At 39.5% G+C, this 72,089-nt stretch overlaps 2 long non-coding RNA genes across 2 annotated transcripts; one reads left to right on the top strand and one right to left on the bottom strand.

Annotated features, from left to right (window-relative positions):
- Positions 1-44,283: 44,283 nt before the first annotated feature.
- On the top strand, positions 44,284-47,658 carry LOC146753915 (uncharacterized). Its single transcript, XR_014939063.1, has 3 exons — positions 44,284-44,621; positions 46,266-46,459; positions 47,536-47,658. It is a non-coding gene; the product is annotated as an uncharacterized LOC146753915 (long non-coding RNA).
- A 167-nt stretch (positions 47,659-47,825) lies between these two features.
- On the bottom strand, positions 47,826-57,772 carry LOC146753914 (uncharacterized). Its single transcript, XR_014939062.1, has 4 exons — positions 57,434-57,772; positions 55,980-56,155; positions 50,262-50,772; positions 47,826-47,941 (listed from the first exon to the last, which is right to left on the bottom strand). It is a non-coding gene; the product is annotated as an uncharacterized LOC146753914 (long non-coding RNA).
- Between the last annotated feature and the right edge of the window lie 14,317 nt (positions 57,773-72,089).

Genomic DNA, 72,089 nt, shown 5'->3' with positions numbered 1-72,089 from the left:
TTCTTATAACACGGTTCCAAGCAACAAAGAAGGAAGAATGAACTACAAGTGTTTATTCCTTATATTAAATGCCACTGCTAATTTTGAAAATGTTCTCCTAACTAAAACAAAGCTTGCTTTATATTTAATAATCTGAGTAAAATCTAGTTCTCTCCTTCAGGGAGTCCAGGGTATTCTTGTCATTTTGTAGTCTGTTGAATTCCAAGTTCTGTTCAAACTTTATTTGAATCTCACCTGGGATAGAGGCTATTTACAGGCACCAAGTGTTTGATTACTCCATGCTCTTTTACTAACTGGTTTTGAACCTGTGTTGTGAAATCCTCATGGACTGAATGGACAAGATATAATTCTAATATCACTAGTACACTGAATAAGTACAATTCAAAATAGCATGGAAGCAGTAGCTGAGAAGCCTGTGCTTCTGAACTGATAACTGGATTGTTTTAGCACTAAAATCAAACAAGCAAGCAAACCAGCATCTCAATGAGTAAATTAAAACTACACTGTGTTAAAATACTAAAGGCAAAATAAACTCAAAAAGAGCAGCAACTGCCAGGCTAAGGTGTCATTCCAGCCTACGCTATCCATGCTATGTATAGGTGCACTTCACATGGGAAGTGACTGTTTTTAAAGGGTCTTTGGCATAGAGTTTCACCTCTAGCTCTTGTTTTCCTGGCTCATGTCAATTTAAAGTCAGTGTATGTGAACTTTAGAATCTTAATTTTTCTTTCTGGTTTTCAAATGTGAGTCTAGAATTATTTATGCAACTTTTCCTTACAAATCCTGACAGAAGCAAACTGCCATACACTGAACATCTAAATCAAGCTCAGTACACACTTGCCCAACAGTGTTTATGTTACCAATTAAAGGCAACAATTTTTTGAATTATATAGGGAGTGAAATGATCTCTGACAGCTGTGAATTGCAGAAAAAGGCCTCTATTGTTCAAAGAACTGCCTTTAATATTGAGAAACTCTTGCTAAACTTTTGATTCCCAAGTATAGCAAACATTAATTGGCCATAAACTTAAGAGTTGGTTCACTTATTCCACAATTTTTGCTCTGCTCCCCCCAACTTTCCTTCTCATTACTTCCCACTAGACTTTTCTAGCAAGTGCTTAACTCACCAACACCCCACCCCCCACATTCCCGTGTTTCCATCTTTATGCCTTCAGTATTCAAACACAATTTTATTTGCTCATTTAGCAGTGCTTTTTCTGCCACATGACTTCTACAAAAACAACAACAACAAACCAAAAAAACCCAGCCTCCCCCCAAAAATCCACCCAAAAACAGAAAACAAAAAACAGGCTGGCTCAGTACAGGCAGCCTGGCAAACTGAAATGATTTTGTCCTTGGTCTCTACTGCTCTTTCTTAAAATCCAAATCCCAGATATGTTTTAAGAGGCAAGAAGCTCAGATTACACTCTTCTGAGTGCAGATTTCTACTCCTTACAGTTTCAGAGGAAAGATTAAAAATGTTACCTGAGCACTTTGTAGAAAAAAAATACAAAATGTTAAAGTGGAACGAAATGTATTTCCTTCATTAAACCTCATATTCTGTACACCAACCTCATGATTTTTTTCTTTATTATTCAGATTTCTTAAAGGAATAACAATCTTACACTATAATGAAACTACACATGTAAGTCTTCATGACCTAGTATGCATCTAGTAAGCTGCAAGAGAGAAGTTAATCATATGACATCACAGATAGATATAGTTCAGCATTTGTATTATTCCAATAAACATTAAATTTTACAAGCAAACAAATAAACAAAACCCCTCTAAGTTACAATTATTTTTTTTTAACATGCAGCTTCAGAAAAATATCAAAATACATGTGTGTTTGTTTGTTTTTTCTTCCCAATAAGGACTTCTATTTTTTACATGTACAGGCTGAGGAAATACACAGAATAACTTAGAATGGGAAAAAAAAAAAAAAAAAAAGGAAATTGATGAGAATAAATATCGGAACATCCTTTTCTTTATCTTGATCAGAGATGTGAACATTAAGTGAATTTTTAGAGTGAATACATGTTTTAAGTTTATCTTGAGCACATGGGTAGGAGAAGACACAACATGTTTTGGGCTGCACAACCTAATGTTGGGCAGCACAACTTGAATGTATCTTCAGATCAACAAGTGAAATCAAGGCCATTTGTGACAGTAGCTGTGCAGACCCATACTCCTTATTGGGGCTCTTCTGGGTGAACTATTCAGCAGAGAGGTAGGAGGGACTGAATTACATGCCTGAGGCCACAGAGATGGCGACAGATATCCATCTCTGGTTTCTCAGCCTCTTCTGTAACAGCTGAATGAAGCTGGTTCTCTGTTTCTCTCCCATTCTTGTCATATTTTTTTTTCCTGTGTCGTTTTTAAGCGTTTAGTACCTCATGTGGCTGGGACAGAGCTTCTACAACAGCTGCACTATGAATGGAGGAAGTGGTGCTCTTCGTGTCTCTACACTGATAAATAAAACATACGTATCCTTTTCCTTTTCACATTGCTTCAGGGCTGGAGGCACCTAACAGCAAGTTATTTTGACCAAAAAAAAAAAAAAAAGAGAGAAGAAAAACACAGATAAATTGCAGATCGCCTAGGGGCAGTTACGTGCAAAAGGCAAATGACACCAGCACTGCACTTCCTTTCTGATGGATCAGAATTGAGATATTATTTTAACCTATTGCCCAGTGTTTGTGACTCATTACCAGATTGTCTGTGAAGAGTTCATGTGATGTTATGTCTGCCCAGAATAAACACAGTGATCTTCAACTGATCTCAAATTACTTCTAATTTATAATTAGATGCTAGAGTACACCAGGAGTCATAAATAGAAGAGCTGTCAAATTCTAACTCACAGGATCATTGTAACTATCACACTCTCATTGTTCATGTTGATATGCTGAACAGCCATGGATCAGAGAGATAGACACAACAGTTTATTTTAGTAATTTCCTCGTACAATGGTTGACTTAAAGTTGACATTAGGGACATCAGTTTTATCTATTATTTTCATAAATGTTGTATTTATGAAAACGTTACATTTTACGTGAATTTGTCAAAGAAAATACAATGGCGGAGCATCTGAACTCCAAGTAATGTTACTCTTGTTTATTTATCATGCCGAGAAAGGAATTAATATACTATCAATATTATTATGATTCCAGAGATATTACAAATATCTGATTGTATTTCTTGCATAAAAAACAGCATGACTTCCCTAGTACCTTTTAAAAATAATCCTCAATATTTAGTTCAAACACATTTCACTCTAATATACTCTAACACACCCTAACAGTTTTTTGCCTCATTGCTTCAAATCCAAATACTTAATTTTCAATAAAATTGATGCTATACATCACATTCTAAATTTCTTTCCCACCAATTAGAGAAAAAATTTCTAATCAATCTGCTTTTCAGGAAACTATTCATCTATTGATATTGAAATAAATGCAAGAAGACCAAGAATGGTCAACAGAAATCTACCGATGTTTTAGAGCTAGGCAGACTTTGGCCTGTCTGGTGAGTCTGTCAACATGAACTAGAATAGCATTCTGGAAGATGTTTTTGTAATATCACTTGTCAGTACTTACTGTCATTTCATGTACATCACAAAGTATGACAATGATTCCTAGTTGATACTGAGCTCACTTTCATTAACTTGTGTGGCTCAAGTACTTCTTCACTCTTCTAGGAGTATATCCTTCTCTACACTGACTGTAAGAGGAATCAAAGGAGGTTAGCTTGTAACTTAGTTTCTTAGTTTCAAGTGTGTGGTATGATGCTGTGTTTTAGTTCTGGAAGAAAAACCATGTTGATAACACATCACTGTTTATGGTTGCTGTTGAGAAGTGTAGTACAGATCCAGGGCCATTTCCAGCTTAGGGCCCAAGGAGCTGGGAGGGAGCAGAATTAGGACAGCTGGCTTAAACTGGCTAATGTGATATTCCATACCATATGACATCAGGAAGAAGGAGTTTTGAAGGATGTAGGAGTCTATCTCCCTCTTTTGCTGCTTTGGGAACTAGCTGGGCATTTTTTGAAGTGTTGCTTTTGCACTGACTTGTGGAACAAACTCTATAACCATGAGCAGGTTGGTTTTATTTGGCTGGCCAGGATTAGGGTAGATGACTCCTTGATGACCTGGCAAAGCTACTCACACTATAGAAAGATTCATTGGCACTGGTTACCTTGCCAGGACAGAGGAAAACACTCCTGCTTAAGTCACCCCACTGATCTTAGAGGGCATGCAGACACTTCGGGCCTCCATATACTGGCACACCTGATCTGTAGCAGCTGCTGTCTACATCAAGAAAGACCAGAAATTCTATAACAATAGAACTTGCAACAAAGCTAAGGCCAGGGCAAAGATGGAGGAGTGAAGAGAGAAGGGGAAGGGAGAAGATATTCCATGAGGGCCTTTTAAAAGCCCTCCAATACCTGCTTTAAGCACAGAGTGGAATTTCCAACATTAATAATCCTATGGTTTTATAAAGTGTTCTATGTAAATGAAAGACTTAAAGTGAAGTTCAGAAGACCATTCAGAAATCTTGTGTGCTAGAAACCTCTCTGCTTTGTCAAGTAATCCTCATCTAATTGTGGGCAGTTAAAAGGGCATGAATGTGAGTTTTTTTTGTTTGTTTTTTTGTTTTCTGACTGGTACACTTAGTACAATAATACTTCTCTTTACTTTTTCCTTTGAGTAAAAGAGCTCATGAAGCCTATGAAGCCACAGATTTACCTCCAAGTGAAAGACAACGCCTAGTAATTAACTTTATTGCATCCTTGTGTAGTTTTCACTCAGAGCTGTAAAAGAATAACATGGCACTTCCTGCTCTACATCCTCGTAGAGATTTGCAGGATAAAGCTTGTGTCTGGGATGGCTGCTGACCTGGATTAGTGGAAGAACCTGAGATACCTGATCCATTCACATAATGCCCTACGGCTGCATATTTGGGCAGTGAGAGCTGATTTCTATCCAAAGAACATGTAAGATGGAAAGAAGAGAAATGAAACAACACGGATTTGCTAGTATAAGTGCTACGCTGGAACATGCCCATCTTCTGCATGGCTGAGGCCATTACTGAAACAGAATACCTGTTGAGAAAATGACCAGAATGTATATAACTGTGCTTATTACAAATGCTTTTACTTTTTTATGCTTTAGTTGTAAAATTCTGGTTATTTTGCAGTAGCTCAATGTATTGAATTCTATGTAATAGTTCTGAAAAATGTTTACTGAGAGGCTGATTTTGTAAACTGAGAAAATCTAAGGCAAGTAGCAGTGATGATGCCATTACTGTATCTCTGATAACTGGGTTAAGAATTTCCCTCCAACAATTTCTTTGACTAGGTTTCCCATGGAATTTCTGTGCACTGACAGTGAGTTTATCTCTACACAGTTCACAGAGGGAGCTGATCGTAAGGGTAAACAGAATTTGATGTAGATCAATGTAAGAACAACAAAGAAAAATGTTTCTTCTCCTTGCTAGTGACTGTTGTCTGATCCATCTTTAATGAGTTTTAAGCCAACTGCTTACTAAGAGATAATAATATGTTGGATCAGCAGCTACAATTTATGCTTGCATTTCCATTGACTTCACTGAAACTACCTCTGTTCTCCCCAGCTGAGTAAGTGACCCCTTGGAGTTCTGAGAGGAAGTGCATTACATTTTTCAGCTGGAAAAGAGGACCCAAATCCCTCAGTCCTGGGCTCTGAGCCAAGAAGCATCGCTTTAGCCTTTCCCACATTCAGCAATTGCCTGCATTTCAATAGCACAGTCTGGATACTGTCAAAAACTGCTCTGGAGGTGGATCTGGTACTTATCTACAGCTACATAACTGACACATATATCAGTGCTTTCAATACATTTACAGTCAAATGGCTTTAAAGACTGTGGAAACTTGTATATACATCTTTTAACAAGAAAAGAACCAGAAGTCCTTACAGTCAGTAATGTTGGAGTCAGTGTACTCTGTCTGTGCACACCCTTAGCTGCAGGTCTTTTGTAAACTGGCCTGAAAGAAAGGATTATTTCTTTATGACACATGTAAATGTTTTGCAAACAAAGAGCATCAGCAAAGTTACAATGCACTGTGTCCTCGTAAATTGAACTTTAAATAAGTTTAAATGGAGTTAAGATAGATTGGCCTCAGATGTTGCTCAAACCCACTTGTAAAGCTCCAGTCAGTTAAGTTTCCTTGCTATTGATCACACCAATGGCACAGAGTAAGTGTGACTCCTGTAGTGAGCAAGGGAAATATTTTTTAACAGAATGAGAAATGGACAATGGTAATTAAAAGTTTAAGTGAGAGAAATCCACTCCAGAGTGAAATTTAATGTTTTTTGAAGTCAGAAGTAATCTTGCCATTGGCAAAACTGGAGCTGGCATCAGCACTAAAACTACTAATTCATTTTCATTTCTGCTAAAATCCTAAAAAACGAAGTACATTTTCCTCCTTCCTATCCCCACAGTATGGGCCTTTGATGAGATATCTGCTGAATGAGAATGATTCTGCTCATTTAAGAATTTAAAAAAAGTCTCTAATACAGATGCTACTCAGAGTGATTGCTATTTTTTGCAAAAATATGTTCTGGGATTGAAGCGTTGTAGCCTCGATACCTAATGCTCCTGGCCAGCAGATGTATGCATCCATTTCCACACCCTAGAGAAAAATCCTTGAATTTGAAGCATTCACATCTGCAGGTTGCCAGCTGAAGGTTAAGTGACTTTTCATAGCTGTTTGAGTTTCATGCCTCCTCCTTCACAGTAACTGAGTTGTACTGGTTCTTCCATGTTCTTGCCATTTTCATAGAGAATTCTCAGTGACCCCTGCCTTTCACAGGATTTCTAAAGGAAAACAACAACAACAACAACAAAACAAACTAAACCAAGCCGAAACCACATAGAAACACTCAAAATACCAGCAAGCAAAGGACACCCATAATTAAACGTCTCCAGCTAATTAAGCACTTACTGGCAAGAAATGGTGTTTTGGTGATAGGTTCTTCCCAGAAATGTGCTCTCACACCTTGCAGATAGGGAGAGGAGCATTTGGGTGCGGCAAGCGTTGATCAGAGTCCTGCAGACACTGGTAGGCCTCAGTGCAAGACAGGAACCAAAAGAAGATGTTGCCAGGGCCTGAAGGCACCAAGGCTTCTTGCCCATACTCTGGCAAATGTAGCAATTTGTTCCTGAAGAACTTCCTTTGTCAGTCACCTCCTCTGTCTATGACAAAGTTGGTTTTGAGTATGTATGGGAGAAAGCGGAGCTGGGGGTTTTCAGCATCTTCATCTCACCTTCAGGAGTTCAAGGAAAACAAAAGCTGAGAGAAATTCAGAACACACAGACAGCCCCAAACCAGCCTCTCTTTTCTGTGGCTCCTTTTGAAATAGCATTTTCAGAAGCTCTGAGTGGAGTTTGTTGTCTGTGCCTCACAGAGACCCCAGATGGAGTGTGCACACTCCCATGGTACTGGAAAGCAAGGACTGCCAATGCCAAAGCTTCTCATCTCTATGTTCATACACTGGGCAAAAGCATTTTGTTCTTTCAAGTCAAAGGTAGAAACTTCCTTGTTTCTACAACCTACAACCCCCTGCTGCATTTCTTATGTCAAATCCTGAAGTTCTTCCACTGTCTTCATTTGTCTTTACCTGATCATATTCCCACAGAAGTTTAAGTACTTTTTAGCAAGTATTTTTATCAATAAGCTGAATTGCTAAAGTAATGGCAGAATATATCGGGCTGAAGTGGTATTTTCTGTCATTTGATTTCAGTGGGAGTCTGACCAAGGGAATGCTTTTAGTCATATTCTACAGCCAGAGAACTGAAGTATAGATTACAAGTGCTTTCCAAAATCACACAGCATGTTTATGACTAAACTGGGATAAAGACTGCAGCTATCAGGCAGAAATAAAGTAAGAAAACAAAAGACAACACTTTTTGTTTGTTTGTTTGTTTGTTTTTTAACATGATACTAAACTGAACAGTGGAATTCATTGTCACAGCATGGTGCAAAGGCCAGAAGTATGAATGGATTCAAAAAAGGATGGGATAACTCCTTGGGAAGGAAAAAATCCTCAGGGCCTATAAAACATCAAAGTGCACATACAACCTCTGGTTTAGAATCTTTCTATATTGCAGGAAACTGGGAGCTGCATTTTGGCAGGGAAATTACTACTCTGTTTTTGCCTGGTTCTTATCTATCAATTAATGTGTCAGACCTAGGATTCTATGTTACATGCATTTGTATGAGTATGTACACTCTTACAGATACACATACCTTATAGGCTTATGTGTATAAGGTATACACATATACCTTATAGGCATATACACATACCTTATAGGCTTATGTGGATATTCCTTCTCTCTTTTTTTGTACAATGTCCTTATGTTTTTGAGATCATATCTAAGGTTAATAAATTGCTTAGTGATGGGTCAAATGTTTGATGCAGAGTTCAATACATTCAACAAGAAGAACGACATAGAGACTGAAACAAAGTATCTCCCACTCAGCAGCTCATCTGTGAGTAGTATTTGCTAGAATAAGAGATAAGCATGGCTCTGTGTTAAGCAGTTGGGAATCTGGAAGTACAGTTTAATGGAACTGGTTGGGGTCCAGACAACCTGCAGGGCAGGTAGAAATCACAAAAGCAGGTCCACACTAGTACTGATGAGACAAACTATGCTTTGCAGGGTAGCAATGCTGAAAGTAGATATGGTGCTGACATTCTGAAAGCCTCTTTTGTGACTTCACGGTAGATACCAATGGGACTCAGTAGAGCCCTCTTGGGTTGAGACAGAAGCTCTGCAGTTTTGGATCATTATTTTACCGACATGCAGTATGTTTTGGTACGAGGACTTCTAGCTTCTATGCTTGCTAATATTGAACAGTGAAGCAGAAAACAGATGCTCTGCTGGAATTCAGAATAAAGGGGGGCTAAAAGGGGGATAGTTAAAGGTAGTTTACAGAAAATGATTTAGTTAGTTAGAATAACAAGAAATGGAGACAGTGGGTCTGTGAGAGCAGGAAGGATGCAGATTAAGGAGTGAGAACTTCCTGAGACACCTGGCGAGGAGTGGATTAGGTGTTGTAAATATCAAAAGAGGAGTTGCATCTCCCTGAAGATGGGCGATAACAAGAGGGGGTCTGCATGATAAAGAATATATATCAGAATTACGGGAAATCATTGACTATGCATGAGGTGTACCTATATCATTGACTATGCATGAGGTGTACCTATATCTGTATCACGGTTTTACAAGTCGGGGTGCAAGTTTGGAGGAGCTATCCCCCTTGCACCCAGCGCTGGAATAAACATACCTGCTTTATAACCCATCTCTGGATTATAGAGTTTGATTCCGCAAGTCAGTATGGTTGTTTTTCCTTTGCAGCATTCTTAACATCAACATCAAACTCAGAGTGTCTATTATTTTGGAACATTAGGAAGGATACGTGCACACTGAAAGTACAAAAGCTTGTCAACATGTCTGTTACACCAGCTATAATTTGGCTTAAAAGATTTAGAACAGAAGCAGTGTCTTTTCTGCCCATGGAGATGTCATTTTAAATTGAAGCTATGTTATAGGATGCTAATGGAGAGTGTTTATGTAGCTGAATGAACTCAGCCAACACATTCATCTAGCTATTATTCTTTTTGCTTATTTGCTATGCTTTATTTCTTGCACTGTTCCTGCCTTCACAATTGGGAGCCTGCACTCAATGGGAAACAGCAATGCCCACATTTATTTATTGGAGAGTACGCTAAGAAATGTTATGTTAATAGAGCATAACTCTTTTGGTGAATGAGGCCTGAAAAATTCCCCATATAAACTCAGCTTGTTTTGAACTGTTTTCCTATGCCTATCAAAACTCTAGTCATATTTTTTATTTTGACTGTAGTTTTTTCAGTTGTCTCTTTTTTTCCAATGTGAAGCTAACCAATGATTACACAGAACTACTTTTTTTTTTTTTTTTTTTTTTGTTCTGGCTTACTTCAAGCTACCCTTTGGGTTGTTGTCACTGAGTTCTCTCTAGAGCTCACTCCGGGACAGTGGGAACAAACCCGGGGGAGCAGGAACAAAAATCCCCTCCCCCCTTTACTCTACCGGCACTGTACGGCACTGCGTGGCGCGGCCCGGCCACGTGCCTTTAGGGAGAGGGGAAGGGAAGAGAGATTGCGATTGAGTCTAACAAAAAATGAAGGAGAAAAAGGTGATCTGAGAACGAACGGCAGTTTAATAACCTAATAACGCTAAACAACAACAAGAGAGTTTCAACAAAGAGAATACCAAGTCCCCAATCTCACCGATGGAGCTGTGGAAGGCAGGAAGCTCCGACCACGTTGTCTCCTCGCAGGGAGCCGGGCCAGCAACCTGGTCCCCTTCCCCACTTCTCCTCCGGTGCCCCTCCCCACATGCCCATTTAAGGCAGTCCACAGGAAAAAACTTGTCCCCTTTACTCCTATTATTAGGCATGGTGTTCTGATGTGGAATACCAACACCAACCAAATTGCAAAACCATAACAGTTGTAATGTGTAGCTGATTATTCCTTTCACTACCTCCATTTCCCTACAGTATCTTTTTGATGCTCATTGCATGCCTCAGGACATAAAAGGAGCTTTCATGCTTTAAGCTTGCTGTGATATTTTTCATTGCATTGTAACTTAAATGAAAGCGAAATCTCTCAAAATTGGAGTTTCAGAAAAAAGAAAGAAAACTTAACAGAGCATAAGAGCAAAATAATTCTTTCTTCCCCTTTCCATAACGCAATGAAAACAGCTGTTTAAAAAAAAAAAACAAAAAAAACAAACAAACAAACAAATAAATAAATAAATAAAAATTAAAATGAAGGTCCAGATTTTTCTGTGTTGGATGCATTACTTCTGGTCTTGTCATTACACAACTCAAAAACAAAATTTGGTAATTAAACAGCTAGATCCAAGTGGAATGGTGAACACTAAATAAACAACAACAAAAAAAATTAAAATTAAATTGGCTCATTGAATCACTTGAAATGTTTGCTTTACTTTGAGAAGGAAATGTACTATTCACAGTTTTTAGAACCAGATGGAATTATAATTGGGATATCTTTAAATTACTACAAAACATTACACTGATTTTCACAACCACTAAATTCAGTCTTGCTGACATAACTGCAACTGCTAAAACTTGGTAAAATGATCAAAATCATTTTACATATCAAATAGCTTTTGGCAATCATGGGGCACATTAGCCTTTGTACTTCTATATCTGGGGACCGAAATCTGGTGGTTAAAGTCTGGACATTTCAGTAATGACATGGCCACTATCACCAATTTGAACTGGATGCAAATTTGGAAGAGGTCCATTTTCTCAATCTTTTTTCTTAAAGAAGTAGATTCTCACTCTTAGAGGATTTATTATTTAAGATCTTCTAGCTCTTGAAGCATGCTGTGCTTGGAAAGATGGTAAAGACTTTACCAAAAGAAGTGATTTCAATACATTTCCTCTAACATGTGAGAATTTTTTCTTACACCTAAACTGATCTGATATTTCCAAATCCAAAGGTGAATGCCTATCCTAGTTTTTTCCTGATTTGGCAAACTGGTTAATTAAATAAATCACAGTTCATAGAATCATAGAATGGCTTGGGTTGGGAGGGATCTCAAAGATCATTTACTTCCAACCCACGCAATGGACAGGGTTACCAATTGTTAGATTAAACACTTGATCTCATTGTCCACAACCCCACTCAGCATGGCCTTGAATGCATCCAGAAACAGGACATCCACAGCCTCTCTATCTCCCTATCTTGTCATTACCTTAAGATTACTGCAAATATAAAACTGATTCCAGTTTACAAGGCCTGTGTTGTTTGCCCATCAGGGAGCAGGAGGCATGTTCAAACCCAGTCTACATTCCACACTGATTTTACTTCTAGTCCAGCAGCTTCTCAACAGGGTAGGCTGTACGTCCCTTGTCTGCATTTTAAAAATAAAGCTCATTTCAAATTTGTATGAAATCTCTAATGTGAACATAGAATATACCGCACACAGCAGACATCATATTTCTGCTAATGCATGTACATACCTCTGCCTTCCTGTGCCATGGTTACTGAAATCAGAGTTTCATGTCAAAAGGGATGGTAAAATTGTCAGATTAGATGCTGGGAAATGAGACACTCCTTTGTGTGATGGTTCAGGAAGTCTGCTGGGAACAATGGGAAAGCAATTAAGTAAAAGTAACATAAGTAGAAAATACTAATATTCTACCTGACAAAAAAAAGATAGGCACTTTTATTTATGTGTTCATGCTTTTTAAAGCAAGCTTGTGTCTGGGTGTGTGGAAGAATCTCCTTCTGGAAGCTAAAACGAGAGCACTGCAAAAGACCTTAGTCTGACAGCAACCCTCGCTGAGTGACAGGCTGAACTCTGATACTCTGAATTCTCAATGTGGGCAGGAACAACTCTGCTGTTAGGTACGTATCAAAATCAGAAACTGAGACATCTCAGCAAAAGCGATGAGAGATCAGCTATCTTTCCATAAGCATACACTTAATCCTTTGGCAGCCACAAACCATGAGCTTTCCCATTTCCAGTCACTAGATGCATCATGTCCCTTGCCAAACCCATGGCTGATATTTGTGAACTCTTTTAGCAGGAGAAGATATGAGAAACATCTCTCATCTGGTAATTCTTAGTTTGTCACATTACACTTGATTAAAATCTGAACTTGGCAAATCCCTGAAGATCTTATTCTTGAAGGAATGCTTCATGCAGTGCGAGGCATTTACTGGATTTTTTTATTTTTTATTTTTCCCTTAACATGGCAAAAAGGCTGAAAAGTTCACAAAGGAAACTTGGATGGTCAGTGGACTGAAAACCAGGTTTTTGTGGGTGGTCTCTTCCACCAGTTGGGGAAAAAGACCAAGCTAAATACATACAGTTTTCCCCTTTACTTTCTGTGTTTGAAAGGTTAACGATTTTCCAGATTATAATTGCTAATAGTAGTGTTGTGCAGTTTTCTATCAAATAAAACATGAAGATGGAGTCAAGTCCTTCTGAGATGGACATCCAGCTCAGCATTCTGAAACAGCTGTTCTTTAGCCTGGAGAAGTTCCACATTCACACAGTCACACATTGAATTAGCCCAGTGTCCTGCATCTCCAGTAGCGACTCAGTGGAAATTTCCTACTACTCGATTCCACTTAGGAACACCTTATATTGGAGTCAAACTGGTGATTTCACTCTTCTTGAAACCAACCTGAATTTCAGGAAAGGATGCCTGTGCCCCAGCTCCTCTGTTTACAGCTATTAACTTCAGGCAAGCTTGCAGCTCTCGAGGGATTTTACCGCTCGCTGTTAGAAACAAAGAAAACACATTAGAAAACAAGCTGCTTCTATTCCCAGCGTTCATCTAAAGGTGACAAGGGCAGGAAGCTGCCTTTAACCTCAGGCTCTTCTCATGCCATTGTTAATCCATTAGGAAGAGAAACAAAGAATGACACCACGCATGGGTGCTTAGAACCCTACGTGAAGAGACAGATATCTTTCATGTAGCTAGTGAGGGAATCCAGTATTAGGATAAGGCTGCAGCTTATTCTTGAAAATGATGCGTTGCTTGCAACTCAGCAAGAAGGGACTTGAATCACCTCCTGTGAGTACACAGTGAGTGACTTTCCTACTGTAGTGCTGTGACCCCCCCGTCCCCCGTCCCCTCCCGGGCCCTCCCCTCCTCTTCTTAAGGGAAAAAGTCATTCAGCATAAACTGCTTTGTTGCAAAGCTAGTACAGATGCCATTGTTCTTCAGATAATCTCTGGTTTTGTGCTCGCTTCCACATTTGTTAGGTGCCAATATGCTTTAAGCAATGTGAGTCTGAAGGGAGTCCTTAATCATATCCTAGTTAGAGTCTCCACAAACATGTCTGAACACGTGGACACAAGTTCTCTACAGAACCTAACTTCCTGGGACCTGTGAATTAAAGTCCAGCTTGTTGTCTGACAAGCAAACACTGAATACTGCATCTCTGACACAGGCTGAATAAACTGTTTCCAAAATCCCCCATCATGTTTTACAGACTTTTGTAATCACTACTGTTGGAGATATCGTCAATAATTTTTGGTCAGGACGGTATCTCTGATAAAAAGCAGTTTTTATTCGCGATTGCAATGGTGGGCGCCCTGATGGCAGAAGAGCACCTATGGACATGATGTTACAGTTTTTATACCTTGTCTCCCATATGTTTTCCCCTCCTGTTTCCCCTTTGATTGGGTATTCCAAGTTACAATTTTACTCGAGGTTTGCATTTGTTAATTACATTCTGACACTTGTTAATTCCCGTGCTATCTTGTTTTAGTCAGTCGCCATCCTGCTGTTTTTGTTTCCAAGATGTCTCGGTACTGTTATCGCATTGATATGTTGATTTCCTTCAGAGCTTCTTTCATTCTGTCCTAGAGACCGTCGTTAAGCAAAAAGGCGGGTGCGTGCGTGTGTGTGTGTGTGTGTGTGTGTGTGCGTGTGATTCCAGTCCTTCCCGATATCTCTTCAGGCACATCCTTAGGTATGTCATGACTCGTATGTTTTTACAGTGTATACAACAAAACGTTAAAACATATATTATTGCTAGTTTATACAGTTATATTGTTATTTTAACTTCTCCTCTTTGGATCTTTTATCACTCAGGTCCTATTTGTCCAGCACCAAAAATAGTTTTATTTCAGATAGCTGGACAGACAGGAAACAGCATTTGATTCCCACACTACAAGATACACTGGAACACGTATGTGCATATGCAAAGACTTTGCAAAGCACTTCTGAAAAAAAAATCCTTTGTATCATAAAATATACAAAGCTGCATACACAACACAATTCTATGATTCTACTGATTTGAGAATTACACAGAGTATTCAATTAACATATCCTTATAAGCTTGGCTGCTGAATTGTTGCATAATATCAATAATGCTTGCTTGCAACACCATAGTAGCCTTTAGATGTTATGGATGATAATTGTGATGAATCGTTATAGGTGGGGAGGCATGTTGCAAGACTCTTCTGCTTTAACATGATGTAAGTAATAACAGTATAATTAAGCTTGCTTGTCTACACTGAGGGATACCTCTGCTCCGCAATTTTGTTTGTGTAACTGTGTACCTGAACCAAGGACAGAAGGAAGATCTGCTGATTCTCTGTACCAAGGAAATAAGAGGTCATGCTTGGAATTGGTCACAGAATATGTAACATAATTCTGGGAAACCTCTGTATATGTAACACAAGTTACATAAACTTTGTTTAAACTATGCATAATAGGAGGATTACCCCCATGTATCCAGTGCTGCCAATAAGAATACCTGTTAACTTTTGCTGTTAAGTCTCTTTGCATCAATTCCTTTGATTTTCTGTAATTCTGAACTTCCCTTGATTCTCCCTTTCCAGTTCCCTTGCTGTTCTAAAACATTACTTGTGATAAGGTCAAACTGCAGTCCTCAGCACAGCTCATGTCTCATTTTCTGAAATATAGTTTGTATTGTCTAGCTTGTTTTTGCTCTTACTGTGAAGCCATTCTATGAGCCTATCCATTCCTTTCTTCTTGGTAAAGGCATCTTGCTCGAATGTGTGAGACCTGTCTGTATTTCCAAAGGCTTAGCACAGTGTGTGCTTCATGGTTCACCTTTTGCAAAAACACTGCTCTGCAGACAGAAGGAAGATTGCTTCTCCTCTCCTTCCTTGTGCCTTTCTGCTATTTCAGTTAATCCATTGTATCTGTTTTGGGAGCAAGACTATATATACAGCAGAGTCCTTGATAGAGGCACTCAAACAAACAAACAAACAACAACAACAACAAACCCACCACCCCAGAATTTCTGTAACTCCACTAAAATCAACAGCAGTTGAAAAAATGCACATGTGCAAATCCCACAGATCATCACAAGTACTAAGTCATAAATAGTTGCCATGTTCCCAAACAGCATTTTCAACAAATAGATGATTTGCTGCATTTCTTAAACTCAGCTCTACATATGTCAGGCTTACGTGCAACTGTATTGCACGTAATTTTATTACGTGCATCATACTATTACATATGCGTATGATCTATATTGTCATACAGCTTTGATAAGTAAGCCTTACTAGGATTATACACGTTTCAAGTGTAAAGCACATTACAGTTATTAGCAGAAGTATATGTTTAAATAAATAAATAAATAAATAATGCTGTACTTCTATCTATAGAAACTTAAGCATCTGATTGAAGTAACTTTTTTGTTTTCCTGAAGTGAGACACAATGCAATGAAGTACAACTGTGTCTCCACTTACCTGTCACAGTCACACTTCTCTGCTCATGTCTACCTGGAGAGCCTACAAGGGGATGGGAGCAATTTCCCTTGTGTCTCACTGAATGTGGGATTTTGAGAGATCAGAACTGCAAGATGTGTCACTGAGTGTGCCTTGATCCCCTTGCCTTTTTAAACAAGGCTAGGTTGTAGACAAATATACATGTTACACATGTTACTGCTGTGCATACAATGTTGTCAACTGCATATGGAGACTGATAACACAAACAGGGTGATTTCTCTAAGTCAGGCTGCTTTTCCATTTGTGTTTCTTCCTTTCTGTTCTCTGAGCCACTCCTGTCTCCTTTGTTAGCTTTTTTTTTCTTCTGTCTCCTGCTCCCTCCCACTTTCTCAGGTGGAAAATAGGATGTGGTCCCCTCAGTGTAAAACATTTTGGCTCCTCATCTAATCTTTGACCGAAGCTGACTATGTCCTATTCAGTGAAGCAGAGGATTGGTTTCTAGTTAAACCTTTGGGATCCTAGGGCTTGGAAAGAATAAGTCCAAGCACTGCATTTGGAAAAGCTTTATTAACAAGCTGAAAGTGAAAGAAAGGTAATAATTGCATTTAAACAATCAACCAAAGCAAAGCTCACCTCTGGGTTTATAAATTTGCAGTGAAACCATAATTACAAGGGGCCTGTGTTGCTACATTGCATTTGCTTTGAAAACCAGACTGCCATCCCGGTCCCACTGGATGCATAATTGGGTCCTCATAGGCCTCTTGAATCAAAGTAGCGTTGCAGTAGAAGTTTATTTATCCTCTGCTCGTTAAAAGAGAAGCTGAATGGAAAACTCCCACTTTGGGAACAGGATTAGATAGCCCTAGAGTATTCCTCCTCCCATGCTCTTTCAAGGTTTTTTTGTTTCTAAATCTGCTCAGCAAGAAAAAGTAAATTGCCAGAAGTGAGATTAGTGAAGAATATTGTCCTAAGGACAATAAGGCTTTATTGCAAAGCTGGTATGAGATCCTTGCTTCAAAAAAACTACAAGACTTGGAGGTGTGTGAGCTCTTAATTGCCTACCTCCGATAAACTGGCAGTGAAAAAAATAAAAGAAAAATCCCATTCACCCATGAATTAGCCTGGATCAAGTCCACTTGCTAATCAGAGTTTAATGAGGATGCTGCTGGCCTTAACATATTCAAAATGTTCAAAACTGCCTTGGCTTCATGTTTGTGCAGTCAGTATTTCCTCTCTGCTGTCACTTCTGCAAACAGGCCCTCATGAACCTTTAGAGAAGATAATTACGTCTGGTATGGGCATATAGGGAGAGTGGGAGAATATGTACCTTAGAAGGAGTGAAAATATAAGACTGAGAGTTACTCAGCTATTTCATTCCCACATCATCCAAATTGTCTACGCCTCAGCTGCTGGAATAAATACCCTGATTTTCTCATTGTTAGTTAGACTCATAGGGCTTGGATATATGGCAGAATTTCTAATACAGTATCACAGTCAGCCTTTATCTGCCCTTGCTCTCAGTGGAGTCACAGGGCAGCTGTATGTGCCAGCCCCAGGGTTCAAGAATCATGGGTCATACCTCTGGCAGCCACAACTGCCCTTTGCTGTTTATACAACCCCTTGATAAAGACAGGGAGCAATGTGCAGATAGAGACACTTTGCCAGACAGCTCAATCTGTAGAATCAGGAGATGCTTTGACTTCTGCTTGCTGTAGTGAATTTAGTGGGGTTAGCCCACAGCAGCAGCTGTGCCTGAAAGCCTCTTCATGCCTGGTATGTTCAAGCCTGCAGGAGCAGGCTTGGGCAGGTATCATTCAATCCTCATTCATGATTAGCCATATACCTGCTCCAAACTACACACTGTAAAAACACAAAAATAAATAAATAAATAAATAAATAAAAATCTGAACAAAGAGCAAGGGGCCACAATATCAATAGCTTGTAGTTATGAACTTGATTTGTATTGTGGTATTGCTACATGAGAGTACAAAAGCTGTTACACGTGACTTTTTGACTATCCAGAGCAGTATGTAACAATCATACAGTAAGAGATGGGAAAAACAGCAGGAAAAATACCACAGAAAAATACCTTTTCTGCTGGCTGACATGGGTTGTGTTGTGTGACTCATTCAGAGACCACTAATCAGAAAATATGCTAGTTACCCTGGGTTAAAGATATGCTGTCTTATGCTCAAAGCTTAGTTTAATATTATTATCAAAGACTAATGTCTGTTACATAAATGTCATAAGGACGTAAAAACTGTGCACTGCAAAGCATGGGTCATCTGCACCCTTATTTATCTTTCTCTGATTTCTTACTGGTGCTGACTGGTGCAGTTCTCAGTTTATGTTAATATGCATGAGAGGAAAACCAACTGAGAGGAGAAGTGGCTTTTTAATGTTAGTTTTTTCCAGAGTATTGCATAAAAATTGCATTGACCAAGCTTTTCTCTGGACCACAGCTCTTCAAAATGGTAGGGAAAGTATGGATTTGCTGTATTCTGCCATGAATAATACTTTTTATAAATTATTTTTATTTTTTAAAATTATTATTATTTTTTTTAGGCAGAATATTTTAATGATTCTTGCTGGTATGCAGTCTCGCTAAATCCAACACTACTGTTAGTTTTAGTGGAAGTAATACACTGAGGCTGGACATTATGAATTTAAGATTGAAACTATGTGAAAAACCTAAAGTAAGTGTGGCTGATTCCAGGCTTACTCAGAGTTAATATTCATAGAATCATAGAATTGCTCGGAATGGAAAAGACCTTAAAGATCATCAAGTCAAGTCCAATTGCAACCTGACCATATTATCCTAACTCTAACAATCCACTGCTGAATCATGTCCCTGAGCACCACATCCAAACTGTTTTCAAATGCATCCAGGGATGGTGACTCAACCACTTTCCAGTGGAACCTATTCAATTGCTTAACAACCCTTGCTGTAAGGAAGCTTTTCTTGATATTCAGCCTAAACTTTCCCTGGTGCAACTTGAATCCACTTCCCCTTGTCAACTGTCATCAATGAGAAGAAACCTGCCATGATCTTGCTGTAATCACCTTTCAGGTATCTGAAGAGATCAATAAGGTCTCCTCAGCCTCCTCTTCCCCAGACTAAACAGCCCCAGGTCCTTCAGTTGCTCATCACAGGGCACTTTCTCCAAGACCTTCACCAGCCTTGTTGCCCTTCTTTGGATCTGCTCCAGCACCTCAGTGCCCTTTCTGTACTGAGGTGCTCAAAGCTGAACACAGCACTCAAGCTGGGGCCTCACCAGTGCCGAGTACAGGGGCAGGATGACTTTCCCAGTCCTGCTCACCACATCATTCCCGAAACAAGCCAAGATGCCGCTGGTCTTCTTGGCCGCCTGGGCACACTGCTGGCTCATTTTCAGCCGACTGTCCATCAGCACACCAAGGACCCTTTCAATCAGGCAGCTTTCCAGCCACACCTCCCCAAGTCTGTAGGGTTGTTTTTGTGACCAAAATGCAGGACGCAATACTTGGCCTTACTGAAACTCATACAATTTACCTTGGCCCATCAATCCAGCCTATTCATGTCCCTCTGTAGTGACTTTCTCCCCTCCTTGCAGATCTACAACTTGGTGTGGTTTGCAAACCTGGTGAGGGTGCACTCAATCCGCTCATCAAGACCATTAATAAAGATGTTAAATAGAAACAGCTCTAGAAGGGAGCCCTGGGGGGACACCACTTGTGACCGGCTGCCAACTGGATTTAACCCCACTGACCACAACTCTTTGGGCCCAGCCATCCAGCTGGAGAAATATAGGTATGCACATAGAAGACTTCAGCATCAAATTATGTTTTTTGAAATGGTTTCACATGGCAAGATTGGTCAACCAACAGAGTCCCTCTATTTTTTCCTCCGAAAACCTGAGGAATGGTACCATTCTGGCAGCAAGTTAATTTAGTGACTAAACACACTCCTGCCTGGTACTGAAGAAGGTGGTGTTTGTATTCACAAAGAATATACGAACAAATAGCACCTAACCAGTAACTGAAGACTACCTTCATTCATTTATTTTTCTAGACCTGACATTTTTAATGAAATGTTTAATCGAAAGATCATTATCCAAAAATAAAAAAAATAAAATAAAAAACAAATAAATCTTTAAGTCAGTATCTTAAAAATTTTCTAAGGAACAGGGACATGAGTAGCCCTTTTTAACATGTTACAATCTTTGAGAAAAAGGCATTATCTTCAAAGAACATTTATGCAGGCATGGTGCACTTCTACAGAAATATAAATACAATTTATTGGAATCTTACTCTATCACAATTAACATTTGAGAGCAGCAAGGAATCTGAGTAGAGGGGAAACAGCAGGAGTTTATGCTGCATAGATATACATCTGCATATATTTTATACTGTGAAGAGTAATGTTTTCTGAAATGCTTTGCAAAACCTGTGTAAAATAGGAATGTCTCTCTAGAACTTTTTACCTGTTCAGTCTGTCACCAGGTATAATCACTGTCATGCTGGTACTCTGGCACATCTAAAATAATATGCACTGGTAAACAAAAGCTAGCTACAGCTGCATTTTTGGAGTTTTCATACAGTGTAGGATTCAGTTTTACTTCTGTTGCTTGCCACAAGGCATGCCCTTTCTGAGAATAATAGAAACATTTTGTGCCTAGATACTGAAAGAAAATACACTTGTGTAATTTAAGTAAAAACAGGATCTTTTAAAAATAACACAAGGTTCATGCATCATTTAAAAGCAACAGCTCTCTTCCCAGCAAGTAAACCAATCACATTTGATAATGAAGCTTTGATACAAAATGACCAAGGTAAACCCAGCCAAATATGAAATATTTGAATTTAAGAGGGCTGAAATGTTCCATCTGGATGGAAAATTCTTAAACAAAGCATTTAGACATTTCCAGAACAATTTTTAATGACATTTTCAAAATGAAATGTTTTGATATTCCTGAACCTTTTTTTCTGCTTTCCATTCTTTACATTGTTTTGCCATTTTGTTTCAGTTCAGGACAAAACCAAATGTTAAAATATCCTTGCAGTAAGAAAGTCTGCTTCTGATAATGAACCATGTGTAAAGTTGTTCAAGATGTGAAGTATCTTGAAGAAGTTTTGCTGCAGGTTTGAACTGTAGCCGAAGGTTCAAAACAGTTCTTATTTTATCCAAATTACAAGGGAAAACTTGCCAATGACTTTAAAAGTCCTTTGCAAGATATAGATTCCTTTTGTTCCAGAGTAATCTGCCAGAATTGAAAATATATGATAAATTTCTGGAAGCTTTAAGGAACAGCCATAAAATAAGATTTATAAGACAAAGTATTCAGGTAGCGCATAATGAAACCCACTGCTTGCATTATAGCTAAAACAGATTAATAATATTTGTAGAAGGTCGAAGTGTAGTTCAAGATCTAAATCATGCTCACATAAATCCAGTTAAGGAAGGCTCGAACTTTTCTTTGAGCACTGAGAAGACTGTGCAGGCTTGATTGTTATTTCCTTCCGCAGACATCCTGTTTAGCTGGAGACAGATGCAAAAGAGAGATGGATGCAGGGTCTGCAGAGCCATCCCTACAAAAATTGGACCCGACCATTTTTCTCTGTTGCCCTGCTGATGCCAAAGAAACAGAATGTAGCTGCAGCATGGGTTTCTGCATCCCTCCTAAGCATGGAGGGGACAGTGGGGCTAAACATTTTGCCATGGCAGAAGTGTTAATGGCTGGGCCATGCACTGCACAGACTGTTTGAAGCAGATTGAGTTGTAGTAAGAAGCTGTATATCTAGGCAGCTACTGGAATGCTCTTGCTATTCACTTGAGGCCAGAGCAGCCTGGAATCTACAATACGAAGAAGGTAGCATAAAGAATGCTTGGGCTCCTGGAAGGTGCAGGGGGAAATTAAATATCATCCCATTGACGTAAAATAAATGTGAGTACAAGAGAAAAGGGGTCCATGATTTACAAAAGGCTCACTAATACTGAAAGGAGCAGCACAACAAATACTTCTACAAGTTTCCTAAAAAGCAGCCCTTCTGTTTAGGTAATTTTTCAAGAACATGTTATGCAGAAATGAAACAATATTTTAAAAAGAATATTTTCAAGTCACAAACTCCCAGCCCCTTCAAAATTCAGAAAGGGTTTGTGTTCATTTCAAGTTTTGGGTGGAAATTTGGGTCAAGTTTCAAGATGGTTTCTCAACCTCTAATTACTATTATTAGCACTCCTAAATGGACTCTTTAGAAAATCCTTTGATTAAAGAGGGCTGGAGTGAGCTAATGAGTACAAGAGGGAGAGAAGAAGGCCCTTGTTTGAATTTTAAATACTTGAGCTCACTAATTGGGGACCATGGAGAATGCTTCTTTTGGAGTGGAGAGAGTTCAGGGGCAGGTGGGAGCAAGAACAATATTTTTTAGACCTGTCACTTTAAAATATACCTACTGCTGCTTTGACGTGGCACCAAATGAATTTTTAAGCGACAGTATGTAACCTTATCCTCCCTTTAGGCACTTGCTGGGCTTATTTGTTTTTGTTTTCAAAAAATGAGCTAGGCAGGTTTTTCCAAGGTCTCAGGGCTTTAATGAAGAATAACAATCTCTGATGATCCTGGCAAGAGGCATCTTCTCTTTTCCAAATAAAAATGAAGAGGCAGAGAGCCTTGTGTGTACAGCTCTGTTATGTGTTGGGCCAGTAGAATCTTCACTGGCAGTGCTACGATACTCTCTCTTCCTATATATTTTGTTGTTCCTTTTTCTGGTAAATTTATTTTTGGACACCATTCACTCAATTGCATCTAGTGTTCCCATTCTCATTACCCACCCTGATTTTTATCCTCAGAAAACATACAGTTGCAGCATGTGGATGTTCAGTACTTTTATTTGCAGTACTTCAATGATCACCACCTGGATACAGCTGACACAAACTCCTGTTTTTCAGTTCTTAAGAAAATAATGAAAATGACATATATTTCTTTGTTGTTCTTTCTTTCTTTTTCTTTTTTTTTTTTTTTTTAAATGGAACTTGCAAAAGCTGTTGCACAGGCTAACAAAAAACATTGTGAGTCCCTTTAGAGCTTGGAGATGTTGCAGACTCACACACTAATCATACAAAATCTCTGCAGATCAGGTTTTACCCAGAGTTTTCAGAAGGCACTTCCAAGTCACAAACACAGAATCTAAGTGACTTCTTGTTTCCAGAATCATTTTCTTCTTCCCATAAGACAGGGAATCCAAACATTTAATTTTAGATAATTTTTTAATCCAGGTTATTGTTTTGCAGCCAACAGACACTATCAGTTCTATACAAATGAACATATACTTGTACAGAGAACTGCATTCCACAGTGCTGGGTCATGACAGAGGAGTTCAGTGTCTTACTTGAAGTATACTGTACTCTCTGTCATTCTCTACCTGACACTCATAGAACTGTAGAATGGCTTGGGTTCAAAGGGACCCCAAGGATCACCAAGTTCCAGACCCTCCACCAACTTCCAGATCTGGTACTAGACCAGGTTGCCCAGGGCCCAATTCAACCTGGTCTTGAACACCTCCAGGGACAGAGTACCCACAGCCTGTCTGGGCAGCCTGTTCCAGCACTTCACCACTTTCTCTGTAAAGAACTTCCTCCTGAAATCTAATCTAAACATTCCCTTCAGGAGCTTATAACAATTCTCCCTTGTCCTATCACTGTCTACCCTTGTAAAGACTTGGTTCCCCTCCTGTTTATTATCCCCTTTATATACTGAAAGGCTGCAATGAGGTCTACCTTGCAGCCTTCTCTTCTCTAGGCTGAAAAAGCCCAGCTCCCTCAGCCTGTCTCTTTAGGGGCCATGCTCCAGTCCTCTTATCGCTTTTGTGACCCTCCTCTAGACCATCTCCAACAGCTCCACATCATTCCTGTATGGGAACTCCATACCTGGATGTAGTGCTCCAGACAAGGACTTACAAGGACAGAGTAGATAGGGAGAATCACCTTCCTGTCCCTCCTGGTCACAGAATGCCTAAATAGCCTTACTTATTCTGCTAAATCAAAGAAAGCCGCACTTATGTGTGAAAAAAATGCTTCTATCTATGAGAATGCCTTAGTATAGATACAAAGGAACCTTGTTCACAATTCTGTGTTTGTAAACAACACTGCCACTAATGTGGTGAGAGAGCAGATAAAAATATTGTATTGCAGCGTGATTTTGTACTGATAAGGAGGATGGGAACTCAGTTCATCAAAAGTGCCTCACAGTGGGCTGACGTGGTGTGTCGTGACCCATTCCAGCAATATGCTGAAGCCTATTTGCTTTCTTAGGCCTTTCCAAGAACAGTCTGGCAGGCTACATAGAGCTGATGAAGAACCATATTGCCTTTCTCCTCTTCTGGCAGAACTGTATTTCTTTGTTAAAATATACAACTTCATTGAATAATATGATTACATTTTAACTTCTGTAATGAAAAATAAGGGAATAGGTGCTAGGATTGAGAGGATAAATTCATTCTCTTACTTGGTGTAATAAAATGTTTTGTATGACATTATTATTGACTATTCTCTCTCTAGCTATTAACTGCATAGTAATTTTGTTTCTTGCTTTTCCTATTTGCAAGAGACTCCTTGCTCTGTTCCCTAGGCAGGGGCACACAGCTGTTTTTGTATCAGTTCTAACAGACAAATCTTGAAAGAAATGCAAGGTGCCCTCCTTGCGCTCTAGCCATGGATTATGAAAAGATTTGATCAGGGAAAACACAGTAATGTAAGAAAAGCTGGCAGTTGCTTTCTACACAAGCTGTGCAGCCAAACTTGGAATGAACTTAACAGTTTCAAAATAGGTCACCTAATGTATTCTCTCTTTTAAGTAGGCTTAAGTAAAAGCAGATTTCTGATCTCCTTCTCTGTTTTCTTGATGTCCCAAGGCAGTTCTGACTGTGTGAAGCTAGGAGCATGATGAGGGAGATGCATGGGACATATGGAAATGGTTTTCTTCAGTGGCAGACACGTGACTATTCTCCTCAGGTCTATCATGACTTCAGAAGCTCAAAGGCAAGCTGAAGTGGGCCATGAAGTGGACAATAATTGAAGGATTTCTCCCACAATACATTGTGATTTCTACAAAATCATTATGCACAAAACTTGCCTTTCTTTACATTTGTGTCCCTATGCAGACTCTTATGAGCCTGCAAGAAGAGAATTTAAAAACCTGTCTGAAAATGACGAACGAGTAGCACCTCCGGATCAGACAGAGTTGCTGTAGGAGAAATAGTTTTAACAGGATAGTTTTGATCTAAGGTTTACCCAGGGTGCAATACTTAAGGTAGGCAGGTATGTCCCTTTCCATGCCTAAGGCAGAGCTCCTGGTTGAGAAGCACCATGCCATTGGCACTCAAGCCAGGCAGCAGGAGCCCTGGAGGGCCGTGATGCATTTATGAATGCATTTGTTTGTCTGAGAGTCCAGTGCCAAGCACACACTTGTGCAGCTTCCTCACCCTGGGCCTTAAAACTCTGCCTAGTGTCACTCATAGTCAGCCTGCTGGGCACAGCTGCTAACTGGTTGTGAGGTGAAAATTAGATCTCTGCAACCATATATCTACACACCCCATGGCAAAAGTTTAATGATTTCTGGCCCATCATCGGCATTCGTAGGGAAGCTTGAAGACTGGGTGTGCCAAATGCTGATGCAGTTTTCTTTACATGCAGTGTCATTCAGCTTGTGCCATCTGCTTCCCCAGCAGCAAGGCCCTGAAGCTTGCCAGTATCATCCTGGAGCAGATCAAAGTCTCAGTCCCTACATGAAAGGAATATGCCTATGCACCTGCTGCTAGGCATCTGTATGCATACATGCCATAACTACTTGTGTAGATGATTATGATTATGATTAGACGAACTTTGCTATTATACTATTACATGAAAATCCATCCTTCTGTGGCTCTGGCATTTATATTTGCAGACATGGTGTGGTAGAAATCATTTTAATCCTCAATTTACAAACTAGTTTTTCAGAAAAAAAGCTGCAAAGTATTTAAAGAAGCCTATGTAAGAAAGAAGGCAAGAAAATGAGAGGAAGAGAGAAAAAAAGGCTGGAGTATATGGAAGATGCGTTCAAATACAAGAGACATCTGTTTGAGAAATTAAATCTGTCCAAAAAAAAAAAAAAAAAAAAAAGAGGAGGGGGCAGGGGAAAAGGTGAAACATTGCCAGCAAACTAAAAGAAAATCTCTAACTTTCCCACAGAAATTGTAGTCAAACCAACACAGAAACAGAGAGGCTAAGAACAAAGGATTTATTTTCCAAAAGGGAGCCAAGGGAAAGATTGCCAGATGGAAAAAAAGTGTCCATGGAATCATTAACACCACAGGAGTCAGGAATGATGGTAACCAATATCATCCAGCAGGTCTGGATATGTTTCTGTTTGCTTTTCACTTTTTATGTGGAAAACTCTGGCGGACCCCAAGCATGGAAGTCATCTTTTCCCCAGACCATCTTCTCTGATTGCTCCTCCTGCAAGGCAGGTCCTACTCACCCTTTGCCTGCTTTATGCAGCTGCCAGTGCACAAATACAGCAGAATGCCAGAAGAACTGACCTTGGAATTTGATCCCTCTAGTCACCATAGCAGCCCCTGTCCAGGCACTCACAGTGGGAGTGTGCCAGAGGAGTGGGCGTTTTCAGGCTCTGTTTCTCCTGTGCAATTCCATGCTGTCAGAACAGCCCCTCTGAAAGCTGTCAGTCAGCACAAAATCAATCAGTTAGCAGTTAAAGTGTATGACATGAGTTGGACCGGTGGCTGCATGTTGTAGAGCAAAGCACTGCTGCAGCACCCTAATCCCCAGCTCCCCACCCTGTGCCAGGTGCAATTCAGCCTCAGAATCAGAACCCTCCCTTACTGCCATGATAGAAAGCATAAACTGGAAGTGCCATGCCAAGCAAGCATCATCAAGATTTTTGTTTCTGTTATGCAGCTGATTCCTTGTTGTATTGACAGAAAGCTGACTGCCATAACAAATCTCCAGCACTGGGTAGTTTGGGTATCCTGTTGTTGCTTTCAGTAGAGAGGATTTTACAGGCATTCCTGTGAGAACTCCACCTGCTGTGGGGTTACTTTCTTCTTCATAGATCCACAATCTGACTCCCCCCCCCCCCTTTTTTTTTTTTTTTTTTTGATTGAATTACCAGGCTTCAAAGAAGAAATGCACTGTAGAGTATAGAGAGCCAGGAATCTCAGGGACAAAGAAAACAATTGGTATTACAGATACCTTTCTTTATTAGTAGTAATGCTTGGAAGAACATAATTGTTTTTAAGTACAGGCTGGCTTTTTATATCCTTCTTGAAATGACCTCAGAAGTATGCAAAATCTCAGTCACCTTAGCCTTGTATTCTGTATTACTTGGGGCACCTAACTGCTCAAAATAAGCATTGTCATTACCACAAAGCACATAAAATGTGGGTGGTGAAGGTTGCAGAGCATTCTCAATCCTAGTTCAGATTCTGATGTTGACCATAACAGAATCTGGCAGGAATAAAAACTTTGATAACTTCTTGGAAATTGAAAGTTTAAGTCAGGAGTAATGCAAGAAAAGAACAAACAAAAAACAATGGCAAATGAGAAAAATATGGGAAAAATTCCAGTGTCTGTTCCTGCTCATTGCATTCCCTCTTACAAAACAGTTTTTCATTCCTTTCAGCAGGAAAGCATTCATAGTTTACAAATATAACATTAGTAATGAAAACCACCTTAAGGAAAAAAGGAAAAAAGAAGAAAAAGAAGTGGAAATAACTGAGGTACAGAAAATGCATGCGTTAAGATTTTTTCTAAACTGATTTTTCCTTAAAAGGATCTGAGGTAAAATCAAGACAGAATTTCAAACTTTGACCCTGCATGCATAAACGATTATTATTTCTTTATTAACACTAATCCAAACAAGTAACATAGTCTAGTGTTCTAGTTTAACTCACAGCAAGGCAGTATGGGGATCAAAGACTCAAAACTCATTCCCAACACTTTTCAGCTCTTGCAAAGCACAACCTGGCTGTCAGAGAGAACCAGATATGGCATCTACTTTTAACATGAGTCATATTAGGAGCTCCTCTGCTCTGGAGTGTTCAAAATCATAGCACTATTTACATCTGAGATAGTACTTTTCTTCCTTGGAAGACCTTTGGAAAGGGCCACATGTGTTTGGGAAGAAAGCACGTTCAGTGCTTTTTATTCTACTACATGTCTGAATCTGTAAAGCATCCATGTGCATTGAATTATATAGTAGTTTTATTAGTGAAGAATACACAGATGTCTTTTTTTTAATCCTTATTTTGTTCTGTTGTTTTGATGGCATCATTAAGCCTAGACTACCAAAGTTTTACTCAGTCACAGTTACTGAAGAGCATACGGCAGTGACTATGGATGAGAACTGATCAATGAATACGACAGAATTCTTTTGTAATAAAGAACTCAAAAAACAAAGACGAAGGCTATTTCAGAAACCCTTGAGGCAGAGTCAAAGGTACATTTTGAGGGTGAGAGTAAGATTTTTTGCCTACAAAACTGGGTGAAAGTGAAAACAAAAGACTAAAATAGATCATGCAGTGTTGTAGTGGTCAGTCACAGTAAAAAGTGTTCTAGCAGAAATATGAAGGACTTACCATGCCTTGCTTCCATTATCTAGCAGGGATTTATCCCCGCAGATTTTTTGAGCTTCAGGCAGGAGATGCAAAGTGAGAAGGAGCTCTGTGGAAACATAAGTGGACACTGATTGACTTTGATGTGTTATCTGAAGGAGAGAAGAACATCTTAAAATATGCTTGAACTGGAATCTAGATGCTAGGGGAAAAGTGGACCCTTCATTTTCTGATTTTCTGTTCAAATGAACCAATTATTTTGCTGACCTCAGGGTCCAAATTTCAAAGGGGACTGAAGACAGGCTTAGACCTGCTGCTATGGCAAATTCCAAAACACCCAATTACTGACCTCAGGAGAAGTCAGCATTCCTGAGATTAGAGTCATTGGGAGTTTTACTTCACAAGCTCACTTCTAATAGTATACCATAGAGCAGACACCATTAACCTGCCTTTTTCAGTTAGCAAGTAAGATATGTCTGAAGGCAAAATAGTTATTAACAGCCAGCGGTAGGAGTTACATCTCTAATTGGAAATAGTAACATTTGTAGGAATGTAGTAAGAATATGTAGAAGTAAATATTTTACTGAAGTACAGGGACCCTAGGTAATCATTCCATAAGATAGCTTTTGCAAAAACAATGGATATTTCAGGGATTCATAATTATAAGCCAGTTTTGGGCATTGATGAGAGTCCCAAAGATAAAATCTATTCTTACTAGTTAATTTGGCCAGAATAATATTGGCAGATTTCCCAGGTGTCCTGATTATTTGCACTGCACTTATTTCAAAATTTACACAATTTGGGGGGAAGCTATTCTCTTTCCCCAACTGGTGTCAGGATGCTGTTCAACAACAAAGCCTTTTTACGTCAGCTGCCTGAGGTAAAGCCATTGTGTCTCAGCTGTCAGTTTTACTAAGGCATCTTTAGGTCTAAGTTATTCTAAGATGAGTGACCTGCTATTTCTATATACAAAACTCTTCCACTGTTTTTATAATTAGACACACAGGGCAAATGCCTGAAAGCTGAGCACCTGCTGAGCGCTCACAAGCTCTTGCTGAAGCCTATGAGTGTTGCAGATAGTGAAGCTGACATGTTTAAACATTCAGAACAACACTTGTTTTTTCTCAGTACCTACGTACATGTCTTCCCTCCTTTATGAGTCTCTATTTGACACAGGGTTGGAAGAGATTTGTAGACCTGGTTAAGAAAAAAATCATTAACACGTTTTTCCTATTTTTTAATCTTATATTTTGCTCCTTCCCTGCTGATCAAATCCTCTTACCCAGTTTCAGATGCCTATGATAGTTTGTAGTTTACATCTCACCTGCATACTGTTACAAAGTTCATTATCATTTTAGAGCAGAATTTTATTTTGTGGATCACAGTGGTAGGCCTTATAGTATGACTTCCCAGCAGCCTGCTGCTCAGTGGCCTAGGCTCTCTGTACGCTGACAGAATTGACATTTGTCACTTCTTGAAAACAGGAAAGGCTTCTCACACACTTTCTGAGATATACTCTGTAAGGACAGTCAAATGCCTAGAGATGATCTCGTTTTACCTGCAACATACTATGAGCCTCCTCAGCATAAAAAAAAGTGTCAGATCTTTACTAGATCAAACCTCATGCAATTTATTGATATGACATTTTGGAGGGCACAACAGCAAAGACTGATATGAAGAAAAATGTCCCCTATGTACACATTCCCTTACTTGACAGTTAAAATGGACCAATGTATTCTGTTCGCAGGTACTTTGCCCATAACTTGGTCCTGCAAATTTAAGAGCATATAAATCTACAAGCAGTCAGATTTCCAAACAATATTTGGTTCTGTTTTCTGAAGCAGTAGAACAGCAGATAACAGTCATTCCTACTTTATTTCCTTTCTGACTTTTCCCTGATATTGTTCAGAAGCAGTTAATATTTCTATCACCTTTATTGCTGTTGCGTAGAAGCTCTGTGGAGGCACATGCTCTGTAAAAGAAAAAAACAGGAAAAACTGTTACCATGTTCAGACAGGAGGTAAAAGCATCAATTTCATTGTCTCTGCAACTGCGGATGACAATGATGTTCACATTCTCAAGTTTTATAGAACAATTCCTCCCTTTCATAATGTCCAAAAACAGGCATTCATCCAAGCGCATGTGTTGCAGCAGGTACCTCTGGGGGCCTTTTCACTTTTCATAACCATCTTCTCACTTCTGGTAAGCAAGGGTTGTTTCATTAGGATTACCACAGTCATCACAGCTTTTGTGCTACAGTCATTCACAATTTAGAAAATGAGGCAGTGAGGCATCTCGAATCCACCAGGATTAGTGAGCAACAACAGGAGTAGAATATAGATGCTTTCTGTTTCTTCATACATTTGCCTTGAGTTTTGGATAGATAGCAATGTACTCATGCTAGATATGTAAATTAAACTTATGTAAAAAGAGAACAAACAAACAAAAAAACAAAACAAATAGTGAAGCTACTAAAATATTGTTTAAGCCTTCAAATGTTTCAGCTGCAGAGAAGCTTTGGTGAAGGCAAGTGGTGCTGCTTGTGTGAAGAATTCCCATTGCATCTTTCATGCCTCTGCTTGAGTCCTTCTCTCTAATCAGACTTCTTCATATCTCTTGGTAGGAAATGTCAGGAAAGAGGGAGGCCAGTGATGTGCACAGTATCCTGGACAACAGTTCTTAGTGCTGTGAGGTGTACCAGGACTCCAGGATGTAGAGTGTTTTCCTTGTAGTTGTAGCCAGACCCCCATCCTTAGGGTAGGGTAGGGCTGAGGAGGTGTGGACTGTCAGCACACTGATGGATCTGCCACTCTTTTTCCAATGAACTGGGGCAAAAATCAGAGCTCAGCTACTTTCCTAATTTGTGAACATTAAAAAAATCAACAAAACCTCTTCAAATCTACAGCCTGCCCTGAGCATGTACTGTAGTCAAATTAAATCCTTAATAAAGTATCCATGAAATGAAAAACAAACATGTTCATCTTTTGTAGTTCCAGCCTCCCCTAATGGAAAATGGCTGTATTTCAATCAGCCACATGTCCGAGCTGTGGTTGTTCTCACAAGTCTGAATTCTTCTCATAAATGGGATCCATCCGAGAATGGGATGCTGTTGTTTCTCTTTCTGCAGACCTACATGGCAGTTAGAAACAGCACACAAATGATCTCAGTCTTGCAACACTGAGGTCCTCTTCAGGAATGTGGAGACCTTCCAGCTCAAGATGAAGATGTTCAGACACTTGGGAAAGCAATGTGGAGCTGCTCAGGACTGCACTGGCAGCCAAGAGGGAATGGTGCTCCAGAATAGTGATATGCAGCAGCACAAAGGCATTGTGGAGGCGTGAGGTTTCTCCAAACCAGTAGAGTGGTGTAGAGAGCTGCAAGTGGAAATGACAGGGAGCTGAGTGCAGTGTCCTTAAATGGAAGAAGCCAGACTGATTCCTTGGCATCTCCTACCTAGTTGTTCTGCTATTAGGGATACTCAGCATGATGTAGCACAAGAGAATGGGTGAATATCTACAGGGCTTTGTGATGCTCATTTCTATTTAACTCTCTTTGCATTAATCAGGCTGTTTAAATGGGTGTCAATGTAAATACGAATCAGGTTTCTCTGGAGTTGTATGCTTCCCTGGGAAGGTTTTGTACAGCAGAGACAGCTGTTGCTTATTAAAGCAGCTTCACAACCTGAAAGACCAACATTCTGGAGCTAGTGATTGTCTGGAATAGATTGGTTTTCCTGATTGATGCATCTCACCTTTCCGCAGGAAGCATAAAGTACTCCTAACAGGGCAGATTTCTAGAAAATGCAAGCGGAGCTTATCTCAGTGATACACATCACTGATTCCATGAGCTCAAGCTGTTTGTGCATGGCAGCTCAATTTGTTGGGATTTTATAGTATGTGATCACTTTTCTTCTCCAGCATTCTAGTGCCATTACTTTCCCGGTCTCTAACATATGCATTAATATTGCCTGTGGAATTTCCTTTCGTTTGGTGTATAAGATTTAAGAAGTGCTAGGACTTGTTATTTGTGCTCTTCCCTATAGTTCTATAGGGAACCAACATTTTTTATTGATGTTGAAGCAGGAAATGCTAATTTAAGTTAAATAGAAATTACTCATGCTAGTCAACTGTCCCCTGTGATAATTATGACAACTGCTGCAGATTGCAGAAATGACTAATTTTCAGCATTGCATTAGGTTCTTCATGTTGAATATGGAGCCTGTTTAGGCAACCCAACGTCCACAGTATTTCCAGTCACTGGCTCTGTGTCAGTATCTCCTCTGATGCTAGGTGGGTTTTAGGCTATTTCAGTACCACCCTCTCTGTGCTATTTTCATTCAGTCTAAGCTGTCTTTTACGTCCCATCTCCTGACTTCCTGTGGTTGCACAGGCTGCTCCCAGTGACATTAATGGAGGTTATTGGTCAGGCACTTGGCCCCTCCTTGCAGTTTGTTACTGTGTGTAATGATTTGGAACTCAGCTGTTGTCATGTGCCCTGTTATTGTCCGACCCAGGTTCTCATTTCCTCCACAGCACATATTCTCTGCATTTAATGTCACCACATCTTACATTTCTTCAGTGTGAAGAAGAATGTTCTTTTGTGAACCACGGAATGGATGCTGCTTTAGAGAGAAGTCAGTTTACGCAGCAGAGAGAAACAATAAAATTTTATGCAGTTATTTGAGAAATAGTAGAAAGGTACTGCTGGACTGCAAACAGCCTTCTTAAAGCCTAGTGCAACTTGTTATTTGATGTGAAAATTTTATGATGAAAATTGTGTTATGTAGTGCTTTACACATTATGTACTAGAGACAGTTTCCCTGGCGTCCTGATATAAAGTCGTCCTCGCAGGATGGTGTTGTTAGTACCCAAAACTGTTCTGCAGTGTCACTTTGGGTGCTCACAGGAAACATTTCACTCCTCTCCTTTGAGGAACAGAACGAACAGGGTAAGGGGAAGCTGGGGGTGCTTCCTTTGAGCCTCCCTTCGGAGGCATTCCATGCATTTCGCCTTTTCCCTCTGTTTTCCATCACTCCTACACACGGAGTGCTCCACAGCTTCCGCGCTCTCTCATGAGACACAGCGGTCACGGCGGCGTGCGGCGGCTGCGGGCAGCAGAGGGCAGCGGAGGGCACGGCGCGCCCCTTGGGGCTGCGCTGCAGTGCCTTTGGAAGCCTCCTCAGCCCTCTAGCGGCACCCAGCCGCGCCAGGGCGCGGGGCTCCGCCGGAGCTGACCGCCTCACCCCAGGCTGCTCCTGCCGGGCGGACTCCGATGTGGTGATGTTCTTTGTGTTCTCCTGTCGGCAGCTTCTCGGGGGCTAGAAATGTTCAGACATTAAGACTTCCAGCTGCTTTTTGAGTTATGTATTAATAAAAAGTACAGACAATTTTGTTACAGCTTTAGACAGCCTAAGTTCTTATTTTCTTCCAGGTCAAAAACAATTTTGATCAGCTCCTTTTGAACATGGCAAGGAAGTGCTGCTCTGATTTAAGGAGAAAGAATGAACACACCCATGTTTAGGTCAAAAGGAAACTTTCCCCAGGCTCTGAAGGCCTGAAATCAGGATGCCTACGGCTGTGATTTTGGTACTGTGAACCAGGGTTCCATCCCCTCTGGGGATCCAGTGAGCAAGGGAACTCACCGCAACGTTGTTTGCATCGCCATGGCTCTGGTCTCAGTTTGAAGCCTGACCAGTATCCCAAGGCTTGAGGACTTACCATTACAGATGTGCTTTTTTAGGCCATTCTGCACAACCCATCTGATTTTCAGTGGCTACTCAGCACTTTGATAATCCAAGACTTTGATTTTGTGTTTTGAGCAAGAATACCAACAAATGGCTTTGTTCATACTGTGGAAGGTGGGAATAAGCCCCTAAATAAAAAGGATAAATGTAAGGGTGAGAATATATCAACTGAAGTGAGTGGACAGTGATACTGGCTAAGGGAATTCAGAGCTGCTGAGTGCAGAAGTTCTGCTTTGCTTTAAGAGCACTAATATATCATTCTGTGAGGTTCCAGGGTTCTCTAACTCCATGAATCCTGATGGTGAGCTTGACTGGAGTCACCTCGAATGGTGGTTCCGTAAAGCCATATCTTCAGTGTTACAACTCTCAGGGGCTGTTTGCAGCTTACTCTGAAACCTTTGTGCCACAAGTGCTGTAGTACATCAGGCTTGACTCTGTCCGAGCTGTATTTTGTCATGATGCTAAGCAATCTTTATAGCAAACTGATCTGTGCTTGACTGAAGACCATGCTCAGCCTCTGAGGATCTGAGGAAGGGTCTATTTCCAGGTGGGTCTTCAAAGTTAGGTTTCAGATGCACTATTAGGTAACAAGTGGATTAACAAGCTATCGTACATCAGCTGAGCTGTGGTAGCCAATTGTACGTGATTTTAGCCCAGCACAAACTCAAACTGAACACATGGGCTTACTCACTTCACTAAGATCATTGGTGTGACCTTGAATTTGTCATGCTAAACGAAGGCAAACAGTCCCTTATAATCAGTGTACCTGCTTGTCTGATAAGATATAGCTGTGGTCCAGTTTAGATCAAGGCTGAGATCATTAGACAGGTACCATGTATGGGTAATAGAGACAATGCGAACAAGAGCAACTACATTTAGGACTGTAAAACGGAACTGTAACTAAAAAGACAAGGGACTGTCCCTTAGGAGAAAGGAACAAGATATAAGGGTAAATGAATAACAGGAAGCATTTCTGTGCTATGTGGGTGACTAGTTGTATGGATCAGCTGTGGGATCTCCTCCTTGGAAGTCTTCAGAAGCAATCTGGATGTGCTCCTGGGCACACTGCTCTGGGTGCCCATGCTAGGGTGAAGATTGGAAATGATGAATCATAGAATCACAAGGTTGGAAAGGACCTACAAGATCATCTAGTCCAACTGTCCTCCCATCGCCACTGCTACAACAAGCCACTAAACCATATATTGTAGCTCCTTATCCTGATGCCTCTTGAACACTGCCAGGGATGGCGACTCCACCACCTCCCAGGCAGACCATTCCAATGCCTGACCACTCTCTGAGAGAAAAAGTTTTTCCTTATGTCTAATCCAAACCTCTTCCGGTACAACTTGTGGCCATTTCCTTGGGTTCTGTTTGTTGACTGGGAGAAAATCCCAAGCCCCTCCTCATCACAACCTCCCTTCAGGAAGTTGTAGAGTGCAATGAGGTCTCCCCTGAGCCTCCTCTTCTCCAGACTAAACAATTCCAGCTCCCTCAGCCTCTCCTCATAAGACTTGTGCTCCAGACCCCTCACCAGTTTTCATTGCCCTTCTCTGGACATGTTCCAGAGCCTCAGTGTCTTTCTTGTAGTGAGGGGCCCAGAACTGAATATAGTAGTCTAATTGTGGAAATCCTGAGCTCCCTGACAACCTCAACCAATCTGCCTGCCTGTTGAAATCTTCAAGGACATGTAACTTGGCTTGCTTTAGGCTCTAATCCAGAACAGCTGGGGCTGCAGCCATTCAGGTGGCAACTTTCATACCTAAAGCTTTAGGAGTTACTACTAATTTTATTTTTTCATTATGCTTCTTTTGTTTCAGTTGGAAAGAGGAGACCCAGTGATGGCTTGATAACATATGAAGGTGTTTGTATCTTACAGTAACTTTGAAAGAATAATTTTCTCATTTAGGAGGATGTAATTACCGGAGGAGCACGGAGATGCCTTTTTTCCCCCCTTTGGTAGGCAGTGCAACAACAATATTCAGCTCCCTTTAGATCTTAAAGCTTATATGGACCATTCTGCAACTCTATTTTTTTCTGTTATGCAATCACCACAAACAAGTGATACTGAATATATGTATATATATATTCCATATACACTAAAAGTAAAACAAAAGAGGAGAGAGCAGAAGTCAAGGATCACTAAGAAAAGCTCTTCAGCTGATTCCCCTCCTGCACTTATGAAGAAAAATGAGATGTGACTTCAGATAAGAGGAAGTCTGATTAAAAAATATTTAGTGATATGCATTATATTAGACTGAGGAGTAAGGATGTAATGAAGTAGCAACCTTCACTCCCTCCCACCCCACTCTTACTTTACTAGCTATCATTTTAGGGACGAAGGAAGAAATAAAGAGGACTGAGAGATGAGTAATCCTTTAAAACATGCTTAATCAGCTGAGAAGGTCCTCAGGTGATAAAAATTTGCATTATGCTGTCGGTATATAAGCACAAGATTATATTACATAAAGCTCTTAGAGGAAACCAGTAGGAAAAGACATGAGAAGTCTATTCTAAAGCCTAAAATGTAAACAAACAGATAAACCAAAACAAAAAAGCACTGACAATGTTGATAATCAGCTGGAGTGTTATTCAAACCGCCTTGCTAGTTCTTGTAGAACTGTGAGTCAGATTCAAGACAGTAGATGCAGAAGGCAGGATGCAATGCCATCTTTTGTAGTCTCTACTTCTGCAATAGAATTCAGCCCTAAGGAGCTAAAAATACATTTTTTTTTTCCAAACATAAGCCCTGCTTTGCTTTGTTCTGTTTTAAAAGCATGGTAAAAATAAATTCCTAATAAAATATGACGTGAGCTCACTTTATTTCCTTTGTTTCTCTGAATCTGAAGCAGAGTCAAAAAGTAACATTTTTGTATTAAACGAAATTATTCCTGACAGTCTTAATGTCACGTTTCAACTTGATGTGATTTAGAACGGGCAAGTTACAAAGCCCTAAAAAAATGGGGTTTTATGATGGAAATGCTGACAGACCCTTAACTACAGCAGCGTTGCTGGGCGCCACACTAATAAAAGGTGGCAAGGGTCCAGGAGTCTTCACAGCTGCATGTTGAAACTTTATTAAGTATCTGACTATAGTTTGCAGGTCCTTGCCAGATCATAACTCATTTAATTCTGACACATTCCAGTTTATAATTAGCGTTGTACTAATATGTTCCTAACTGGTACCAGTGTATTTTTAAAGTGTTTTTCCTCTCCTGTAAAACAAGGCTGTTCCCAAAACCAAAGGTGCACTGACATTTGGCAACCAAGCAATTTTTTGATCCTTGGGCTAAAATAATTCAAATGCTAACGGCCCATGTCTGCGAGGAGGCATGAAGAACCCGGAAACATCTGTAATTCCCAAGGCAGGAGAAATAAAGCAATTTCTAACTTTCTCCAAGCAAAGTATTTTGCTTGCCTTTAGCAATCAATGACAAACCAAACTGTTCTTACAATACAACTGTGATGGCTTGCAATTAGGAAATAATTGTAAAAGCAGAATAAGCAAACACAATTGGTTCAAAACTTTGCCGAGTAATAAAATAGCTGAGCTAATACATGGAAGGTGTAAACATAATTATTTAAATCTACTGTTGGACACCTGCCACCTGAAAACCAATATGTTTTGGGTAACTGCACACTTCCATAGCTCATTCATGTTTCATGATATCACCTATCACTGGAACACGAGTGATCCTTTATATGTAGGGATGATCTTTACTTACAGAAGTACCAGCTTACTTTGGTTGCTGTTGTTTGAGGTTCTTGTCAGTTCATTTCCAGCTGCTCTTACTTATTTCCATGCTGCTGCAGCAATTTGGGCAGGTACTTGGACAATGCCCTCTACTCCCAGTGGTCTTGGAAAGTCAGAGAAGGTGGACTGGGAGAGTGTGCCATACGGTCTTCCAAATGTCAAGAACCTGACGAGTGTTGTTCTAAAAAGCTTCTAAAAGTCTTGGGTGGCAGCATTCTGGGCTTTTTTTTTTTTTTTTTTTTTTTGGCAGCAGTCCTCCAGTGCTCAGGCTGAGAACTAGGTGAGCCACAGTTATGAACTTGTATGCATGCAGCATTTCTCTAGCCTTACAACAGATCAATGATAAAGAGAAGAAATTTTGATTCAGTCATTCCATCTCTTCATGGCGGGATAGTTGGACATCTCTGTACTGAGTGGCAACACAGACATGAGCTGGTGTATTCAATTGCTGATCCAGTAAACTGCTAAATGTTTATGCTAAAACAGACTTTACTGTATTCACATAACTAATAGAACAATGAAGAATGCAAACAAAGAACCGGGTTTAGGATAAAAATTATGTCACTAAAATGATCCCTCCTTTTGCTGGTATTAAAGGATGGGAAAGATAACATATATTGTTCAGTATTTCTAGTACTTTGAATATATATATTTGTGACTTATGAATAACTGTAATCATGGAAATTCCTATAATACACTGGTTTCCTAACTTTCTGTCAAGCTTGCGCTGTGCATTGAATCCTCAGTGGCTGAATACTCAGAACTTTCCTAACAATTTCATAGACAGAAAACAAGATGGACAAACTACTTATACCTATAGGACAGAAGCAAAGAGAACTCTATCCCTTTCACCAATATATATTTTTTCATTTTAAGTTAAAGACACAATTAAAAAAATACAAGAAAAAAGTATTACATTCACTTGAAATGCTGCTGCCTTTTTTTTTTTTTTTTTTTTCCCTTCTCCAGTTTAGGGTCATCAGCATAACACACAGCTGCTAAGCACTGAGACCAAAGTGCTTCACAGCCTTCAATTAAAATACAGACTAATGTTTGACTCACATTCAAACAAGTATGAACATACATGCAGTTGATAGTAGGTGATAATTCTGCAACTTTCAGAAGAAAGAAAAGGAAGGAAAGAAAATTGAAAGCATGAGAAAAATAGAATAGGATGGAAAAAAAAGACTCAACTCCATATTTAATGAGGCTCTTGGCACATAATATGGAAGAGTTGACTTCTGTTAACATGTTTTTTCATTTCCCAATTTAATGCTTCAGAAAACAGAACAGTCTGACAAGTCAGAAATATGTTGTTACCTAACGGCGCTAAACATGTGCACAGAACCTCAAATGTTTGAACTGGCTAAGCTATGTTAACTTTGTTTTCTATGTTATCAAGGATTTTTAAAAAAGCTCCTTCTGGCCTCTTACTATGCCTAAGAGAGAAGCTGCCAGTATATGATAACTGGTCTAAAGGGAACAAATTCTGGGTTAAGCCTACAGCAAACCTGTGCTGAAATGAAGGAAAACAACTACTCTATTTTTCTGTGAAAAACTCAGTGAATCACTCTAAGAAATATTAAACCTGCTTTTTAAGCAAAATGAATTTTCTTCAAACTTAGTAATAACTTTTTTTTTTTTTTTTTTTTTTAAAAAATATAAATTTATTTTAGAGCTCTCTTAGAGCCCTTTGAAGAAAGCTTGCATCAGATTTGGAATGGAACTGGATCTTAAATGATCCATATGGAATCACAAAACACTTCAAATATTGCATATATTGAAGCTTCTAAAACCAATCTTTGAACATATTTAGCTTTCAAAGATGAGATTCAGCTACCTGCCTTTCCCGTCTGGGTCTGAGCGTGATACCTAACACTGTCATAATAAAGACACCAGGGGAGATGTAGGCACCTGATAGCACCTGAGCAAAAACAATTATTTAATTGTTCAAACCATGACAGTTGATTACAGGATGGACAGAAGAAAAAGAATAGGCAATTGTTTTCTCTTCACTGTTCCTCCCTTACTGTTGCTTACCATTTTGCCATTTCTTGTTCATTCAGTTAGGTTTTTGGAGCTCATGAGTCAGATTTCATTTCTAGAAGACCCCATTGCATGTATTCAGAGCTCTGAAACCTTCATATACAAACATATACAAAGCTCCTCTGATTTTTTTATTTTATTTGTGTGTGTGTGTGTGTCTTTGCTTTCTTAAGTGGAAATTAACACCGATATAATGCATTTAAATCTTCAGGAAATCTGTGTCTTGGAGTTATTCAGTGTCTATTTCATCTCAGAAATAGAGAATTTACTGTGTGTAAGGAGGACATAATTTAATCATTGGCCTTTGTGTAAGAAGTAAGGAGACATTCTGATTAACTAAAATACTAGTCAGCAATCATTTAATCTTCAGCCATAGATTTAATTGTTTTGTGTGTATCATTTTTCAATCTATCATTACTATTTCGTTCTTTCATCTTCCTTTCCCTTTCCTGTTTTGATTTCAGTTTGCTGCAGCTTGAGACTTTGAAGAAAGAGCCAAAATGACTATCATCTAGAATATCAATAACACGAGCAAAAGTCCTCGCCCATCCCTTCTTGGTGATTTTTATTTCCTTTCCTGTCACACTGTTCTCCATGCACACATACACAATTTAGTATGTGTCCAGATCCTCTGCAAGGATGAACTCTGTCTGTGGATGTGAAACCATGTCTCTTTTTAGCTCCAAGTATTATTGCCCTCATGTGAAACTTTTTTCAAGATTATATGAGTAACAGTGTGTAAGGACAGAGCGCAAAAGACTTCCAAGACTGATCCCAAGGACAAAGAAAGTTCCTCTCCTTAAATTTTTCATACTCTGAATTCCTTGTTTTAGATCAGGTTGTAAGATTTCATAATGTTCAAAGCATGACATCTGGTCTGCGCTTGTTTAAAATTCTGCTGAATTTTCTTTGGTTCAAGCAAAGAAGAACCCTTTTAACACTCAAGTTTCCAGAGGAAGAGTCAAGTCCCTGACATGTTGTGAAGGACAGGCACACTGCTCTACAAGCAAACACAGAGATAAGCATGGTATAACTGAGCCATGCAGGCAATAGAGAAGACTAAGCATATTTAAACACTAGGAAGCTCAGAGAGAAGCCCACACTTCACCTGCCTGTCAGGCCTCGGCAAACCATCTCCCTGTGACCTTTTGATACAGCTCTCCATCCTCACCTCCATGCCCCCGTTATCCCACTGAGAGGGGCTGGAAGGGCATGTGTGCTTGTCAGGAGCAGTGGGAGTGCACCACATACCAGTGGGGTGGGACTTCTTTTGCAGCTGCTGCCCTGCCCCTTAGTGGAACAGCTCAGCCCTCCAGGATCATAAACACCTTCCACTGCTTCTCCTTTACTGCTCCTTAATGAAAGGGTACTCAACCTAAGAAAATATACTATATTTCTCTAATTGTAAAATTTTATTGTGAACTGTGATTAAATCATTTTCAAGCATCGTTGAGTCATACAGAGCTTTGTTTTCCAGTTTAATGCTATTGGTAACCAAAGCCAGTTTTATATCCAGACCACATGGTGAAATAGTCAAGAAGGAAAGAAAACCTTCTAAAACATTACAACCCAAAATTACACTTGCAAAGTATTATTATCATATATCTTTTTTTAGCAGAGTAAAATGATTTTTTTGGAGACTAAAAGAACTTCAAATTCTCCCATTTATATTCATTTCTGATAAAGCAGAGTTTAGGGAATTGTGAAAGCTCAGATGTTGTCCAAATGGGACTAATTTACCCAGATTGTTATTTTAAAACAGTGAATGCAAATATAGTGTTTATAAGTGGTCATGCCTAGGGCACTATTGTCTGCTAAACTTATGTTAACAAATTTAAAGGTATAGTAGTCTACAAAATCTAGGGTTAACTTTCCCTAGTCCTTCGATTACTGAAGTTTCTCCTTTAGCTGGGAAGATTTTGTTTTTGTAGATACTGTTTTTACAGCTACAATTATTTGTGCACTTTCAGGTTCTCTCAGCTTCAGAGCAAGAAGCTTACATGAGGCCTACAACCCTCTGGGCTGGCCAAAATATTTGCAATTTTAATTGTAGTACTTCATAGTCTATTTCTTCACCTTATGTCTTCAGTCTGTATAACAACATTGGTACAATTTTGATGTACAAATTTAGCCATTTTTATCAAAATTTTCCATGGAGCAATGAACATGTCCTCAGTAGTTCCTGCTACTGGGCTTATCAAAATGCTTGAAATGCACAGAAAAGATGTGCCTGTAGAGCAGTTTAAGGCTATATAGAGAGAGATACTTGTTTCAGCTCACAAACTGTATAAAGCACAGAATAGACAAAAAATTTATTCCTGTACATTTTCCTGCAGAGCTTATCAACTGAGAAAATGTATGTCAGCTACAATAAAGCAGGGAACAGGGAAAAGCCAAGGTTGCAGGGTAGGAAAGCTGATAGATTCACGGGGAGTAGCTGTAGATTGCAATGATAGCAGCAATCTGAAGCTGTATGCTCCCCAGTGTTGTGAACTCTCCATCACATGAAGGCTCACAGTTGTCATGGGAAAGGAGCAAAATGCGAAGTGGCTAAAAGAGTTAGAGACAAAAATGAAACTGTGATTATTAATAGGCTGTTGAGGCTGCATTGCCAGGGGAAGGAGAGGTACAAACAACTGTGCCTCTGTCATCCCAAGGAATGGGATAGATCTGGGTAGAAAGACCATTTTAGATTGCTGTTATGCAATTAGTAAGGCCAGCTTGGCCCTCACAGAAAACATACAAACCAGTTGCTTTAGGCAGCATGAGATATCTGACCTAATTACATAGAATTACTCTGTGCCTGGGAAGTGCCTGTGTCTCTCTCTGTTGTAAGGAACTTAACATTGATCTTCTGAATCAAATCTAAGTGAGATGTCCAAATCTGATGGTGTGAGTAACCCCCTAGGAGTAATAAATAAAACCCTGCATAGCTTAGCACTGGCAGGAGGTATGTCTTAGTAGTAGTCATGTTTACTGTTCCCAACTGAATAAGCATTACTCTTAGATTTAACTTTGCTGTGAGAAGGCTTACAGTCCATAATTTCAATATCTCTTTCTACAAATGCTGGTAAGTTTGCCTAGCATTTTAACTGGATCACTTACTATGTTGGCTAGTAACACTTTTTGTGTCCAGAATAAGTAGAAAGGCATTTTTAGTCTGCTACTCTGCACATTCAGAGCTTAATTTTGAAAAATGGATGATGATAGTCATGTCTCCATTTTTAATTCCCTGTATGAGAGGCAGAAAGGCTATTTAACCTTCAGAGGGGAAGTTTAGTGTTCCCTGAAGGCCAGGCTCCCTCAAAATGTCTGAGGATTAGTATTTCAAAACACTACTGCCTTTTGAGTTTTTTTTCCCTTTTGAGTTCTGCTTATAGAAGATGAAATGTACACTTAACTTAGTGATCTTTTATAGGGTTTAAGAATTCTAGTGATCTTTCTTTGTCATCTTTCTGCTCTACAACAGCAATACTCTAGTCCTATCCTTACCAACAAATTTATCTTTCAGATTTATCTCTGAGATGCCATACAGTGCTATGAAAGCTGCAGAAAGAGTAATATAACTGCAGAACATTTAATACATGAAAATGTAAACTAGAAGATAGGTAGATGAGAATGTTCTCACAGAAGGAGGAAAAAAGCTGCTCTTGAGTGATTAACTTTGAGGAAGTGAAAGATTTCTTACTAGCTGAAAAATCACTGCTCTTGGCTCTTCCCTGGTCTGGACTGACTAATTGCCTTGGCATCTATTTCTTTAGCTAACTATAAGGGTGCAGCTTTTGTGTCCCACCCTTTACTCCCTTGCTGGCTGAATCATAGAAAATGCAAGGCCAAAAGCATTTTTGTCCACCCCATGTATGTTGCAGCTGGTTTTCTGCTGTGCGAAAAAATAAAAAATCAATAAAAGGACACTGTAAACTATTCCATTGCCCATTTAATGCAGAACTTGGCCAACTTCCAGTTTCTTTAGGGCACAAAGCAGAGCATTCTCCAAGACCCTGGCAGGTTGTCACCAAGATAAGAATCAGAGGACACGCCACTTTTCTCCTGGTTATACTGTACTGTTAAAACTGAGGGAGAAGAACCCATGTGACTTTTCTTCACCCTGTCAAACTATCCACCAAGGTAGAAGACTGCTTTGGCACTCAACTTGAGGGCTGATAGAGGTTTTAAAATGGATCTGTGCATTGCTTTGTGTCATTGCATGGCTACTGAGGTAAGTTTGCAAGAGTACATGTGGGTGTCTTGGTAACACCAACACTTGAGTAGAAATCTTATGTGATACATGTGGATTCTTCTTCTTCTTCTCTCTTTTTTTTTTTCCTTTTTTTTTTTTTTTTTCCCCAAACATATGCATTAATACAGAGCAAAGTTTTTTGTGTGTGTTCCAGGAGCCTACTACAAGAATAGAATTCAGAAAAATAGATGAGTAGGGGAGAGAGAGATAGAGAGATAGGCATGCAGGCAGGCAGATATTAAAAAAATCTGTCCTTGACCTTCATATGCCAAATAAATTCTTTTTGTTTGAGGTGGGGAAAATCAGTCCCTTAAGGGAAAACAGAGGAGGGGAGAGAGGTAATAAGGAAATGAGTCAGACACAAAGAATTGTTGGCAAACAGAGACACTTCCTAATAAAGGAGGATGGTTTTCAGCTGATCTAATATTAAAAAAAACAAAACAAAACAAAACAAAACCCTATCTTCCCCCCCCTCCCTCCCCCCCCCCCCAAAAAAACCACCCCAAAACAAAACAAAAAAAACCAACTCCACAGATAATATGTGCCTGGTTTTCATTTAGACACCCATATGGCTAGAAATATTAAAGTTTAATAGTAGGGATAAGGTGAGATGTAAGACTCTTTTCTCTCTTTTCTCTCTCTTCACCACATCCCCACAGCACCTTGGGGAATTAGCTGAAGATCTGAATCAGTGCTTTTCCTTCCTTTTTCTTGCCTTTCCTTTTCCTTTCCTTGCCTTTGTTTTGCCTTGTCTTGCCTCTCCTTTTTATAGAGAACTGGTTCTACTGTAGCCATTTAAGAAGCAGTAACATGGTTTCTTCACAGGATTGTTTCTAATCAGATTGGATTAATTTGCATAAATGTATAATTATAATAATTAAAACTTTATTTTAGATTTTATGAAATATGAAGTAGTCTTGATTCACTGATAAAACCCTTGGTTCTTCTTGCTGCAGATGTATTTCTGTCAGCCTTTATCAGGAAGTCAGCATCTTCAGCTAGTGAATATTTGTTGAAGTCCAGTTTTCTCCTGTAAAAATCTGGCTTAGTTTATTGTTCAGATTTAAGACTAAATTTACAGTTGTGATTTAACTCTTTTTAGTCTGAGGAAAAAGTGATGGCTCAGCTCTGAAGGCACAAAGTACTGCTTATTTACAGTAATACCTGGAAGGCAGAACTCCTTCTCTGAAGACGTCGCTAGCATTTAAGAGTTGTGTAACGGTGTGATTATTATCAACACCACTGTCCATAGGGTGATCAGTGCTTTCTCATTCTTCTGACTATATATGTTTGTTTACATATATGTATTTATGTTATGTGATCCTTAGTACAGTTTGAACTTCAGTAGTTCTAGGGTAGATCTAGCCCAGTGGAGGCAAGTATGATTTGCCATTTGCAGACAAATGCATTGTTTCACAGAGAAGTCTTGGTGAAAGTTCACTGTATTGGCAGTTCTCTGGAGGAAGGAGGGGAAATATAACCTCTATGTCTTGCCTACCTTCCTTCCTGTATGTTTCATGGGAGGTCAGTCTAGGATAGACCATATTTGACATTTCTGACCTTGACCTGCAAGTCTGTGAGTTTTTGCTTATTAACAAAATGCCATTATCTTCTTTTCTACAGATATGAGGAGTCAGATGAGGAAAGCTGCAAAAAGAACAAAATCTGTTAACCTTTTTCCTTGAACACACACATCTCTTGATGTTGTATCTATCTTGGGCTAAGAGGAGACATTTTTTATTACACCGTTTTGGAAAACACTGTCACTATGATAAACGAGAACAGTACATTTCTCTGTTTTTATGGTATTGCCACAGGTATTTTTATATGCTTTTCTTCTAGGAGACAGAAAGTATTGCCTGGGATTGAAAATATACTGTTCTCCAATTCTGCTTGGGATGTCAGATGGTGTGAAGGCAAATAGAGCATTCTTTTTCATAATTTCTGATGTTGCTAAGAATTCCCTAGATTGTAATGGCCCTAAAAGGATGTCTATACTGGTCTTGACAACCCACATACATCACAGCTAGTGGCATATACATCAGCTAATACTAAAGAGACAACGCCACTGGAGAAAACCCACAGCAACATCTGGCCTTTTTCAGTGAGAGGCAAGACAACTCAGTCTGCTCATTCATTCTAGCTGTGAAGGAACAATCAGCCCATAAGGTCTCAGTGTCATAGTATCATACTATCATAGTCTCATGCGGGTTGGAAGGGACCTTAGAGATCATCGAGTCCAACCCCCCGGGATTGTGTGCCCCGGTGGCGCAGTGGTAGGAATGCCGCCTTGCAACACTGGGGCCTGGAGTTCGAATCCCCCCTGTGGCGCAAGTGGTAGAAGTGCCACTCTGCTACACAGAGGCTTGAATCCCGGGGGTTGGACTCGATGATATCTAAGGTCCCTTCCAACCCGCATGAGACTATGATACTATGATACTATGATGATGATTTGAGCCTCCTATGTAGCAGAGCAGCTCTTCTACCACTTGTGCCACAGGGGGGATTCGAACCCAGGGCCTCTGGTGTTGCAATGTGGCATTCCTACCACTTGCGCCACCGGGGCACACTGTCAAAAGCCATATTCAAGCAGAAATTTGTGTTGGCATTGTTAATGTATGCAAGCTATTTCAAAATGGAAATCAGCCCCAAATACATCTGCAAATATACTGGTATGTATATAGGATTTCAACTCTGTGCTCTGTGTTAGTTATGACACAACTGTTCTGCTCAGTTTTTTTTCCTTCCATTCTGCAATTGCTGTAAACTTCGGCGACTAAACCTTCTAGAGAAATTACCCCAGGCACAATGAGTTAATGGACTCATTTATTGATTGCCTGAAAGTTTGCAGCATTAGCAGTTCCTCCCATTCATTTATTTTTGTCTTTGACAGAATATACAATGAAACGTCACTGGATGAACTACCAGAGATTCATTCCACTCCATTGTCTTTTTAAGCTGCTTTGCTTGTGGAAAATGTACTGAAGCAGATGAATGCCAGCAACATAAATATGATTCAGCCTGCATGAGGAAGCTTATACTCACTGAACTCCACTGGAATTGTGATAGAGGTAGCAGACTCTTAAGAAGAAGATGACGTCCCCACAACTGTTAAAAACTCTTCAGGAAACAGGATATGTTCTATATATGTAAATTATTTCAGATGTACTCTAAAGTACTGTAGAGGACAGACAGAAAAAGAACCAACTTTCCATCTTTCTGTGGTCCGTCGTTGCCAGGAGTATTCTTGTATCATCTTGTATAGCTTAAGAGACATACTATGGATGTTGGCAGGACTCCTTTGCAAAGATAGAAGATATTAATGTTTCTATTTTACTGCGGAACTTCAGTTTGAACTTTTGATTTACCAGCATTATCTAGGGCTTTCAATATAAATAAATAAATAAATAAAATTAAAAGGTGTTTAACCTGTAAAAGAATCATTATGTACAATAATTCTACAAACAGATAGGCTAGGGAGAAGGTATCAGCCAGTATACGCCTTATCAACAAAGATGTACATTGAGTAGAGATTTGGTAAGCATCATTTTTTTAGAGGAAGTTTTGTTTTTCAGTGATAGCTGTGTGAACACACTGAGGACAGTAAAGTTAAAAAAGGTGACTGAAAACTACATCAGGCCCCATGTATCCACCAGGCTTCAAAGGATTTGTGCTCTGCTTTGTTTGACGTGTCTGAATCTAAGGATATACTTCCAGTCATTCAAAGAACGATTACACTGTCAGTATCTAAATTGGAAGTTGTTGAAATATGTGCACCATTTTAACTAAGGGTTCATGTCTCTGTGGTGGAACACAGCTATCCTGATGCAGCAGTCACATGTAATCTTAACTCTTGCAGTTGAAGTCCCACTGAATCAACACCATTGTGTGAGCTATTAGGACATGGCTGGCAAGGACCGGACTGTAAGGCTATAGACTTATATACTATAGCATATAGTCTTACAGACTAAATAAGACTATAAACTGTCTCATGATAGCTACAGAGTAAAGTTGGGTTCAGTCTGTAAGTCTGTAGTGTGTCCTAACTTAATATCTTAGCTTAAATTTCAGTATATCACCCTGCTAGATACTGAACTGCACCACACGCACAGTTCAAGTGTAAGTACTCACCCTACCCCCAGTGTTAATGAATCACTTCCAGACACAGAGGAGTGAACAAGATGAACCTTTGGGTTAAATGACTGTGGCATTACAGCAAGTACAACTTTGTCATAGTGTGAGGTAGTCTCCAACAGACCAGTAGTTCCACTGATATTGGTGCATATATTTGGAAAAATAAAGTGATCCAGATCTGACTTGCAAAGCCACATTTTTCAGGTTAAGAAGTGACTTGAAACAGAAAGGATTATTGTTAAAAATCTGCTTATACAAGTAAGCAGGACAGCCAATCAGATACATAGCGTTTTCATGGGATTCTGGCTTTAGGGCTACCCATGAAATGGATCATTAACGAGTCAAGTCTTGGCAAAAGCACAAGAAGGCCTCAGGAGAGAGGTGGGGAGATAAGCTGACATTCCTGGGTCCCTACAGCAATTCTCAGTAAGAAGACAAACAGCCAACCAAAGTTAGGAGCTATTCCTGAGTAAGTTCCCAAGAAACTGTTAGTGCAGGACTCTCTTCCAAACAGACTGTGGTGTACATTACCAACTGCAGTGGTACATTACCTATTCAGTATCTCTTTCTGCCTGGCACTCATTGTTCAAGATGGCAAAGGAAGCTGCACCACCCACATGGCATCACCCCGTAACTGCTGAGTAATCTACTCCAACTCTCTTCTTGTGGCCAGGGGAAGTAGCAGAAGGCAAGGGTATTCTCATCTGCCCACACAGCTGGCAGTGTTTTACAAACAGTATATTGTTATAGTTCGGTAGGTACCAAAACAAAGAAAGAAAGAAAGATAAAGGCCATAAGCAGACCATGGAAGAAGGACACTGTTTCAAAAAGACAAGAAATGATATAAATGATGAAATACATAAATGATGAAAACAAAAAGAGGAGCATAAAGGAGAAGAGAGAGGGAAGGTTTCTTTGAGGTGATTTGAAAGGGAGTAGAGAAGACAGACAGGGAGGAAAATGTCTTGTTGAAAATGAGGTAAGGTAAAACCATTTCCTTAGCTGTGCTATTACTATTATGCTTGGTTTGTGTTGCTGCACCACAACTATAGCTTATGTAGTGCAAGAGAGCAGGAGTTGCTCTGTTTGCCACCAGGATTTCCACAGCTGTTCATATTATCTCAGGCCACTCAGGAACAAGGGTAAAGATAGATAGGGAATACAAAATTTGGCCATCAGTGTAGTATTGTTTTGTCTCATAAATTAGCCTTCTGCAGCATCTTTTCCTCTTGTCCCATCTATATATTTTATCCAACTACGAATAGCTATAATATGGGAAATAATGAGTAGTCTCCTAAGGAGAGGATTCAGATATTAAACATTTGATATTTTCTGGCTTTGTATACCACAAAGGAACACAAATTAGATGATGACCCTAGCAGAAAAGACTGTGCTTTTGATTCAAATAGTTGCATCATATAGCTTGATCAAAGTATGATTTGCCCCTTTTTCTAATTCAATTTTAGCAAAAGAAGAAAAAATTACCTCAGAGTGCTTTCTTCTGTCTATGTCCTCGAGATGATCTTCCAGGAAGAAGCTCTGCAAAGTTATTCACCCTTAGGCATCATACAGTCTACTTTCTCTGCCCAGTCACATATTTTTCTAAGGCGTATTTATGCACACACACAAAATGTGAAAATATGATTGCCTGAATATTACACTCACAGGAAACCAAATGAAAAGAATAATTTTTTTGCTACTCCTGGAAAGGTATTTTAAAACACCACAAAGCTTTGAGTGTTTCATGGCTAGGCTAATGAAACATATTAGTTAGAAGCTGAAAGTAATTTTAGATTGTCTCAACAAGTTGAGCTTAAGTTCTGATGATCTTTCCTTCTTTTTTTTTTTTCTTTTTTCTTTTTTCTCTTTTCTTCTTTCTTTTTTCTTTTTTCTTTTTTCTTTTTTCTTTTTTCCCTTGAGCCATCTGACCATGCAGCTATTTCTCTGGGTTTCTCCCTCTTCCACTTTGCATTTTACCTTTTTCCAATAGTACAGTCTGAAATAATAACCAAGAACAAGCTTGTTAGAAGGTTTTCTGTAACTGGGCCATGAGCAAATCAAACAAAGACTTTCAAATTATACTCTACAGGAAAGAGATTGCTCTGTTGACATGTTATTGCAAGATCATTCTTGAAAACTACATCACAGTAAAGAAGGCAAGCTGGCAAGATCCAACTCAGCAATGGGCTCATGCTGGTAAGCTGAACAATTGGAGACTATGTCTCTATTACAAGCTGCAGGACATTTTGATATTTGGAAATATTATACAGATTTACAGGAACAAGAGAAAAGTGTTGAGATGCAAAGGAAGAGAAAGAGGAGACATTGCTTGTTTTCTAAGCCACATCAGAATCCTATCTTCACTCAGCTTTCAGGTCAAAGGTAATGCACTCAGTGAAGTGACTGCTCATTTCTAAGTTTGTGTGTTAGCTGCAGCAGCAAACAGAGAAAATTCAATTTTCTAAAAAGTCATAGGCAAACTCCCAATTGGTATTTAAAGGCACAGCCCTAATTCTGTCAGCACATCTTGGATGATTTACGTTGGCTCCAGAAAGTCTTGCATGATTAACTCATGTTCTCATTGCAGCAGAAAAGCACAAACCATGTGAAGAAGTGTTTTCTTTCCATCCCCACAACCATAATTTTATGTATCTCTTCATAAGAAGGTGCTGCTCCAGGAATAATCTATGATTTCTGAAAAATTTGAGAGCATACATTTTCTGAACAGGAAATTGGTTCAAGACACAAGTTATCACTGGCAGACCTCATCTGTATGCAGAGAAAACATCACCTACAGCTTTCCCAAGATTGGCCTGTGCTCAGTGTGTCTTCAGTGATTACATATGTTGCCTGCAGCTTCATTTTGATTGCATACACTGTATCTCCAAGCTCTCTTGCTTGAGAGGGTTACACAGAACATGCTGTTGCATAGAAGATTCCTTTTAACAAGAAATCTGTCTTCTCTGCTCTATTTGTCATACTAGGCATAAATCAGTATCAATTGCCCATTCCCAAAACAGTCTGGGTCTGTTCTACTTTCAGGCAGACTTAACAGTCAACACATACTGCCTCTGTCACAAGACCTTGAGAGAGGCAGGTGCTTTAGCACTGCTGAATTTATGATTATTTGTCAACTGAAAAAGAAAGATGAGTTTCATCAAGAGGCAAAACCTTCCTGTATTTAACCCTGGGACTTAAATTCTTTTTCCTTTTTGGCTTTGTGTGTCTTATCAGTGACTCTTTATGCCCTCCCAGTCTAACTAATTGATTCTTTTCTCCTATGATGCTTTTCTAACTGTATTATCATAAATTACACCCTGTTGTTTAAGCATGCATCAAATACTGTTTTAACTTGTCCACTGCGAAGAACTGAGAACCAGATTCTGAATCATAAAATGACATAAAACTGTGCTGGTATTAAATAGACAGTTAATAATTTTTCTGTATCTTATGTCTGCATAAATTCAGTATGACTCAACTGGTCTCAAGTGCTTTCTCAGCATTTATACCAGTGTGAATGATGGCAGTTTTTAACTCTTCGTTCCTTTGGTGAGATAGATGATCTACCAACCAAGATATACAGAATGTACTGGGAAAGCAGTGAGTGATGCTACATAATAATTTCTAATGGCTAAATTAAAAATACTGAGTATCACGGTTCTATATAAATGAGAAGTAATGTCTAGGAGGTACTTATTTTGTTTGTTACCTAACAGTGCAAGGACTCTTTCCCATGGAAAAACGTAAGTTCTTGACAGACATTCCCCTAACTCTACTGAATAATTATTTCCTCTACTGACAGGAGTCAGATAGTATGAACATGCTTCCAGGCAAAGACCAGACCTTTCTCAAGAGAGTAATTGTCTTCCCTATCACTGTGAATCAGTTTGGACTCTGAACTGCTGCAGACTCCTTGCAGTAGACTGGCCAACTGCACCTGGTAATTTGTCAAGGCTTTGGCAGTGCAATGCATTTCCCACAGAAGACCAAATAGAGAATAGTACTCTTCATTTAAGTCACAGACTGGACTACAACCATTGAGCCCTTCTACAGAGAGTAGAAAACTTGTGTTTCAACTGATACTTTACACAGGGACCATTTTTATTTTTTTTTTTCTTTTACTGTGGCCATATAACACTGGGAATTGTACAGACAAAAAGCAATGTGATAATACTCCACAGGCCCTTGACTGCATGGTCCACATATCCTACGAGTACCCAGTTTTTTACTCAGTTGCTTCAGAATTTCATATATTTTTGAAATCTTTAGAAGGTGGATTTAATGTTTTGCTTTACCTGCAATGAAAAGATACAATAATTCTCTTTTTGGGCTTATTTAAAATCCCAGGCATTAATAATTACAGTTGAATCATACAGAAACAAAGAGAGTCAAAGCCCATTTTCCTGTTTTCTTTCCTCCAAAATGCCAACAGAAATCCTAAATTAACAGTGACTCATTGAAGACCACAGAAAGATTAGTCTGATTTAGGATTTAGTCATTAAACCATAACAACATCATCTGTTTGGTACATTCATTATATTATAAAGAATTTGCTAAAATGAGGAGCAGACAGGTTTCTACCTCTGACCACATCCAAGCAACATGACAGACACACCTGGTGGTGTGTGTTAGAAGTCAGAAGGCAGGATGCTCCCAAATCCACATCTGCTGTGGATTCAGACTACTTCTCAGGATGGACCCTTCCTAATGAAGGAAGTTTCAGTTCTGGTGGTTTTGACTTGTTGTCCAACAACATTAAAAGCAAAATTTTGATCCATGAGAAGTATGTTGTTCTCATGAACAAGAGTAGAAGCTCTTGTTCTATTGCTTCTAGTTCATGCTCATTCATTTTCATTTAGGGCATACTAAAAACTGCATGCATATCCTTGACATATCTGACACACCTTACAATTAAAGGTAAAGGTTTACTCTGGACCAAGAAGGAAAAATCTTTACAGCAGTTACTGACTGTATGAAACAGATCACTTTTTCAAGTTCCTTAATTTTGTCATGTATCATATTCAGGCCTGTATTTCTAATAACTGGGTCTAGTTTGAGAAGATCCTCTACTTTCTATCCATTTCACATACATCTTAGAAAATAGGTGAAAACAGACACAACACAAGCAAGAAAGGCTCTAACTAAGGAAAAGACAGATAGCTGCTTTGGAAGTTTTAAATGAAAACCTGAAACAGGAAGAAGAAATGAGTCTAACAAACTTTCTATGTGTTGAAAGATCAAATGAATTCAAAACTGGATCAGTTAATACAACACATATTTATTGCCTTTGCTGCAAAATAACATTTCTTGCAACAGTCACAAGGATCCTGTAAAATGTATCACTTGACGCTTCATATTTGTTATGAACATATCACCATTGTTCATATTCACACATAGCCAAATCTTCAAGGCTGCATTTTACTCGGTCCCTGCCAAGATAAAATTCGCATTAGCCTATATAGATGCTAGTGCCAGTACAAAACATCAAGCTGTTGTTTTCACAAGCAGACTTTCTGAACAGCGCACCTAGGCATTCCAAAGGCCTTTTGAAGGAATTCAAGATCTCATTCACAGTAAAGTTCCAAAGACATCCTAATACCCAAAAAACTGTTTTAAAATAACTAAACCAAAGTCACAGGAGTCTGGCCAGAGACAAGCAAGGTTTCAGGCAGGGGTCCTATAAAAGTATAGTTCACAATCCAAAATGAGATTTCTATGGTTGCCAGCCTGCCACAAGCCTCCGCTTGTGTCTGACAGTCGTATGGCACTCTGTCTCATATATCACCTCAAGAGATCTTGGAGCAGGAGCTGCTGTACTGACAGTCCTGCTGGTAGTGCCTGAGGCAGAGTGCATTTCATTTCTCTTTCACAGCAGGGTTGGCTGTGCAGCATGGTCAGCAGTCAAAACTTGCTCTGGTTGGTAAGTAAAGCAGGAGAGACTTGCAAGATTAGCAGATAGAAGATGTTTAGCAATGTTCCTTCTCTGTTTGGAAGCCATATTTTAATGGGTGCTCTCTGAACATCACAGACGCTTCTCCAGTGGCTCCAGAGTCTCTTGTAGTGGCATGCAGAAACCTGACTGGATGGAAATACAAATTCCCATACCGTGCTTTTTGTTTCTTCCAAGTCAATGGGATAGTCGCTCTTCTGATATTTGTAAAAATTACTATGGCATTTTCACTGTAGGAATTAACTGTGCCCATAATTAATAAGGAATTATTCTCCATAGCCTAATTAGAACATTGAAATACTGTACTTAACTTCCTCTAAGTCTTATGCATGACCATATGAATGTGTTTTGTTTAAAATACAAAACCAAAGCCTCAAAATCACCCATGGACTTATATGTTGGTAAAAAGACATGAGCAAACTTGCATATAGTGTGTCCTACCATGAAGGTATTTTCTGTGAACTGGGCCATAAGACTGCAATTCTAAGCAGCCACACAATTAATTCTTCAGTTATGCAGTCCAATTAGGACAAATGCTTCCTTTCTAGTTTAATTAGAGATGGGTAAGCTCGTTTGAGCTTATTTGTATAAAATATGTGCTCATTAAACAAGGCCTGGATTTTGTTCAGCTTGTTAGAATGTTGTGAAAAAAAGCTTTCTCACACTGCCTCTGGCCTTTTTAACCCTTTAAAGACCACAAGTCTGATAGTCTACCGGTTATTCTCAAAATACAGTACATTTGCTTCAGTGAACAGAAGAATAAGGGTGATTATCCTCTGGTCAGTATATTTGTAAACTTCATGCTGCCATGGAGATAAATGACATCCAGACTCAGCTATCACCCCTGTAGCATCCCCTTCCTGTGGGCTAATGTGACTGAGGATGGGTTGGCATGGTTTGCTAATCTTTTCAGAGCTCCCTGGCAGCAGAATGAAAGAAAACCTGGGCTGATACACACCCTGCCTTTGCTGAGAAAAGAGCAGGGGACCTATGAGCCAGTGTGTGAATGTCTCTGTGGGGAACAGAACAGAAAGATTTACATGAAAGCCTTACATTGCCAGGAAAGGTACAAGGTCATTCTAACTGTCCCAGGTTAAAACAGTGCCAGTGCCAGCACACCGTTTCCTCCTGTCCTCTTCTTACATTGTTTCTTTTGTGAGATCATTCATTCAGTGGTCAGCAGTGCACTTGGGTGGCAGGAGTGCCTGAAAGAGTCTCATGCTGAAGCATGATATTGTTCACTTAAACCTTACCTGCAGAAAATCCTATCCTGACTGCGTAGGAACAGGATGGATGGACTTCCTCCAGAGATCTCCTCGGATTGACCTAGGCCTTTGATGAGAGGGAGCCTGCACGTGGGCGCTGGGAAGCCAAGCATGGACAAGGGCACTCAAGGCTCAGGAAGCCATAGAAACAAGGGCCCCAGTGGCTAGAAAAAGCAGAAGGGCAGATCGCCAAAGATTAAAATCTAATTTATTCCTCCTCAGGCCTCACACTTGTCCTTTCTGCCAGCAAAAGGGACAAGCGCAGTCCCAAGGAGCACCAAAGTGGGAGATGGCAGCCACAGCTGAATGAGCTCTTGGGCATGCCAGGGCTATCTTACAAATGCAAATCTACCCATTTTCCTCTGCACGTGAGGGAGATTAAGCATGCAGTGAATGTGCATTCAAATATTGTGTGCACAAACACAGCCCTCACCCTTTGAAATCCTGGCCCTGAATGCCTCTGCTTGGAGCCTCAGTCTGAGAGGCTCTGAACAAGGAGAAAGTTCAAGTGTGGATCTCAGGTCTCCAAGTGGTTTCCGCAAGGCAGGAAAAAACATATTGACCAAGCAAAGGTTGGGCTTGGATCTTGGGGCCCAGTGTTTGAGAGCTAAATGAGAATGGGACAGCTTGGTCCCAAACTGCCCATGGCTAACTGCAGGCCAGCTGCAGAAGCCTCCAAACTTGAGGGGAAATACAGCATATAATTACGATGTTGTGCCTTTGGGACCACATCCAAGGTTGACTAAACTTAATGGGAACTTGGGCTTGTGTGGTGGTTCAGCAGTGACATACAGCTGATCTCTGCTGGCAAAGGTTTCAGCTCTCTGCAGTATGTGTGCTGTGCTCCTTTCTGTCTCAACACCCTCTCTCTTGAGATTGCCTTGTGGGCAATATGCAGTGTGAAATAAAGACACTGCAATTTTCTTAATTTTATTTAATTTTAACTCCTGCAGATTCAAAATGACATCATGCTATTTATGATCTTGTATTTTCACAGGTGTCATGTTGTCATTTCTGAATCTGAAAGATTGCATAATTACAGCTAAATGGGATGGGATGTAGGAGAATTACTAGTTTTGAGCTGGGACTTACTGAGACCTGTCATATTGTATTAAAAAAATAACCAAATGCAAACATTTTTGCAACCCCATGTCAGAGGAAAATATCAGCAGTATCTCTTCTTCAGGATATGTTAGTCCCAAGGTATTTTCCTTTCAGAGAAAGATTTCCTTAACAACCAGTCATGGTACAAATAGGAGACCTTCTTAACCTGAAGAGCTAGCATAGTGGTCTTTCCTCTTCCCTTTCACTCTACTGAAAGATATTTTGTGGCAAATGTAAACAACAAAAGAGTGGACCACCATCTAGTAACTGAGGGTCTCCCTATCAGTCCCAAGAGGAGAAGCTTTTCTGGACCAAATCAGCACAAAATTCTATCTTACTTTTGCAAGTGGATGCGGCTCTTCCACAATATTTTTTCCCTTCTATTCCTGTTTTCTTCTGCAGGATCAGCTAGAGTCATGAGGTGTCACATTATGGGCACTGTGTTCATCCTTGAAAGTGGTAAAGATTTCAAACAACAAGTGAGGGTAGGGGAAAAAAAGAAAAGAAAAGAAAAGAAAAGAAAAGAAAAGAAAAGAAAAGAAAAGAAAAGAAAAGAAAAGAAAAGAAAAGAAAAGAAAAGAAAAGAAAAGAAAAGAAAAGAAAAGAAAAGAAAAGAAAAGAAAAGAAAAGAAAAGAAAAGAAAAGAAAAGAAAAGAAAAGAAAAGAAAAGAAAAGAAAAAGTGGAGAGGAGGAAAAGTAACTCTAGAAATGTCAATCATTATAAAAGATTTCAGAAGTCTTTCTTTTTTGGTCATGTACTTCATTAGTCCAGATAATCTGTCCAGATAATGTTAGTCTCAGCATGGCATAATAACCGAATATATATATATATATATAACAGAATGTGTATATATATATAATATATATAACATATAAAATTTTATATATTATATATTTTATATATAAAATATAATTTATTTCAGCTTAGGTTTTCCCAAATTTACTGCTATCTTATCTGAACTATGTCAATTTTATGTCTGAGCTGGAAGGGGAAATCAGCTCCCATCCACATTTGCCCTCATTTAATTCAGACAACATTATCTCCAGAATGGCAGCACTAAAAAAGTATAAAACAGTTATTTCTGGTTTTCAGATGGTGTAATTTACTCACCTGTAAGAATAGGGTGGTTTTTTATAGAGAAGAGCCACCTGAGGGCAAAAGTCTATAGCATGTGGTGCTGTGGGAGAGAATTTTTCAATCAAGTAGTTCAGACAATTCTGTGATGTGCAAATTCTAAAGAACTGGATGATACATCTTTCTAACCCTGATTTTAATGCATTTTTTCTTGGGTTCATTGCAATAAAGTATGCCCTTGCTTTTCCACCCTAAAAGCACCCCCATGAACTAAGAGTGGAGTGACACAGTTATTCCAGTTAGCACTTGTCCAGATATTCTAAATTTGCCCTGAGCAATTGCCTTGCAGGTGAAAAATTCTTGGAGTGCTCACAGATCCTCAAGGGAGTGAACAACTGTCCTTCTGTGATAGTGAGTGCTGGGAACAAAAGCTACGCTGTGTGTCAAGTTAATGAACATTTACAATTGCAAGAGGTTAAAGGTGGAATGGGAATGTGGATGATAGAGATACCTCAGTAGTTTGCCTGACAGATAACAGGGGGTCTAGAAGGTCAGCAATAAGCTAAGAAAAGCTGCCTTCAAGAAAGTTTGTGGAGTAAAGAATGTGCCTGGCTCCACCTGATGAAGTTGCTGTTTCTAACTGCCCTGGGCCTTGTCTCGCTCCAATTTAGGAGTGAGGCAAAGGTTCTTTTGCTATGTTATGCCCAGCGTGAGATTAAGAAGAAGAGCATTCAAATGTTGATCCGACCAGTTTATTAGAAATGATAGACAACTGAGGGGATGGGGAAGGGAGAGCGACGAATATCAAAATTAGAGTGATGGGGATGGGAAAGTAGGCGATAGAAAAAGTAGGAAAAGAGGCAAGAATTGCTTAAAAGCGGGGAATAGTCACCTTCTGGATGCAGCAGCGACCCGTAGTACGTTGTTACATTGGTAGGGGAGAGCAGCAGCAGAGTAGCAGGCCGCAAGCAGCAGATCAGTGCAGCACAGAGAAGGCGGTCAGAGTACCGTGGTCTCAAGAAGCGGAGTCTCTGGCAGCGAGGTCTCACGGAGCAGAGTCTCGAGCAGCAATCCCAGGAGAGATAGTAGGCAGCAGTAGGACTACGGTGGAGGAATCTGAGGTCAGTTACCTAAAAGGTTCTTCAGCATGCAGGCATCTTCTTCAGCATGCAGGCATTCACGTAGAGAGGCATCTGATGTCAGAAAAACTCCTTGTTTCCGTAGTGAGGCATCTGGTGTCAGAAAACCAAAATTCGGGGTTTGTCCGTGCCCTTTTTATCCTACTTCTTCCCAGCCTTCGTGACATTTCTGGAGGGCTCGGGTCAGAGTCATGTGAATTCCTCGGAGATGGCCATCTTCCTTGAGATAGGCCCACACAAAAAGACCACTTTAGGGCCATTAATCAGCATCTTATATCTCTTTCGTAGCTCCCAGTCTTGTCCATCTCTTGAACAAAGGGATTTCTCGAACCTTGGTTCCTGTGTGTTTCAGACAAAGGGAGTCCTGGAACCTTGGCCAGGACTTGCCTGAACTTGTCCATTTCAGCAAACTTTCAGACAGTAATGTAAAAGGCATGGCCTCTTACAGGCCTAAAGTGAATATTTTTCATCAGGGATAGTGGGCACAGATGTCTCCCCATCCATACACTGGGAGAAGGGCTGCCAAACTACTATGTTTGGGGTTCTGATAACATAACCCTATGTTAATGGGGTTCTGATAACTGAAGCAATTTTCGGGTACAGTTACTGCTTCTTTCACAGGCAGTCAAGGAGATCCTGACTTGGTATCAAGCAAAGCTGATTTACAAGCAGCCTTAGGATAAGACAGATAATCCTTGCATAGACTGAAAAAAATGATAAAATTAGATGGAAAGAATTGATTGTCATTGTTCACAGTGGAAGGATGTCCACACAGAATCCTACAAAGACCCTGGTCTCTGATCTGTAAAAGAGAGTGAACAGGAAGATACTAAAATCTGATTATATCTAAGCTATCCAGGAGAATAAAGAAAAAAAACTCCTTAAAGATAACTACAGGAGGATCCCAGAGCACTGAGACATGCAGAAGGAAAATGGCAGATGAAAAGTCAGCGTAGGTAACTGTGAACTGGTTAGTATCAGAGAAAAAACTTCTAGTTCATTTTTCACCAAAAGCAGCTCTGGTCTGACTATTTCTATACAAGGAAAAAAAAAAAAAAAGAATAAAATTATGATTTTACCAAAATTCAGTCTTCTGTATGAATTAAAATGGCAAAACAAATGTTACAAATTATCTTGGAAGGAATAAAAAGCAAAACAGAGAATGTATTTCTGCCGCTATATAACCTTCCTTCTCTTGCACCATAAGCACAGTGTGTTCCCCCAGAGGTGTAGAGGAAATGGAAAAAGCAAAGCAAAAATGAGAACAATTAAATATTTTTTGTGCAAAGAATAATTGGAAGTACAGTCTGTATGGTAGTGATGATTATAGTTGTCAATAGGCAATGAACACAGTGGGAATAATTAGTGGAATGAATTCCATTAGAACAGGAATCAAGAGACACTGAATGAGGTGAGAAAAACAAAGCAAAACAAGAAATACCTCTGCACTGAGTGTGTACTTAACTGGGGTATTCCATGTAGGAGTACAGTGACTGTGTGCATGCTCAGTTTGCAGAGTTTCAAAAAAGGATTGCACAGATGCAGAGAAGAAAAATCTACCAGAGGATATTGTGTACAAAGACCCAGGAAATTACTGAACTGCAAAATAGTGGATACTAGGAAAGTATTCAAGAGAAACACACCTCTTTCTCTCACATATGGCTTTAGACACTGCTGTAGATAGGATAATCTAGGGCAACCTTTGGTCTGAACCAGTTCTTACGTTTCGGTTTTTTTTTTAAAGATTTTGGTCACCTTCCTGTTTGCAAAATACCAGAAGCAATCCCTCTGGCACTGGTATGACACAGCTGCAAATGCTTTTATACCCTTGCTCCCACCACCACGATGATTCCAGATAGGTTCTGGGATATGAAATACGCTCTTATTCTTGAGCCACATTTGAGTACTCAATTCTGCAAACCAAGAAGGCATGGGAATAATTTTGAATATGCCAGCCACTGATTTTGGTACACTTGGTTTAAAATGAAAAATCTGAATAATTTTTCTGAAAATTCTGAAAATGTTGAAAAATTTACTGAATACAGACCACCATGTCTTTCAAATCTCTTAGAAAAAAGATATGGAAGATTATAGTTGTTTCCCAGTAGTTTTAATTAATTCTCTCTCTGTCTCATGGGTCAGATTGATTTTTATTTTTTTTTTGCTTAGAATTGGCAAAAGCTGCCAGATCTATCTTTATAAAAATTGTACATACGTCTGTATATATCTATTTACCAACAGACTGGTGTGGACCATGAATATGGCTGAACTTACATAGATGGATGGTTCTTATCTAGGAAGATCTTGGTTGCTGAATTAGAGGAATTACTTCATTACAAGAGTTATCTTTATCCAGAGTAAAAGTAAGAAGAAATATCGTCAGGTCTCAGTGACTGAAATAATACAGGCTTGCAAATAGACACAAGCACATCTCCAGGCACGTCTATTATTTGTTCCAAGGTGAGTGGTGCAGTTTATACATTGGAGGGAAGGGAGGCCATCCAGAAGGACCTGGACAGGATGGAGAAGTGGGCCCATGAAAACCTAATGAGGTTCAATAAGGCCAAGTGCAGGGTGCTGCACTTGGATCAGGGCAATCCCAGGTTATACCAGCTGGGGGAAGATCTCCTTGACAGAAGCCCTGTGGAGAAGGACTTGGAGGTCCTGGTGGATGAGAAGCTGGACATGAACCATCAGTGTGCGCTTGCAGCCTGGAAGGCCAACTGTATTCTGGGCTGCATTAATAAGGGAGTGGTCAGCAGGGAGAGGAATGTGATTGTCCCCCTTACTCAGCTCCTGTGAGACCCCATCTGGAGTACTGTGTCTAGGTCTGGGGCCCTCAGCACAAGAAAGATGTAGGGTTGTTGGAACAGGCCCAGAGGAGGGCCACTAAGATGATCAGAGGGCTGGATCACCACTACTGTGAGGAAAGGTTGAGGGAACTGGGCTTGTTTAGCTTGGAGAAGAGAAGGCTCCAGGGAGACCTCATTGTGTCCTTCCAGTACTTGAAGGGAGCATATAGACAGGAGGGGGAATGTCTGTTTACGATGGTGGATAGTGATAGGACAAGGGGGAGTGGTTTTAAAATAAGATTTAAAATAAGGGAGTTTTAGGTTAGATGCGAGGAGGAAGTTTTTCACACAGAGAGTAGTCTGCCAGGATCTGTGTTCAGACAGTGTCTAAGCACTTTTCTGGACATACAGTCAAGCTGCTCTGTGAATGCAAAGCGTCTGCTGACAATGCAGGTATGTGAGTCAGAGGAAGAAACCAAGGATGAGAAATTCAATTTCTCATCATTAAAATGAATGACTGAGGCCTCATATGTTCTTCCATCTTGAGGTCAACATTACAGTAGGATTGTCTTTACACACATTCTTCAGGTTTTTCAATGACTTTTGACAGGACTGAGGCATGTCCTTCCAATCTTTTAAGTTATATTTTGATTGGCAGATTACATAGCATGGCACTTGGACTCTCTGGCATTTTCTTTGTTTCTGAAGACATGCTCCAGACAGACCTGAGTTTTTCGCTGTCATGGAGAACTTGTCATTTCTCTGCCTGGAAGATGTCTACCTTGTTCCAGTATGTAAAAGCCACCTATCACTGTGCATGTCAAGTTGTACTGAGGACTACTGTGTCCTGAGTTCAGAACTTGTCTTCTGTTTAGCAGTTATTATGAGGCAGCAGAGAGCAAAATATATGCATGTCATCTCATGCTTCATCATAAGCCACGTTTTCAGACAGGCTTTTGACTTTGTGTAAGAAAACAGAATTTTCTAGAATCTCTGAAACACAGCTTGATTTCAGTTTAACTCTCAGAATCTGTCTTCCCTCCTCTGGGGATCTGAGTCTGATTTTACTTTTAGAACACCCTGTCACCTTGTGTGAGCTTGGACCCAATTACTACCCGGCTCAATGAGGTTTTTGTGATGAGGACCATGTGATTTCTCCAGCCAGAAAGCCAAGCCCACTTCTCCAGGAGGGCTGCACAATAGCTGAGGTGAACAGGTCTGCTCAGCCTCTCAGGATCTGAGTCAGTTGTGTTGTGACTCAATATACCAGTGCTGGAGATATCCATCATTGCTGGTCCACCATTGCTTGACACAATATATTATGAACACAAATGTCACACTGGGGGCTAGCAATCCAAAGTGACTCTACAGGTGTCTATGATGACATGGCTTTGTCATGAAGCAGAACTCTCAGCCATGTCTTCACTGCAGGTTCTCTCATTAGTAGTGGCTGTAACTTAATCCTGCTACACTGGCATTGCCAAATCAGATGTCACCCTACTATATTTCTTATTCTACTGAACATATCTGTGCAAGTACAGTCCTATCCCACTTTAAAAATCTTGTACCTCTTTTCTGCTTTTCATCCATCTCTTTCACCACTTGTTTTTGAGGGTTCTGTCTCTGACTTCCCATCCAGCAGTACTGAATATTCCTCTTCCTCTCCCCAAACTCATTTCTGACAGAGCCTGTCAGACTATGCCTGACAGTGTGTTAAAATACATTTATGATAAGTCACCAGGTTAGGAGAGTTTAATAAGGCATATGCAGGTGGGGGGGAGGACAACTTGTTTCTGTTTGTATGACCTGGCACAGAGTGAGTATATGCATATCATATTCTAAATGGTGTTATCAAGAACAATGTCAACATCCATCTAAGTTAATTCTAAAGAAATATAAATCATACTCCTTCATGTAAATAGCCTTCAGAACCCTCAGTCTAAAACTACCTTCCTCCAAGTTTAGATAATCTCTGGAGATGGAACAGAATCAGTGCCAGGTTAAATAATACCATCACATTAGTCAACGCTTGAAGGGTCTCCCTCAGCTTACACCCTACATCACAGTGTGGCTATTGCTAAGTGAAATCACTGCACTCCCTCAAATCATTTCAACCTGAAGAAAATGAGGGCAAATGCTGTAATTTGACCATCATCTGTTTCTGAATACTGGAAAAGCCAAAGATAAGGGCTCGAAATTTGCTGCTCCTTTCTTTCGTTATTTTCTGTGGTTTTGTTGTTGTTGTTGTTGTTTGTTTGTTTGTCTGTGGTTTTTTTTTTTGTTTGTTTTTTGTTTTGTGTGTGTGTGTGTGTGTGTGTGCGTGTGTGTGTGTGTTTTCGTGTTTTCCAGTGCAGTGGAAGACTGAAGAAATGCCTGATTGGTTTGACCAAACTTTTCTGACAGATGTTTTCCAATTGTGAAAGAATCTGACCTTTATTAAGATCAAGAACTTCTGAAGTTGTGCCCAAACACTGGAAGCAACAGCATATTTCAGTGATGATTTTCATATTTTAAAAGGTGTATTTCTAGCTGAGATAAACAGTATATGTACTTGTTCTTGATTTGTTTAAATTAAAATTTAGCTGTATTTGCTGTTCTTAGTCTGATTGTCTTCTAGTATTGTTTTGAGCATCTTTGAAGTGACGAGACTCCTCAAATAATGGCAGAAAAGTGATTAGTAGAAGCTGAGTACCAGAAACCCACCAACTGACTAATCAGTCATTAAAGTGACTTTTTCAGACCATAAATTCAGCTGTCACATTTCATTATAAACAAATAGCCTTCCTGAGGTCAGGTATCTGGGATATGTTTGAAATATCACAAAATCTGTTACAAATATTACTTCTGCAAGAGCATTCAGATAGATAAAACAGAGAAGATGAGGTAAAAAAATGAATCCAAATGTGCTTTTGTCCCTTTACTCCTCATACTCCCTACAGCTTTTTGTCTCTTTTGGGAGGCTCTGTATGCAAGCAAAGTTCTTCTGTTAATTTGTCCCAGTTGCATCCAAGCGCACAGTTCATTTTGTACAGATTTCCTTTTCTTTCTTCTAGTGAAAGGAAAACAATTTTGAAGTTCTGGCTCCAATAGTTATAGTGTTTACCCTGTTTGCCAAGCATCCAGAGGGGAATGGCTGAGTATCCAGTTTTTTGCAGGTAAAACACTCTTTCAAGCATTTTCCTCTTTTTTATGATTGCTGTCATTTGCCGCAGCAGTATGTACTCTCTCTATTGAAATCAATTCCTTGTTGCCAGAGATAAGCACAAATCACATCTGACATTCTCAGAGCAATAGCAAAATACTAAACAGAGACCTTTTCCTTAACAACAAAGGAAAGTGCTAGTTGCAGTCGTACAGTTATGAACAGCTTTTGGCTTACAATCTTAAAAAACACTCAGTTACAACAATTCTTTCCATCTTAAGCACTCAATGTGTAAAAGAAATGTTGGCTTTTAGAATGCCTTTTTTTTTTTTTTTAATATATATAATCTAATTATAAAGACAATTTATTGCCTTCTCTCACTTCTGTTCAGATTGAACTCCTTTTCCTTCCAACAAAGCTGTTCCCCCAGAAAGAGTCTCCACAGCCTACCTAAAGCAACACTTGTGTTAGTAAAGACCAAAATTGTGGCATTACACTAAAAGACAAAATTTTGCAACTTCTGTTTGTAGAATTATCTTAGTCAAATAAGAAATCTGTACTTTAAATTCTGATTGCAGTATTAGGGCTTTATTTTCAATATATGATTTCCTCATACCTTATTGAATTAGAACTAGAATAGCTCTCCACAAATCTGGCTGTGGAGCCATTGTCTGTTCATGTAATCATTTTATCCATCTGCATTTTGCCTTGTGCTTTTTGTTGAGCAAACCAAGATCAAAGTACATTTCAGATATTCATGACACTGTTCACAAATCTGATGAAATAAAATTTTTCGCAAAGTTTTCAACATAATACATGAGTGGGCTCCACATTAGGAGAACTGGACAGTGGTTTGCTTTGTAGATTTGCAAACCTGTGACTAATCAAAGCTCATTTATAGAGTGCATTTCAAAATTTAAAGCTAGATATGGTTTGTGTCATTTAGGTTTACTGGATACTCTTAGCTTCTCTACTTTTAGACCAGATTTATTTTTCCCTCTCTTAATTGGGCAATGTTTTCACACAAAAATTCCTAAATCAACCCACAAGCAATCTGTAAAATCTTCTTTCTGCTTGCAGTTTAACACTTTCAAGTTATAAATATTTGCTTGTCAAGATGTTACGCTGCATCTCTTAAGATACATATATCTACACTCAAGATACTCTGTGCAGTTCCTGTGCACACGTAAGAAAGTTACTGAACTAGACATCCATAACAGGGGAAGTAATGAGAGAATTCTCTGATATATTATTCAAGTAGTCCTATTTGATATTCATCTAAAACAACAACAACAACAACAACAACAAAACAAACAAAAACAACAAAAACAAACAAAACCAAAGGCAAAACAAAGCAACAACAAAAAACCCACAACAAAACAAAGCAAGAAAGAAACTGATTTTTGAAGCTCAATAGAGTATAATTATCCTAGATAAAGGAAAGCAATGCATTCTTAAGATCAGTTAGCATTGTGCAAGTATATTTTAAATCCCTAATCCCAGTTATCTAAAAGCTATTGTGATATGTACAAACTTGAATAAAGTTTTATTGAATTTGTCTTTAGTGAAGGACCTCAGAGTAACTGTAGCATTTTATGTATTTGTAAATCCACAAATCAGTGTCTTTGGCTTTGCCATATACCAGATAAATCCATCATTTTTGAAAACTTAATTAGCTCACTCTGTGGATGATGATTTCACTGCACTGCCTTTATTACATTTCCAAAATTTTTGTAGGCTGTGTCAACCACAGAAAGTTTTTGTGACTGATAGGGTTACAGAAATATAGAAACATTTTGTCAGTTGTATTAGAAACTTGAATGGCCTATCTAACCCTTTTGCTCTTCAAGACTGCCTGTGAAGAACTACTCTTACTTAAGAGAAAGCCCTACAACTACAATAAGAAACAGGCCTTGGATTACATGAAGTTATTTAAATATTACACCTCAGTGTATCTAGGCAGCAGAGCTAAATATATGTATAGAAAGAAAGGAACTGGGTCAAGAACCTTTTGTTCTCTGAATTTCACACTGCAACAAAATCTGTGTTTTATTCCAACCTTGCAATAATCTCAGTTGTATAGTTCTTTGAAGGAAGAAAGAAACCTTAACTGAAGCATGGTTTTAATCTTTTTCATCCATTATGGCCCAATCAACATGTTAAGTTTGCTTTTACTTTTGTACATTGATAAATACCTTAAACAATCATACTGATATGTTTAACAAAAGGAGCCTGTATTATACAGGTAAGACTCTTAATCTACAAAGAAAAAAAAATGTTATTTCAGAAAATAAGTGGCTACCGTCATAACTACTATGTACGAAGTAACTGCAGTGAGAAGAATAATTTTCTATGCAGCATCTGTGTCCAGTTTATACAATATCTCATTGAGCGCCAATGGGGTGGAAGAGTTTAAAAGTCTATTTCACCTGTAGAAATTGCTTATAATCATAAATGCCTTACTTTAGACACTGGATTTCTTTGATGGGATTTTTTATGGAATGTATGTTTTGAGAAGACTTTGCTTGATTGTGGCTTTGCTACATAAAAATATTTATCAGTGATGTTATTCTTTGAAAGACTGCTGTTTAAAAATGCTCTCCTTTCTCTAGTGAATATTATGAGGCTAGCAATGTGTTTTCTGAATTGAAGTTTATTTATGGCATATTTTCTCTGTGGAATAATTCTTTTGGTATAGAGACTCTTCTAATTTACACCAGACTTTTTCTTCTCTGTTTCTAGCTGATAAATCATAAAATCATAGAATCCTTGTATTTGGAAGGAACCTTCAAAGGTCATCTTATCCAACTTCCCTGCAATGAACGGGGTCATCCACAGCTAAATCAGGTTGCTCAGGACCTGATCCAGCCTTGCCTTGAAAGTCTCCAGGAACAGGGCATCAACAACATCTTGCGGCAACCTGTTCTAGTGCCTCACCACTCTCACTGTAAAATACTTATACACAACCTAAATATATCCTCTTTAAGTCTGAAACCATTCTCCCCTGTTCTATCACCACAGACCCTGCTAAACGGTCCCCTTTATACATTGAAAGGCCGCTGTCAAGTCACCCCAGAATCTTTTCTTCTCCAGGCTGAACAGCACTGGCTCTTTCAGTCTGTCCTCGTAGGAGATGTGTGACATTCCTTCGATCATTTTTATGACCCTCTTCAGCATGTGCTCCAACAGGTCTGGATCTCTCCTGCACTGACAACTCCACATCCAGATGCAGTAGTCTGGTGAGGCTTCACCAGAACAGAGTAGAGGTGCAGGATCACCTCCCTCATTTTCTTGGCCACACTACTTTTGATGCAGCCCAGGAAACAGTTGCTTTTCTGGGCTGTGAGGGCAGATTGCTGGCTTGTGTCTGGCTTATCATCCACCAGCACCCCCAGGTCTTTTTTGGCAGTGCTGCACTCAATCCTTTCATCCCCCACCTAGTATTGGTAGTGAGGGTTGCCATGACCCAGATGCAAGAACTTGCATTCAAATCTGTTGAACCACACAAAGTTCACCTCAGACTACTGCTCAAGCCTGTCTAGGACCATCTGAATGCCATCCAGTCCCTCTGGTGTGTTGGCCACACTCCGCAGACTGGGGTTCTTAGCAAGGTTACTGGAGGTCCACTCAACTCCACTGTTGGTATCACTGATGAAGAGATTAAAGAGTACCCATTCCTGCACTGACCACTATGGGACACCACTCATCGCTGATCTCCATTCAGACACTGAGCCATTGACCACCACAAACTGGACTCAATCCAGAAGCCAGTTCTTCATCCATTGAACAGTCCACCCATCAAACTCTTATCTTTCAAATTTGGAGAGGGTTGTTGTGGGGTACCATGTCACATTCTATTCCTTTCCTGATATAGGTAGCAACATCCCCTTTCCTCCTTCCTTGCCTGTCACTTTCGAACAGCTCAGAGCCATTGATAGCCACTTTCCAGTCATGTGAGTCATCCTGGTGGGTTCTGATGATGGCAACTATATTGTGGTTTTCTGGAAGCACAGTAGTTTCCAGCTCCTCACGTTTCTTTCCCAAGCTGTGTGCATTGATGTAGAGTCACTTGTTCTGGGCAGCTGGTCTTGTCACCTCCTTAAAGGATAACTCCCTTATTCCTTTTAAATATTTCCCTTGGTTTTCCCCACTGCCTTCTCCTATTTCCCCAGCAGCCACTGCCTCATGATCATAGAGTTTGTGCTGCAGTATTGCCAGTGCCTCTCAAGGCAGTGGGTTCTTCAAAGCCCCTGCCATCACCCTCTCCCTCTAACATAGCTATGCCATCCCATCCCTTATCACAGGAAGGCTCACTATGTCCCCCTTCAGACCTAGTTTAAAGCCCTCCAAATGAGCCCTGCCAGATTTCCCCCAGGGGCTCTTCTCCCCCTTTGAGGAAGATGGACCTCATCTGCTGCCCGTAAACCTGGTGCCAAAGAGGCTGTTTGGCTGTCAAAAAAAAACAAAGTTCTGGTGATGGCAACAACCATGAATCCAGATATTTAAAGATAAGATCCTTTAGTTTGTTTTGATGTCCTTACCTAATACAGGAGGCAAATAAGATATTCAGTTATCTCAGTTGTACTCCCAACATCCTGAATTGTGTATACACTGGAAGCAGAATTTAAGAGCCAGCAAGTAATTTCTGCTACTTCATATAGGCTTACATGTCTTTAAAGTCTCAGCTGTTTTGTTTCTGTCTATAAAATGTACTCCTTGGAAAGAAGGGGAGCTGAGTATTCTTCTGTACATTTTGGTAGAATTGCTACACTACACTAAAATTTTACTTTTCCCTGATATTGACATTTTCAGATGAGTGTATAAGGACAGAGAAAAAATCATGTATCTTGTAGTAAGTACCAGTAGTATTTGTAGCCACATGAAACCCACACGGAAACTTTAGGATTTAGATATGTTGATCAGAAGGGATCTGATGATATGCCCAAGTAGGTGGACTCTGAGCCCCTGTAGCATCTTTGTGAAGTGGCTGGGGCCAAAAGTGACTGTTCTTTAACAAGATATAAAGGATATAAAGGAGAAGTTGTACATTCATATTTACCTATGCTGATCTTCTTCAGACTGGAATCTGATTTTCAGTATCCATTGCACTGTTTTATGAAGTTATATCCAAATAAAGAAAAAGGAAAATAATAGTAAGCCTTCTGTCAAAAATTTATTGGAATAGAACTCTGTGAAGTTTAAATGTGTTCCTGAGAGACTGCAGGTGTGTTATGCTCACCCAAATACATAGTTTTCATGTGTGTTTCTGGTTGAGTGAAGCCAAGCTGAGGCTGTGTGAAGAAAGTTGGAAGGCTATCTCATCAGAAGCTGAGTGTGGGTTATCTGGAAGATAGAGTCTTCTTGATTATTATTTTTTATATCATAGTGACCATTACTCTCTTCAAATAAAAGGCAATCTAAGGCAACCGTACTGGCTGTTTTTTGGTTAAAAACAGCATGTTGCCTGGGTTAATCATTTAACATACTGATCCTGTTATGGGAGTCTTTTGAAAATCAGAAACAAATGGCAAAACTTGTGACAGTTTTACTCAGGACAAAAATATGTTCGTTCCTGGAGGAGATGCAGGTTTATGTCAAACTTGGGGGGGAAAAAAGGTGTTGTTTTTGTTTGTTTGTTGTTGGGGTATTTTTTGCTTGTTTGTTTTTGCATAAAGTGGTTTAATTTGACATTCAGTGTGGAATCTGATAGTTTTGTTCTGAACAAATGAACTCCCTATCACCCTGCGTTTTTTTACTAGCTTCCCTAATGACCTAAAACAAAACATGGGGAAGGACTTCGCAGGGTTTTGCAGGCCTTGTCCTTTCTGACTTTCTGGCCATTCACCCTACTGTGCAGCTGCAGGCTTGTGGGGGAAAAATCTGTCTCTAAACTAGGATGGGAGAGTGGTAAAACCCACAGAGACTGATGCAAGAATTCCATTAAACAGCAATGACAGTTGGCACTAAGATTTCTCCTCAAAACCAACTGGAAGAGATAAAAATGGACTTCAGCCACAGAAGGATAATATCCCTTCAGAGAGTTCATATAGACAGTATGACTTTCTTTATAAAAGGAATCCTGCTGCAGTGCAGCCTTATGAAGGGGTACCTGCATGGTAATTCATCCCTGCCCTCCCTCTGTACAATTTATGGCTTCATTTATGAAGAACTGACATTTACAATGTAATTATTTTAAATTATTTGGGTTCTTTTATGTCAAAATATGCACCTTTAAAAAAAGATTTTTTTTCATTATAATATATAAAGCAAAGCAATGCAATATATTTTGGGCATTAGATCAGAAGACTTTACTTAGGTCTTTTTTCCATGTCACCCCCTAAGGGGAGCACACATTAAATTGCATAGTTTGTGTGGCAAAATAAGTACAGCTTTTTATCATTGGTGGTTCTCAAAGAAAGCTTAGTTTTCTAATGGGACACACACTCTGGTGTGTGCTATAAAAGGAATCTAGATATTTCTCCATTAAATAATTATGAATACAAGGAATATTCCTCCTATTGCCATTGAAAAAAGTTTGTGAATGAGATCCTGAGGAATTTGGGGTGAATATTGCTTTCAGATTTGCAACAGATTTGTTTTTTCTTAAAGTGTGTATGTGTGTGTATGCATATGTATAAAAAATCCTCATGATCAAACATCAGTCAAAGGGAATACCGTCTGTGTTTTGGCTTAGATGGGCAAAGAGGAAATTAAATCCTTCAAAGGATTATTAAACCATTCTAAGAAAATTGAACATTTAAATGAGAATAGGAAATACATGAAGCAGAACAAGAAGACAAAAGAGAAAGGCATGCATGTAAAATGAAACCCAACAGATAAATGTCC

This window comes from Coturnix japonica, chromosome Z, assembly GCF_054131305.1.
Source record: "Coturnix japonica strain WE chromosome Z, WE-NBRP24, whole genome shotgun sequence".
Taxonomy (NCBI): Eukaryota; Metazoa; Chordata; class Aves; order Galliformes; family Phasianidae; genus Coturnix; species Coturnix japonica.
Note: the sequence above shows the minus strand (reverse complement) of the source record. Positions and strands in the feature narration are given on the sequence as shown.